Here is a 72,089-nt window from a genome sequence, read left to right as displayed (position 1 = left end):
AATATCTTCACAAGCTGTAGGCAATTGTGACAGTGGAGTTACGAGCATGGGAGTAACGCGCTCTTAGCCTAATCAGTGAATAGCAAGTGAACAATGAGCAAATGTTCACTGAAAAGATGGAGGCCCTGAAGGCAAAAGAGACAATCCAGGAACATAACACCTAGTTGGCGGTTGCGGTTGCAGAGGCATGCAGGATAGTGCCAGAGTTGCACATACTTGAGGAGGCACCGCTTGAGGCCAAGATAAAGAAGCTTCCAGGGGTGTCAATGATGACAAGGCAGAGGTGGAAAGAGTTTAGTTTGAGCTGAACATGAAAATCATAGAACTAGAGCTCAAGTGATAGCCTTCGACCCCGCTAGAAGTTAGGGAATAGTGCGAATCTACCGTTAAGGATGCAATAACCACTATCGATGATGCAGTTGTGGACTGCACAACATTTTTTGAGCAAGCCATGGAAATAGTAATGACCCTGTAGGAATATCCCAACCTACAGAGATTAAAAACGGAGACCCGCGAGCTTCAAAAGCAGTCTGACGAAGTGCGGGTGACAGCATGGTAAGTATCTACAGCACAACACCTCACCAAGTTGCAGGAGGGGAAGCAACTCTTTATACAAATGGAAGTAGTGCAAAAAAAGGAGGCAGCCCTTAAGGTGCGGTTGGATCCTTGGTTGGAAGAAGCCTACCAAGTCTCCACCAACATATAGGAAAATTTGGCGAACATGCAGCTTACCTGGTTGAAGATCACGCAAGACAGCATAGAACCAACCACATAACAACTAGTTGAGTAGGTGAAGCAGGGAGCCACAAAAATTGTGGCTGAAGTAGTAGTGGTACAGGTGGAGCTGGGGGATATTTGTAGGAAGATCTTCGTGCCAGCCAAGTGACTCGAGGGCGAGTCACAATCTTTGTGTTGGGGGCCTGTTGGGATGGGGTCCCCAGGGTCAATTTTGCAGAAAAGCCCAAGTTTTGATGTAAGAAGATGTAAAGTCTCCACAAAATATGGTCACGGAGTGCGTAGCTAGTTAAGAATTAGAAAGGGTTTTACCCTTCTTTTATGTAACTAGAGTCGGCTTTTGAATATCTACCCATGGTCCATGGACCATGGGATTGTATAAATAGATGTGTCTTAGAGAGTCTAAGGCAAGTAGTTGAAGTTGTCTATGGGTACAATGGAAAGAGTCTAGAGAGTTAGTATAGGAGAGTAATAAGGAAGTCTCTACAGCTGAGTGCACAGAGGCGTAGAGTAGTGTCCGCAATTGAGTGCGTGGACCCCTGCAGTTGAGTGCATAGGAAAGTCTTGAGTTTGTAAGCTTAACTGAATATCAATAAAGAAGATTGTTGCAGAAATTCCTATGTTTTATCCATTAACTTTTGTTATGTATGAATGTGCATTATGTTGTGATGAATAATGGGTTTATGAAATAATGATGTATTGATGCGCGACTTTACTTGATCTATATTGTTATCTAAACGCAATTAATGTTAAGTGATTACATGAAGATTATAATGCTTTCTATTAAATTTATTGAACACTTAAGTATATCTGAGCAAATAATGGTCTAAGAGTAAGCTATGGTGCGTATAAGTAGCTAATTCCCCTGTTCAGGGTCTGCAAAATCTAGTCGTAAAACTTCACGGAGGTCTAGAGGATGATTAAAGGAAGTTCATCGATAAGCCATAAAGGCTCATTGATCTACACAAAGGCATAATTAGGTCACAAAAGGACATCACATTGATCTATGGGTACAAAAACTTGGTTCCAACATCCCCCCATATTGCTTCGGGTGAGACTTTAGTCCACACACCCCGGATTGATGCCGAAAGGGCCAGTAGCGTAGGGATTTATTTGGAAAAACTAACTCTGAAACTAGGTTAGGACCCCCTAAGACAACAAATGGTTCCGTTGTCGGGACCGAGATTTGCATAAAGAGATGTGTGATGTCAGATCACTGGAATTCAACCAAGAAGGAAATTGAGAAATGGTTGGATAGAAAGATCCACGAATTCACGATGCAAGAAAGCAGGAATCTGCACCTGATAAAAGAATAGTGGCTGGACAGATATTTGTACACAGAAATACATGAAATCTTCTTCTGCACCTTCCCGATCGAACTATACCAGTGGATCACTAAATTGGCAGACGACCAAGGAAGGTGGAGGCTTGACGATCCAATAGTGTGGACCCCAAAGCTTGTGTGGAGGTTGGAAGCTTATGAAGATAAGATCGCACGTGTAGTTGATCACTAGCTTTATCAAGTCGTTAGATGATTTGTTACAGATTTCCTAGTTGATACCTCAATCAGTTACAACGAATCAGAGCAACGCTTCTTCAAGGGACCGCGAGGTAAGTATTTGCGATCTTTGAAAAACCTGGATTAAGATGCTCTTGTGTGAAAAGCAGGTTATGCCATTGCCTTGATGTTTGGATCTACGTGAAGTGGACGAAGCTTTAGAAATCAAGGAAAATCGAGTCTTGAATATAGTCCATTGATTGGAACGCCTTCAAGTGATGATCATGGAAAATTTTAGGGGCGAATTTTCGCCCTTAGGCGAAATTAAGGGATTTTAAATTTTTAGTGGGCGAATATTTTGTATCATAGTACATTTTCACAAATCGCCTCAAATTTATTTTATAAAAAAATTTAGGTATGGAGGTTAGCCCACCTTATTTTAAGGGAGAGGGTAAAAAATGTAAATTTAGCCCTTGAAATTAGGAGTTACAACCTTCCGTTCCACCTAATTTTCAAGAATAGGTTTTATTTAAGTGAATCCTATGTGGCAAATACCATATTTATAAAAGAGGTATGGTATATTAATAAAAATATAAATGAATGAGAGGTATGGTAAATAAATAAAACATTTTTTATATTTACTCCATAAATCACCTTATATACATGCAAGGGTGTAAACAAATAAAAATATAAATAAAGTGGAGGTACGGTAAATAAATAAAACCTCTTTTTATACTTACTCAAAACGTATGGTAAATAAATAAAAATATGAATAAACTAGAGGTATGGTAAATAACTAAAACCTCTTTTATATTTAGTCCATAACCCTCTTTCTATTTATGAAGGCTTAAAAAAGAGGTTTTATTTAAGTATGGGCCAAATACCATATTTGTAAAAGAGGTATGGTAAATTAATAAAAATATAAATAAATGAGAGGTATGGTAAATAAATAAAATGTTTTTTTATATTTACTCCATAAGTCACCTTGTATTTAGGAACACTAAAAAAATGCGTTATATTTAGGTGAAACCTATGGGAAAAATACTATGGGCCAAATACCATGAGCTAGATTATTATTAATACCATGCAAAAAAACATTATTAACCCTAATATTAGTAATAATAGAAATAAAAATGGCACATGGTATTGACCCATGATATTCACGTGGAATATAGCCTTTTTAAAGGGGGGAATTAAACCAACATAGATCCATCTTTACTATGGATCTACTAAGCCCCGAGAGGGATCAAATATCGTGATATGAAAACTAGCATAGAGTGAAAAAATATTTGATCCCTCTTGGGCTTGGTTGATCAAGAGTAAAAATGGATGTTGTAATTTAATGTATGTTAAACATTTTAACTTGGTTAAAATAAAAAAATAAAATAAAAAACAATTATTAATTTTATTAACTTTTATAAATTACTAATAGTAATTTTTAAGCTCCAGGTATATGATAACCCATGGTATTGACCCATGGTAATACCATGGTATTCATGTGAGCATAGACTATTTAAAGGGGAAATTCTATCATCTTAGATCCATCTTAATTCTGGCTGTACCGGGATAAATAGATTTCATCCCTCTAAGAGTGGTAGATGTGGAGTTAAGATGGATATAGGTTAGTTTTTATGATAATGAAGATATTAAATAGGCTTAGGAAATTATATTGTAAAAACATCTTAAGGTGAATGGTTAAAGCTACATTTAGTCACTTCACAAAATTTAGTTAAAAATACCAATATCTTCATTAATATTGGTTTTTCTAATTTAACAAAAAAAGTTCAAAACAGTGAAACATTATCACTCTTTTCGCAGAAGATTTCCCACCATTTTTCAAACATTCTCAATATGATATCTTCATGAAAAAGTTTAGGTACTGATGTTGGATTAGTTGTTTGAAAAATAAGCTGGTTTGTACAACCTTTCATCTTCTGCGCTATTCTTAGTTTGTACTAATGATCTGTAGGGGTTGGAGCCATTGCACCATATTTTCCTAAAAGATGGAGATTGTTCACCAAAAAGGAAATTAATCAACATGTTACAACGCTGTTAAAAAATGCGAGACATATGAGGGTAGTGAATTATGCTAATAAGCAATTTAGATTAGGAGAGACGTAATTAAATTTTATTATTTAATTGAAGATTTCCAATTAAAATAATAATAAATCTACATTTATATATTCATATATTGATTGGAAGGCTTCTCAGGTCACTTCTTTCAATTAGATCCCCTTTAAGCATTTGGAATACCTAATATTTTCTTATATAATATGGTTGGGGATTGCTACTTGTTGGCTTGTTGGGGTAAACAAACTTGATGTGTTTTTTTTTTATCTCGCAGTTGGAGTCTATGGAATAAGAAAGAAATTTGATCACTTGAAAAAATTTGTAGCTTGACAAAAGTTGTATAGAAAAGATTAATCTCTCCTACCTTGACAAAACTCGTGGTCAATATCAACACCTATGAGAACTTTGTTGTGGAATATTATCAAAACTAATAGAAGGATATGAAAGAGTGTATTGTAAGAACCTTGACAAACATGGCCACTGAAACTTGAAACATCATTTGTAGGAAGAGAAAATTATGTTTCCTTTTTCCAAACATGTATGTTAGTATATTATAGTTTAATGAATATGTTTCCTTATTATCATATATGGTTTCATACTTTAACAAAACACTCTCCAAGACTTCACAATGTTTTATTATTTAGTAAAAGATTTGCCAAGATCTTACAAGATTTTATAATTCAGTGAAAGATTCTCCATCATTGTACAAGATAATATAATATGGTGAGATATTCGCCAAAAAAATTATATATACATATTATATTATTGATAGAATCGCCTCCCATTTTTCCTATGTATCATGGGGATTAGCCCATTTATTATACATATAAATTTAGGGTGGTTCTTAAAATTTTGCCTCCATAAAATCTAGGAACACTACTCGGGCTCTTCTGTCTAGCTCGTCTGAAAGCATGTGCATCATTGTCTTCAGTGCGGCCAGACCAGCAACATACTTATGCATGATGTTTGCACTAACGGGAAAGTCTAGGCTGGTGGTAATTTGCATCAACTCATCAAAGTATGAGCTAATCTCTAGTTGGACTTGCACCTTTGTCTTCGCTTGGGTGAGAGGACTAATAGATGGGATTGCATGTGTTCTCACCACAACATCCATACTCTTGAATACTCATGCATAGAAAGCCTGTATGCAAGTGATGAGCTGCGAGAGCTCTTCATAGTGCTCAATCTAACTCTGGATACATGCCTTCAGCTCGACTGCATTGGCGCTCATCATCTTAGGCAAGTGAAGTAGCGCTCCCTTGTATTTCATCATCCACATTTTCATGTCATCAACAACAACATAAAAGTTCGTCAAGATACGTGCTCTTCTAGCACATCGCTACTGCCATCCATTGAGATGGACGACTGCCTTATGCACGGTACCAAACTTGGAGTACAACACTCACATAACCGTGTCAAGGGAAAATACTTCATCTAGTATTGCATTCTTCAGTTCAGCTCGGGTGGACGTTGTCACCAACTTTCCTCCTTGCTTGGCCGTTTTTAGTTCCTTTGCCATTCGCTCATTCCCAGCTATCAGAAAGCGAACACTTGAGCTAGTGGCTTTGGCATACACTTTAGTTGGATCAACCAAGGTTTTTGGATGTTTACGCACATCAGTCATGATCACACGTTATTCAACTTGTGTAGGAGATGTATGATCCTCCAAAGTTGATACTCTATGAGACTACACAACTCTATGTTGATATTTGTCGAATGAGATGTTGTGCGTCTCTCCTTCCGGATAATCACCAAGGATCTTAGTGCCTCCTTGGTCACTTGAGACTTTCTCATCATCTGGATGTGTTGAAGCAAGTAAGTCAACCTCTTGGTGATGCGGCATGAGGTTGGTGTCCTGTTCCAACTCCTGTCGCTCCATGTCTACATCCAACTGTTGAAGTTCTTGTTCTATCTCATGAGTGAAGTCTTGCTCCTGCAATGGTTCACCCTGTTTCCCTTATGTCAGTTGTTCTGATGAATCAAATACTTGTACGGGTGCTATTTAATTTGTTTTCACATGTTGCACCCCCTACTATACCTACTACTACTGCGCTTCCCTCTCTTGTTTGCACAACTCTTGTTCCTTCTAGAGTTTCTCTTTCAACTCATGAAACTCCTTCTCTATTTCCTCCATTCTTCTCTTATCCCTCTAACTTTGCACGATTTGCATGTCGCGCTAGTGCCTCTTTGCCTCTATAGCTATAGCTTCTTTCTCTACTAATGGATCTTCTCGGAACTTGTAGCTTTGCTACTACTACATGCGATCGACAATTTTCCTCTTGCCCTTGTCGTGCACTAATATTATTGCCTTTGCTATTACTGCTGGTGGTGCTCTCCGTGATGCTACTTCATGTTGCTTCACTAACCACTCCACAATGAATTCAAGCTATTCATTCGGTCTGGAGAAACTGTAGCAATATCTCCATGGGTCCTCCTCGGCCTGATGAAATGCCCCGTGGATCCAGTTGAACTGTACTCTTGTGTATTGATCCTTCACAATGCAATGTGGGCCATATGGATTGTAACTTCGGAGGTCGAATGGATACTTCTTCATTTGTTCTACTTCGACATCTGCTTGCTTGATGCTCCAGATCTCATATAACCGAATCCACAATGGAAGAGTAGACCAAGGTGCCTTCCTCTTCCAGTGCGGTCTAGCTGTCAATCCTGCCAAGATGTGATATTCTACTTACTGCATGATGAGTATGTCTAAGGAAAACTTTGGTAGAACGTGCGGAGGCTTCTATGCACTGAAAATTCAGATGAAGGTGTTGGATGGTGATGCATACCAATCAACAATGTCTATCAGTGCCTCCATTTCTTCCTTTGACATGCATGGTGGATCTTGTTCGAATACCATCTAGTAAACTAGGGTGAAAAAATGATTGAACAATTGTGTGATTACTCCTTTGAAGCTGCATTTGAACAACAACTTGAAATATGTATTCACAATAGTATCCATCAGTGACCATGCCCACTCCAAGCCCGGGAACTCCTGTCAGGCACATATTGCATCTTAGATGTAGGCGGACATGTAAATATTTGCATGCATACCTCTGGGTGACTGTCGAGCTTTCATTACTTGTTCCTTCAGCTGGTGAGCCAGCATGTCAGACAAATTACATGGTTTTCCTTCTCCGACCAGTTGGTCTAGTGTGACCACCCAATTATTTGGGAAGGTTTCCATGTCTTCTTGGCCTTAAAGTTGACATGAAAATATGACCAAGTATTGATATGCCTTCTGCAGTATATTTGTCTTATAGATATGGTTAGGTGTCAAACTGAATCGAGCCTACTCCTTTACCCAGTTCTTCAGAATGTCTCTGGAGTTAGCACTGTTGTTGGGTAAGCTGAAGGGAGTCTTCATGATAGTCGCAGGATTTGACATCTAATACATCTCATCATAATATTGTGCCTAGAAGGTTTCAAGCTTCGTCCCATTGACACTGCTCAAGGCCATCGTCTCAGGATCAGTCTGAGAGTCAATCCAGTATCATGTCCACGCATGGGAATGCGGGGTATCTGCATGAAATCCTGTACAAGCTGAACTTGTGAATGTTCACATACACTTGACGGTCTTCGAGGACTTCCTCAAAAGTGCCTATAAATGCTTCATTGACCTCTTGCCACTTTAGTTTGATGTCCTTGTCTAGAAACAATTTGGTATCTTCATAGATCAGTAGACTAGAGGACACTCGCTCAACTGCTGCTCCAGCTGCATTTCCGTTAGTGTCCTATGATCTTGCTCTCTTGGAGGCCATTGATCCTGTACTACTAAGAGGTGGATGAACACCTGAAAGATTTGGAGACAAAGAAACATGCATGGCAGGAAATTTATCAGTGAAAACCAAGAAAATTCGGGGACTACAATAGCACATACTTGGGGAACTAATAGGAAAGATTGCACAATTTCTTCTGGGAGGCTGGGTGAATAGCTGCTAGAACTGTGCAAAAGGAATTTTGGGCTCTTTGGGAGGAAAGAATAGCTACTGGATTTGCACAATGCGCAATCCAGACTAGCTGCTGACTATTAGGATTGTGTAATGCACAACTCGAGCTGGGAGTGATTGCAGGATCAAGGACTGCATTGCGTAATCTTTTGGGCCAGCAGTCACTGTCCCTTAGAAATGGGAAAAACAATCGTGGAGGATAGTGCCCGGGTAGAAATGCGCATTTCTAGAGATGAAGGCAGAGCCTCCCTTCCCCAAATTGTGCAATGTTGTCTCGGTGAAGGCAAATTCCGGGCCAAGGTTGGTCAAACTCGCCGAGGGGCAACTGAAAGAAAATATGAAAGTGAACGCATGGTGACACTAAGTGAAAGTAGAATTAATTGACAATGCATGCAAACATGAATGAAAGATTCAATAAACAGATCAACATGCATGTGGGTGAAGCGAGTCGCCGAATCGACGACCGTTCATGCAAAACAATTTCATGCATGCGACAGTAGTGAGATAGCAACGAAAACTAGAATAATGCTAGTACAAGCTAGTATCCATGTAAATGATAGAAAACATTCAAAGAAATCAAGCAAACAACACTCACAAAAGAGAAAACACAAAAAGAAACAGAAATGTTGAAAAAGACAAGTTGAGGCCACTTACCCGTGAATAGGTGAGCCAGATGTGTCGAAGAGTCCTGGATGTGTTGTGAGATGTCATAGCTCCAACATCAATGTTAAAGAATGAGATCTGATGCGTCGAATAAATAAGTTTTGAGCTCATGACGCACATGCCGCAAATCTAGGAAAAATGACACTTGGAGGAATGTTTCTAAAACAACTTTGCATGTAACCTCCAGCTGTTAAAAATAGCTCCCTAAATCATGGGATGCCTTTTGCATGTTTCCTTTTGCTATTCTAGGAAAAAAATGAGACATGCATGCAAGTCAAGTTTCCTTGGTCCCGGGTGGAACTGGTCAACCAAACTGCTCATGCATGAAGTAACTCAACTGCTGGAAGGAAATGTGCATTTCTGGCTAGGAGATGGGCTAGCTGCCCAAGAGATTTGTGCAATTTCTAGGCAGAGCAGCTGACTTATACCCAAGATTGCACAATTCCTAGGCTTAGCAACCCTACTGGGGAAAACTGTGTAATTTTCACTGTGAGGGTTGACTGGTAGAATTGCACAATTCTGGAGCCCAACAGGCTGCTAGATAGGATTGCGCAATTTCTAGAGGGAAGCCTAGTTTCCCTCCAGAATTGCGCAATTTTTTGGGGGAGCTACTTAGCCTGCAGCTGGACCAAGTCTGGATGAACATCTTGTGAGGGGAATGCATCAAACTATGATCAAAAAGCTGTCTTTGTGCAGGAAAAACACTGAAGCTTGTGTTCTTGATGAAGCAAGACAAGGTGTTGTGAAAGGTTGGTAGGGGGGCTCCAAAACGAAGCTAAAGAAAAATATTTTAGGGTGGTTATAGCCGCTACAACACCTTGGTACATGATGGATGTTTGTGGATGAGTGCATCGATCCTAATCATAGACATATTGATCCATTGGATCATGCTCCTGCCACATTCAAGCTTGAATCCAGCCAAGGATTTTGGTGGAAAAGCTAGTGTGCACGACCTGGCAGAAAAGATGAAGAAGAAGTTCGATCTAGTTAAGAAGCCACACAAGTACTCCATCACATCTATCACTGACCCGGTGGTGAAAATTTCCACGCAGATCCTTGCTGGTAAGGTCATGAGGATATGTCACATAGATGAGGTTCTGGCACCAGTAATCTCGTTAGTTTCACAGTGCGTGGAAGGCGTGTAGTTTAACTGGTTACGCTATTGGGTGTGGACACTGATTATCTTCTGTATTCAAAGGTATCACTATATTGGACCCCAGTTCGAAATGGGGCGGCAATGTCGCCCGCAAAATATTCGTTGCAGGGGGGGTCTAGGGTGGGGCAGCTACGACCTTTGGGGAGCCCCCCCCCCCGCCAGGGCAGTGCCCCCGAAGCTAAAAACAGATGTAAAATTGCCTTGTAAAAGTATAGTAATTTCTAGTTAATATGGGCCGTTCATTAGGCAGAAGATCTGATGGTAGAACTTATGTTTAGTTTAGGGTTTTTTTTTCCCTAGAAGGCAACCCCTCTCTTTCTATGAGGGCATTGTATTGAGTCTGTGTAATATATATGTGTATTCTCCGAGTGAGAAGCAGAGAGGTGAGATTGTGAAAGAAAAAAGAGGATATTACAGTGGATCTGATGTAGGTTGTTTCTCTTCATTTTGTTGGATAATGGAAAGGAAGGACTGGCTATTCGGGGTGGACGTAGCCCAAACTGGGTGAACCACGTATATCTGTGTCTCTCTTGTTTTATGCGTTTTCTGCGTTTATATTTCTACAATATTTTATGTGTTCCATTGCTCCATAATATATAATTTTCTAACAATTGGTATCGGAGCCGAAGATCTATTTGGTTGATAAACTCGCAGGAAAGAAGGGTTCCTCGTTCGAGTGGGAGCAATGGCGGAAGATTGTAAGTTTAGGGTCAAGAAATTTAACGGCCAAAACTTCTCGCTATGGAAGATGTAGATGGAATATTATTTGTATCAGAAAGATATGTACCTACCATTGGGCGGAAAAACAAAGATGCCGACGGGAATGACAGATGAAGAATGGAACCTTCTCGATAGAAAGGCACTCAGAACAGTATAGTTGTGCCCTGCAGTGTCGGTCGCCTTCAACATTTCGAAGGAAATAATGACAGAGGTCTTGATTAAAGCATTGGAGAAACTATATGAAAAACCCTTGCCCTCAAACAAGGTATTTCTTAAGACATGGCTATTTAATATGAATATGTCGGAAGGTGGATCTGTTGCAGACCATTTAAATGATTTTAATATTGTTACAAGTCAGTTATTTTCTGTAGGGGTAAAATTTGATGATGAAGTTAGAGCTCTGTTATTCTTGTACTCATTACCAGAAAGTTGTAATGGTTTAGTAATGGCCATTAGTAACTCTGTTTCTGGATCTAGTACTTTAAAGTTTGATGATGTTGTCGGTGCTATCCTTAGCGAGGAAATGCAACGGAAAAGCTCCGGTGAGACATCGGGTAATGCTTTGAGTGCAAAGTCTAGGGGAAGAAAAATGGAAAGAGGAAAGAACTCAGGATATCGCAGTAAATCAAGGAAAGGCAGATCCAAGTCTAGATCGGGGATAGTGTGGTGGAAATGCGGAAAGAAAGGACACTTAAAGAAAGACTGTAGATCTCAGAAGGGAAAAGAAGGAGATGCACAACAAGAAAACAATCATGAAGCAAATGTGACAGGTGAGGTGTTACAAGATGCTTTGATTCTTTCTTTCGAAAATATTACTGATTCCTGGGTGGTAGATTCAGGGGCCTCATTCCATGCCACACCTGATAAGAAATACTTTCATGACTATGTTTAAGGAGATTTTGGACAAGTTCGTTTGGGTGATGATAAACCCTGTAAAATTGTTGGAATGGGTAAGGTTCTTGTAAAACAGCAGAATGGAAACCAATGGCTACTAAAGGAGGTAAGGCATGTTCCAGATCTAAAGAAAAATCTTATTTCAATAGGGCAATTAGGCGGTGAAGGTTGTGTGACAACTTTCACAGATAAAGCTTGGAAGGTTACCAAAGGAGCCCTGGTAATAGAAAAAGGCGAAAAGGTTAGTACATTGTATTTATGCAATGGTATTTCTAACTTTGTTAATGCTTTAACTTCCAAAGGAGCAAATGCAACATTATAGCATCAGAGGCTCGGACACATGAGTGAAAAGGAGATGAAGATTCTTCACTCAAGGAATTTGTTGCCGGGTTTGAAGAATGTTGATTTAGACTTCTGTGAGAATTGCATTTATGGGAAACAGAAGAAAGTCAGATTTCTTAGAGTTGGGAAAGAAAAGAAGAGTGAAAAATTAGAGCTTGTGCATACAGATGTATGGGGGCCTGCTCAGGTATCATCTCTCGGTGGCTCTCATTGTTATGTTACTTTTATTGATGATGCAACTAGAAAAACTTCGAATTATTGTATGAAGAATAAATCTGATGTATTTGATACTTTCAAGAAATGGAAAGCTTTTGTTGATATTGAGACAGGAAAGAAATAAAAGGCTCTCAGATTAGACAATGGAGGTGAATATTGTAGCAAAGAGTTTGATAGGTACTGTTCAGAGCATGAAATTCGCAGAGAGAAGATAGTTCCAAGAACATCACAAGAAAATGGTGTGTCAGAAAGAATGAACAGAACAATCATGGAGTGTGCAAAGTGCATGAGATTGCATGCAGGATTGCCTTTACAATTTTGGGCAGATGTTGTAGATACTGTTGTTTATCTAATAAACAGAGGGCCTTCAAGTTCCTTGGATGGTGGTGTTCTAGAGGAAGCATGGACAGGTAAAAATGTAAACTACTCTTTTTTAAAGCCATTTGGTTGTGAGGCCTTTGTCCATATTGATAAAGAAAATAGAACAAAGCTTGAGGTAAAGTCAAAGAAATGTACTTTTATTGGATATGGTGTTAATGATTTTTCTTATCACTTATATGATTACTAAAATCACAAAATCATTAGGAGCAGAGATGTAATATTCAATGAAAAGGTCTTGTATAAGAATCAGTTGCAGGAAAAGAAACAAGAAAAAGAAAACAAGGAATACGCAATTCTTGATGAAATCACTGAAAAAGTAAAGGTGCCTGAAAATAATAATAATCAACAACCACAACAGCAGCGACCACCACAATAGAAACATGCACCCCAAACACCTGAAAATGATGTTAGAATATTTACCAGGATAAGTAGATCCCCTGAACGATACTCTCCTTCATTATATTTTTTATTGTTGACTGTTTCTGGTGAACCCGAATGTTATGAAGAAGAAATGCAGGTTGAAAGCATGAAGAAGTGGGAAGTAGCCATGGAAGAAGAGATGGACTCCTTAATGCATAACCAGACTTGGGACTTAGTCAGGTTGCCTGCAAGAAAACTAAATTGAAGAATAAATGGGTTTACAAGCTAAAGGAAGAAGATGGAGGAAAACAAAGGTACAAAGCTAGACTTGTGGTGAAGGGGTTTGCAAGGAAGAAAGGTATTGATTTTGATGAAATATTTTCTCCTATTGTTAAAATGGCTTCAATCAGAACTATTATAAGTCTAGTAGCAGTTGAAGATTTGCATCTTGAGCAGTTAGATGTAAAGACAACCTTTCTCCATGGGGATTTGGAGGAAGAGATATATATGTAGCAGCCACAAGGATATGAAGTGAAAGGGAAGGAGAAACTAGTGTGCAGGTTGAAGAAGAGCTTGTATGGCTTAAAACAGGCTCCAAGGCAGTGGTATCTACAATTTGACAAGTTTATGTCTGAACAAGGTTATACTAGATGTCACTCTGATCATTGTGTTTATCTGAAAAAGCAAAATGATGGCAGCTATATTATATTGTTATTGTATGTAGATGACATGCTTGTTGCAGGGTCTAACATGCAGGAAATAAATGTGCTCAAAAGAAAATTGGCAAATTCATTTGCAATGAAGGATTTGGGAGCTGCAAAACAAATCCTTGGTATAAGAATAACTAGAGATAGGAAAATCGTAAATTAACATTGTCTCAGAATGAGTACATACAAAAGGTGTTGAAAAGATTTAATATGCACAATGCAAAACCAATTAGTACACCTTTTGCTAGCCATTTCAAAATTAGTAAGGAAATGTGCCCAAACAAGACATGGATTATTTGCCTATAGTTCCATATGCATCAGCAGTTGGAAGCTTAATGTATGCAATGGTCTGCACAAGGCCTGATATTGCACATGCAGTGGGAGTTGTAAGCAGGTACATGAACAATACAGGAAAGGAACATTGGATGGCAGTGAAATGGGTTCTTAGATATTTGAAAGGTACCACAAATCAAGCATTATGCTTTGGTGGTTCAAACATTTCTCTACAGGGATATGTTGATGCAGATATGGCAGGTGACAGAGATAATAGGAGGGGCACTACAGGATATGTATTTACTGTTGGTGGAACAGCTGTCAGTTGGGTTTCAAAAATCCAAAGTGTTGTTGCACTTTCAACAACAGAAGCAGAGTATGTTGCTGCTACAAAGGCTAGTAAAGAAATGATTTGGTTACAAAGGTTTATGGGTGAATTGGGTAAGGAGCATGATATGGGCACGTTATACAGTGATAGCCAAAGTGCCATTCATCTTGCAAAGAACTTAGCATTTCAGTCAAAGACTAAACACATACAGCTTAAGTACCATTTCATACGATTAGTGTTGGAAGATGGAGAGTTGAAGCTGGAAAAGATACACACTAGCCAGAATCCTGTAGATATGCTAACAAAAGTTGTAACCAGGGAGAAACTGAGAATATGCTCAGTTTCAATTAGTCTTCAAGGATGATGATGAAGATGAGAAACAACCAGGTCCAAAGAGGAGTCATTGTCCAGCAAATGAAGCAGCGGTGGAGTTGCTATAATCAGTCTCCAAGTGCGAGATTGTTCGGTGTGGAGCTTGATTATCTTCTGTATTCAAAGGTATCGCCACATTGGACCCCAATTCGAAATGGGGCGGCAATGCCGCCCATTAAATATTCGCTGCAGGGGGGGTCTAGGGTGGGGCAGCTACAACCTTTGGGGAGCCTCCCCTTGGCAGGGGGTTTCAGGGGCAGTGCCCCCGAAGCTAAAAACAGATGTAAAATTGCCTTGTAAAAGTATAGTAATTTCTAGTCAATCTGGGCTGTTCATTAGGAAAAAGATCTGATAGTAGAACTTATGTTTAGTTTAGGGCTTTTTGCCCTAGAAGGCAACCCCTCTCTTTGTATGAGGGCATTGTATTGAGTCTGTGTAATATATATGTGTAGTCTCTGAGCGAGAAGCAGAGAGGTGAGACTGTGAGAGAAAACAGAGGATATTACAGCAGATCTGCTGTAGGTTGTGTCTCTTCATTTTGCTGGATAACAAAAGGAAGGACTGGCTGTTCGGGGTGGACATAGCCCAAACTGGGTGAACCACATATATCTATGTCTCTCTTGTTTTATGCATTTTCTGTGTTTATATTTCTGCAATATTTTATGTGTTCCATTGTTACGTAATATATAATTTTCTAACATGCGCTACCTCTACAACAAGTTCCTTGCGAATTGTTGCGAGGCTCAAGATGAGAAAAAAACCTTCCACTATGTGTGTTTGTTGCTCTCCATCATGCTAGTAGCTCGGGAGATGTTGGAGGATAGCCAGTTTCCTCCCTTGGAGAAAGGATTTCCAGAGGATGCACAGTTTTCTTCCCTTTGGGCCACAAAGGACTCTGCGTGGGTTATGGAGATAAACGTTTTCTGGGTATTGATGGAGGTGAGCCTTCGCATGACCATCAATCAAAAGCCATGGTTGTTCTTGAATGGTCTTTGAATGCAGAATCGGTTGATGACAAGTTCATCATGAGTACTCTGTAGAACATCAGCCTCAACCTCACATCACTCCCTAACGAATATATTCACAAGCTGCAGGCAAGTGTGACAGTGGAGTTACGAGCATGGGAGTAGCGCGCTCTTAGCCTAATCAGTGAATAGCAAGTGAACAATGAGCAAATGTTCACTGAAAAGATGGAGGCCCTGAAGGCAAAAGAGACAATCCAGGAACATAACACCTAGTTGGCAGTCGTGGTTGCAGAGGCATGCAGGACAGTGGCAGAGTTGCACATACTTGAGGAGGCACCACTTGAGGCCAAGATAAAGAAGCTTCTAGGGGTGTCCATGATGCCAAGGCAGAGGTGGAAAGAGTTTAGTTTGAGCTGAACATGAAAATCATAGAACTAGAGCTCAAGTCATAGCTTTCGACCCTGCTAGAAGTTAGGGAATAGTGCAAATCTACCGTTAAGGATGCAATAACCACTATCGATGATGCAGTTGTGGACTGCACAACATTTTTTGAGCAAGCCATGGAAATAGTAATGACCCTGTAGGAAGATCCCAACCTACAGAGATTAAAAACGAAGGCCCGCGAGCTTCAAAAGCAGTCTGACGAAGTGCGGGCGACAGCATGCTAAGTGTCTACAGCACAACACCTCACCAAGTTGCAGGAGGGGAATCAACTCTTTATACAAATGGAAGCAGTGCAAAAAAAGGAGGCAGCCCTTAAGGTGCGGTTGGATCCTTGGTTGGAAGAAGCCTACCAAGTCTCCACCAACATATAGGAAAATTTGGTGAACATGCAGCTTACCCGGTTGAAGATCAAGCAAGACAGCATAGAACCAACCACATAACAACTAGTTGAGTAGGTGAAGCAGGTAGCCACAGAAAGTGTGGCTGAAGTAGTAGTGGTACAGGTGGAGCTGGGGGATATTTGTAGCAAGATCTTCGTGCCAGCCAAGTGACTCGAGGGCGAGTCACAATCTTTGTGTTGGGGGCCTGTTGGGATGGGGTCCCCAGGGTCAATTTTGCAGAAAAGCCCAAGTTTTGATGTAAGAAGATGTAAAGTCTCCACAAAATATGGTCACGGAGTGCGTAGCTAGTTAAGAATCAAAAAGGGTTTTACCCTTCTTTTATGTAACTAGAGTCGGCTTTTGAATATCTACCCATGGTCCATGGACCATGGGATTGTATAAATAGATGTGTCTTAGAGAGTCTAAGGCAAGTAGTTGAAGTTGTCTATGGGTACAATGGAAAGAGTCTAGAGAGTTAGTATAGGAGAGTAATAAGGAAGGCTCTATAACTGAGTGCACAGAGGCCTAGAGTAGTGTTCGCAACTGAGTGCATGGACCCTTGCAGTTGAGTGCACAGGAAAGTCTTGAGTTTGTAAGCTTAACTGAATATCAATAAAGAAGATTGTTGCAGAAATTCCTATGTTTTATCTATTAACTTTTGTTATGTATGAATGTGCTTTATGTTGTGATGAATAATGGGTTTATGAAATAATGATGTATTGATGCACGACTTTACTTGATCTACATTGTTATCTAAACGCAATTAATGTTAAGTGATTACATGAAGATTATAATGCTTTCTATTAAAGTTATTGAACACTTAAGTAGATCTGAGAAAATAATGGTCTAAGAGTAATCTATGGTGCGTGTAAGTAGCTAATTCACCTGTTCAGGGTCTGCAAAATCTAGTCGTAAAACTTCACGGAGGTCTAGAGGATGATTAAAGGAAGTTCATCGATAACCCATAAGGGCTCATTGATCTGCACAAAGGCAGAATTAGGTCACAAAAGGACATCACATTGATCTCTGGGTACGAAAACTTGGTTCCAACATCCCCCCATATTTCTTCGGGTGAGACTTTAGTCCACACACCCCGGATTGATGCCGAAAGGGCCAGTAGCGTAGGGATTTATTTGGCAAAACTAACTCTGAACCTAGGTTAGGACCCCCTAAGACAACAAATGGTTCCGTTTTCGGGACCGAGATTTGCATAAAGAGATGTGTGATGTCAGATCACTGGAATTCAACCAAGAAGGAAATTGAGAAATGGTTGGATAGAAAGATCCACGAATTCACGATGCAAGAAAGCAGGAATCTGCACCTGACAAAAGAATAGTGGCTGGACAGATATTTGTACACAGAAATACATGAAATCTTCCTCTGTACCTTCCCGATCGAACCATACCAGTGGATCACTAAATTGGCAGACGACCAAGGAAGGTGGAGGCTTGACGATCCAATAGTGTGGACCCCAAAGCTTGTGTGGAGGTTGGAAGCTTATGAAGATAAGATCGCACACGTAGTTGATCACTGGCTTTATCAAGTCATTGGATGGTTTGTTACAGATTTCCTAGTTGATACCTCAGTCAGTTACAACGAATCAGAGCAACGCTTCTTCAAGGGACAACGAGGTAAGTATTTGCGATCTTTGAAAAACCTGGATTAAGATGCTCTTGTGTGAAAAGCAGGTTATGCCATTGCCTTGATGTTTGGATCTGTGTGAAGTGGACGAAGCTTTAGAAATCAAGGAAAATCGAGTCTTGAATATAGTCCATTGATTGGAATGCCTTCAAGTGATGATCATGGAAAATTTTAGGGGCGAATTTTCGCCCTTATGCGAAATTAAGGGGTTTTAAATTTTTAGTGGGCGAATATTTTGTATCATAGTACATTTTTACAAATCGCCTCAAATTTATTTTATAAAAAATTTAGGTATGGAGGTTAGCCCACCTTATTTTAAGGGAGAGGGTAAAAAATGTAAATTTAGCCCTTGAAATTAGGAGTTACAACCTTCCATTCGCCCTAATTTTCAAGAATAGGTTTTATTTAAGTGAATCCTATGGGCCAAATACCATATTTATAAAAGAGGTATGGTAAATTAATAAAAATATAAATAAATGAGAGGTATGGTAAATAAATAAAACATTTTTTATTTTTACTCCATAAATCACCTTATATACATGCAAGGGTGTAAACAAATAAAAATATGAATAAAGTGGAGGTACGGTAAATAAATAAAACCTCTTTTTATACTTAGTAAAAAGGTATGGTAAATAAATAAAAATATGAATAAACTAGAGGTAAAACCTCTTTTATATTTAGTCCATAACCCTCTTTCTATTTATGAAGGCTCAAAAAAGAGGTTTTATTTAAGTGAATCTTATGGGCCAAATACCATATTTGTAAAAGAGGTATGGTAAATTAATAAAAATATAAATAAATGAGAGGTATGGTAAATAAATAAAATGTTTTTTTATATTTACTCCATAAGTCACCTTATATTTAGGAACACTAAAAAAATGCGTTATATTTAGGTGAAACCTATGGGAAAAATACTATGGGCCAAATACCATGAGCTAAATTATTATTGATACCATGCAAAAAAACATTATTAACCCTAATATTAGTAATAATAAAAATAAAAATGGCACATGGTATTGACCCATGATATTAACGTGGAATGTAGCCTTTTTAAAGGGGGGAATTAAACCAACATAGATCCATCTTTACTATGGATCTACTAAGCCCCGAGAGGGATCAAATATCGTGATATGCAAACTAGCATAGAGTGAAAATGGCACATGGTATTGACCCATGATATTAACGTGGAATGTAGCCTTTTTAAAGGGGGGAATTAAACCAACATAGATCCATCTTTACTATGGATCTACTAAGCCCCGCGAGGGATCAAATATCGTGATATGCAAACTAGCATAGAGTGAAAATGGCACATGGTATTGACCCTGATCGTGGAATGTAGGCTTGAATTAAACCAACATAGATCCATCTTTACTATGGATCTACTAAGCCCCGAGAGGGATCAAATATCGTGATATGCAAACTAGCATAGAGTGAAAAAATATTTGATCCCTCTCGGTTGGTTGATCAAGAGTAAAAATGGATGTTGTAATTTAATGTATGTTAAACATTTTAACTTGGTTAAAATAAAAAACAATTATTAATTTTATTAATTTTTATAAATTACTAATAGTAATTTTTAAGCTCCAGGTATATGATAACCCATGGTATTGACCCATGGTAATACCATGGTATTCATGTGAGCATAGACTATTTAAAGGGGAAATTCTATCATCTTAGATCCATCTTAATTCTGGCCGTACCAGTCTCAGAGGGATAAATAGATTTCATCCCTCTAAGAGTGGTAGATGTGGAGTTAAGATGGATATAGGTTAGTTTTTATGATAATGAAGATATTAAATAGACTTAGGAAATTATATTGTAAAAACATCTTAAGGTGAATGGCTAAAGCTACATTTACTCACTTCACAAAATTTAGTTAAAAATATCAATATCTTCATTAATATTGGTTTTTCTGATTTAACAAAAAAAGTTCAAAACAGTGAAACCTTATCACTCTTTTCACAGAAGATTTCCCACCATTTTTCAAACATTCTCAATATGATATCTTCATGAAAAAGTTTAGGTACTGATGTTGGATTAGTTGTTTGAAAAATAAGCTGGTTTGTACAACCTTTCATCTTCTGTGCTATTCTTAGTTTGTACTAATGATCTGTAGGGGTTGGAGCCATTGCACCATATTTTCCTAAAAGATGGAGATTGTTCACCAAAAAGGAAATTAATCAACATGTTACAACGCTGTTAAAAATGCGAGATGTATGAGGGTAGTGAATTATGCTAATAAGCAATTTAGATTGGGAGAGACGTAATTAAATTTTATTATTTAATTGAAGATTTCCAATTAAAATAATAATAAATCTACATTTATATATTCATATATTGATTGGAAGGCTTCTCACAATGGTCACTTCTTTCAATTAGATCCCCTTCAAGCATTTGGAATACCTAATATTTTCTTATATAATATGGTTGGGGATTGCTACTTGTTGGCTTGTTGGGGTAAACAAACTTGATGTGTTTTTCTTTATCTCGCAGTTGGAGTCTATGGAATAAGAAAGAAATTTGATCACTTGAAAAAAGTTGTAGCTTGACAAAAGTTGTATAGAAAAGATTAATCTCTCCTACCTCGACAAAACTCGTGGTCAATATCAACACCTACGAGAACTTTGTTGTGGAATATTATCAAAACTAATAGAAGGATATGAAAGTGTGTATTGTAAGAACCTTGACAAACAAGGCCACTGAAACTTGAAACATCATTTGTAGGAAGAGAAAATTATGTTTCTTTTTTCCAAACATGTATGTTAGTATATTATAGTTTAATGAATATGTTTCCTTATTATCATATATGGTTTCATACTTTAACAAAACACTCGCCAAGACTTCACAATGTTTTATTATTCAGTAAAAGATTTTCCAAGATCTTACAAGATTTTATAATTCAGTGAAAGATTCTCCATCATTGTACAAGATAATATAATATGGTGAGATATTCGCCAAAAAAATTATATATACATATTATATTATTGATAAAATCGCCTCCCATTTTTCCTATGTATCATGGGGATTAGCCCATTTATTATACATATAAATTTAGGGTGGTTCTTAAAATTTTCCCTAGTGATGATGAGGGAGCAACACAGCTTTCACCACAGAGCGTTTTCCAGTTTATAGGTAGGTATTTCCGCGGATATCTCATCCATCCACACCAGCTCCACCTTCACCTCCACAACATACACCTTCACTCACACTACCACCACCACCGCCGCCGGTCAACATGTCGAATACAATGAAGTTGCCAGTTTTCAAAGGCTTAGGAAGTGAAGATCCGGATCAGTTTTGGTTTATTGTGAAGGTTGTGTGGACAACACAACAAATTACAGATGATAATATAAAGAAGGTGCAGTTAGTCACCACTCTGTAGGACCATGCGCTAACATGTTATCTTAAGTATTGCACTAACAATCCGTTGGTGTCATTGGTAGATACTCACACCACTTTAAACAAGGAATTTGGTAAGCCTAAATCTGCCTCGCATTCGGTAATTGGATTTAAGGAAATTAGGATGAGGCCCGTGAAACGCCATGGGAGCTAGATCAAAGACCGAAGTGTGGTATCTGCAAAGCTAATATGAATCTCATAGATATCTATCACTGCGATTGGTTTATAGCAGCGCTCTTGCCCCACTTAAGGATTTCTTTATCACAACCAAAGATAGGAACTCAGGCGGAAGTCCTAGAAATCACGATGAGATTTCATGAGACACCTATCTAGGATGCTTCTTTGGGAGTTCAATAGGTTCATGCAAAGTTGCAGAACCTTTGCTTGGAGTTGCAAAACTTGAAAAAGGAAAAAGCAGCTCGACTGGAGGTGCGCGAGGAAGTTTGGTGTCTCAAGTGTAATAACCAAGGGCATGATAAAGATCACTGCCCTATCTTCGTGAATTACAACACAGGAGGGGGGCCTATGCCCCTATGGTAGGAAGCCCCAAAAAGACCAAGTACAGGGCCCATGCTATGGTGTGCTATTTGTCAAGTAGTCAGAAAACATGTAACAGACAATTGTCATTTGCTGCAAAATTTTGTACAAACCCCACAAAAATTGTTTTGCGATTTCTACAAATCAGTGGGCCACGATGAGCGCCACTATCGAAGTTATGAATTAATGATGGAGACGTTTCCTACGTATCAAATGCAAGAAGAAACTCGACCTCTGGATCAGGGCACTGGGTGAATGCGTAGAGGATATTAGGGGCGCAAATGAGGCCGAGGTGCAGGATGACCTGGTAGGGTTGGGGACAGGTCATTTGTTACAATTGCGGAACACCAGGACAATATGTGTGGGAGTGTACAAATTAGACACACCCGTCATGTCAATACTACACTCAGTTTGACCACACAATTGAAGAGTGTCCTGTGTTGATGGCCAAGATGTAGGAGAAGTAGGCACGACCTCAACATCCTACCTAGAACTTACAAATGATGAGGGCTGAGCCCCGCAAAGAGGTCTTGAATATGAATATTGTACTACGAAGAAAGATCGCAACTAGTGAAGATAAGGGAAAGCATCCTAAAGAAGGTGGATGGGTCTGCAAGGCCCCTAGAAAATGAGGTTGGGTTTAATCTAGAGCGTATGAAGGAAACATGCATGGAAGAAAATAAAAGCTTCACTGAGGCCTCTACCTCAAGAAGTCAGGACAAATTTCTTGCAGAGGTTGACCCTCTATGCTTACCACCTTCTTGGAGACTTGTATGAAACTACTGTGTGATAGCAAGGATGTAAAATGGCTACAGCAGTTGATAAAAAAAGGTTCCACTAAGGATAATACTTCTGATGGACCCCACGTAGTTAGAAAGATCAGTAAGCATAAGGAAAGAACAGGGCCCGAGATTAGGCTTACCACACAAATAGGAGACTATGAGATGGACCAGGTTATTTTGGATTTGGGGTCTGACTCTAACATATTCCCTAAACAGACCTGGGAGAGAATGGGGAGACTTGCATTGTAGTAGTCTCCGATTAAACTGAGGATGGTGAACTAGTAAAGGATTATCCCTATGGGATGATTGCAGGGACTTACAGTAGATATAGAAGGTGTGAGCGTGCTGTCTGATTTTGAAGTAATAGAGATTATTGATGATAGAAATCTTTTCCCTGAGCTTGTGGGAATTGACTGGGCTACTGACATGAATGGGGTCATCAATTTGAAGAAGCGGACAATGTCTTTTGAAAGGAAATCGTTTTGCATTATAGTACCATTGGACCCTGTAGAGGGACCATGCTATACTAAACCGGTCCATGACTATGAGGAAAGTGATGATGATTTGGATCAGATCTATAAAATAACAGTGTGAGACCAAGACTGGGTTAATTCGATAGCTGATGGATGAATTCCATTAGACCGCAAAAGTTCCTATACCTTGGATTCAGACGAAGAGTTAGAACATTAGTAAAATAAGCTACATGAAGTATCCACACTATGCTGCAACACAATGACCAATTCATTGCGCTTTGTGTCGTTGGAGGTAAGAAATTTTTCCTATTATGATGGTTTAACCAACGTAGATAAATTTTTGGATGCTTTTGAAAGAGAAGTTCCAGAGGATTACCACTTTTAGGTGTTCGACTGGGAACTACACGCTACGCCTGCTCGGCGGTGGGGTATGCACAAAGACAACTTTGATGAGTGGAGCGATTACAAAAAGGATGATGAGAATGTGATTTGGTCATCCTAAAGTACGGGTAACTAAGAAGTATGATAGGAGGAATGATTCACACGATCATTTGGCCAAATGGACTAAGGTATATGGAACAGAGCCACAGCCAAAATGGGTGCATTTATTCTGTCACACTTTGGACATAATCCCTATGAATTGGTATTTGGAAACAGAGCTATGCCACGACACCGCAGGGTGGGATGTATTAAGAGAAGGGTTCTTGAGGACATTTATCTTCAAAGACGGGTTCGAAAGCATTGATGAGGCGTTGTAGGAGGTTATGGTAATGATCTTCTGAATCCCACATGATCCTTTGGACTTGATTCAACCAGATTGGAGATAGTGAAGCCCTGGGTCTCAGTACAGTGCAAATTTCTGGCAGTCCATAGGGAGGCTTGATCACTGATCTTGCGGGAAGCGCAACTTGGATCAAGCTTGGAGGAAACTTCTGTGTAGTTCTAGGAGATAGACAAGTTGCTCACTTCCAGGATTGTGCAGTGCATTTGAACCAGAGCAAAACCTCAAGCACTGCATAGTTGTGTGGAGCAGAGCAGGGTCACTAAGGTCTAAGATTGTGCAGTGCATCTGAGTCGAGTTCCGGTTGAAGGAGGTTGCCTGGTCGAGAAGTTTTTTAGGAAAATGGCTAAGTGTCAAAAGCAAGTGACTTTGTGTAGACTGACAATGTGATCATACACTTAGCATATTTTTATGACAAGACAACAAGACCAATAAGACAACACTTGCGTGACTATGAGATTGTCTTAAAGCTAAGAGTGACAAGTGTGACACTTGAGATACACCTTCAGATGACCATGACAACACTTGTGCGACTGTGCTTGCAACTTTGTGTGTGAGTGCGAACGATGTTCATAGAGAGAAGAAAACTCAAGAACACAAAGACAAACCTTCGAAATCACCAGACAAGATCACAAGCATGATAAAGCAATTAGAATGCCAAATGATGGCAACTGGTCAAACAAGCGAAAGGGAGAAAGACATGTAAAGGAGACGCACGACATGAATTTCAGTGTTTGCAACCATGCATGTCATTAAATACAAAACCATATAGTGGTAATCAATAGTACTTCAAGCTACACTAAGATGTGTAATTCGAAATATGTGCTTGCATACCATACTTACCCTCATCTCCTTGAGAGTCATCTAGCATGTCATCTTTCCTTGTGATCATTGAGAGATAGATCTACATAGTTTCAGAAGGTAGTGACTACTGCAGGGATGAGGCCCTAGAAGGCTCATCTCCATATTTTCTAAACACAAGGAAGATCAAATCGCTAGGATAGAACTGTGTAGTTTTGAGATGCAAGATATTGTTGCAAGATGGGGTCCTGGGAGGACACCTCTGCACAGTTTTTGAATGTAAGATAGACTGGGTAGCTAAGGGACATTACTACGTGGTTTTTGAATTCAAGGCACCATTGAGGGATGGGGTCCTAGGAGGACACCTCTGTGCAGTTTTTGGATGCAAGGCAGACTAGGCAGTCGAGGGACAATACTATGTAGTTTCTAGAGACAGTGGGTTCTGGTTGAGGGAAGGACACTGGAGGAAACAACTTCGTAGTTTTGGATGCTAAGGGAGGTTGGGGTCTCTACGCATTGTGCAATTATAGTAGGTAAGGGAAATAGCTTGAGGGTTGCAGAATTTACGTGTGCAGTTCCAGAAAGATGGACGAGGATAGGTTGTTCAAGAAACTCCAGAATATGGCTAAGTGTGGGATCAGTGGAATTGATGTGAATAGTGATAGAACTTTAACTGTGATCACACACTTGAACATTTAGTTATACAAGATGGACCATCTAGAACATATAAAACATACTATGCTTGATACAACAACCATCATGGTAAGAGTGTGTGAAGTGAGTGTGAAATATGTCTATGTAATGAGAAAAACTCATACACACAAACATGTCCCCTTGAAGTAGAACAAACTTCCCTTTTCATGACAAATAGTGCCCAAAGATGACACATGTTGCATAAATATGAGAACGTGAACAACACTTAAGATCAAGGAGGGGGATTGAGATCATCATTTTACCAATAAGTGACCAAGAAACGATTGATCACAAGATCCATGGTAGGCTTCGAAATTTGCATGCGAGCCAAAATTTTGGAGGATGGTTGTAGTGCTACAACATCTCCCTAACTTTGTATTGCTCCCCATAACTTCTTGTTACTTCCCCTTTGACAGAAATAGTAAAGGGATGCTTTGCTGAGTTAAAAGACAGATGATACCCATATTTTGACAAATATATTCAAATTATTCTCGAGGCAAAGGTTTAGTGAATATGTCTGCAATATGTTCCTTAGTGCTACCATATTCCATTTTTATGTTCTGATCAACAACCTGTTCTCGAAGAAAGTGGTATTTGATTGGAATTTGTTTTATTTTTTAGTGCATGATTGGATTCTTTGAAATATTTATTGCACTATTATTTTCATAGAAGATAGCAATAGGATGATTTAGTTCTATTTTGACATCCTTCATTGAGCTTCCTTCATCCAAAGTATTTGTGTACAACAGTCTACTACTGCAATATATTTGGCTTCACTTGTGGAAAGAGATATGGATGATTGTTTCTTTCTCAACCAAGATACAAGAGAATATCCTAAGAAAAACACATTTCCATTGGTTGTCTCTCGATCATCATTGCATCTTTCCTAGTCTACATTGGTGTATGGTTTTTAAGGTAAGATTTGTGCTCTTAAGATACCATAGCCCAAAATTAGGGGTGCCCTTTAGATATTTGAATATCCTTTTTATGGCTTGCATGTGAGATCCCTTAGGGGCTTACTAGAACCTTGTCACCATACCTATTCTACATGATGTCTAGTGATGAATTTATCAAATATAAAATACCTCCAATCATTGATATGTAGAGAATTTCATATATTATCAGATATTCATTGTCCTTACCAAGCATGTAACCTACAATCATAGGTTTGCTTACGACAGCACATTTTTCCATCCCAAATCACTTAAGAATTTCCTTAAGGTACTTTATTTGTATTGTGAACATTCCAACATTGGTATAGGTTACTTGAATTCCAAGAAATAAGGGCAACTATTTAATAAATGACATTTCTTAGGAAAATTTGTGACTCATTTCATCATTGTTGCTACCAAAAATCAGATCATCCACATATAACAGTGTGATTATCATATTACCTTCATCCATATTCATGTATAGGTTGATTTATGCAACTCCTCTCTTGAACCCTTGTTGTTGAAGATAATGATCAATTCTAGCATACCAAGCCCTTAGAGCTTGTTTCAATCCATACAGGGCCTTCTTTAATTTGGATACAATGTGTTTATTTTCTGACAATTCAAAGCCTTCTATTTGCTCTATGTATACTTCTTCTTTTAAATTTCCTTTTATAAAGGTTGAATTTACATCCATCTGATAGACTTTCAAGCCTTTTGAACATGAAAATGCTAAAACAATCATTATGCACTCTAGTCTGGCAACTGGAGAAAAGGTCTCTTCATATTCAATTCCTTTAATTTGAGTATACCCATTTCACACCAATCTTGCCTAATTTCTAATGACTTATCCATCTTCTTTCATTTTTTATTTTCACACCCACTTGGTTCCTATGACATTCTTATTCTTTGGATGAGGTACAAGTTCCCATGTTCCATTCTTTTAAATTTAGTTCATCTCCTCTTCCATTATTTTTATCCAGTGTGGATACTTGCTTGAGCGAAATCTTTTGGTTCTATTTGGGACATCAAGGAAATATCACTCATTTTTGGTGTGTTTTTCATCCTTCTTCTTATTTTTATTCCTATGTCCATATCTCCTATAATATGGTCATTAGGATGATTATTTTATACAAAGTTGAAGGTTGTATTTGATTGTGTTTGAGTTTGTTCCTCCTTTTCATCTTCCAGCTCTTGCTCTTCTTTTTCTCCACCTGTTTCCTGATCTTTAAGCCTAAGGTCTTTGTCATTTGTTAGATCTTCTTCTTTTTCAGGAAGAGTCTCATCTATATTTACAGCAATGCTTTCTACCACCTTCTGTAGGTAGTTGTTGTAGCATTTGTAGGCCTTTCTTCTTAATGAATATCCAAAAAAAATTCCATCATCACCACGAAAATCAAACTTGCCTAGTGAATTTTCATTTATCTTCATAAATCATTTACTTCCAAATATTTTGAAATGTTTTACAAAAGTTGGTATGCCTTTCCATAACCTGTATGGAGTTTTATCACTGTTTACCTAGAATTGTGCCCAGTTTATGATATATATTGTTGCCCCAACTCCACCTTGAATTTAATAGGTAAGTAAGCTTCCAATAACATTGTTCTTGCAATATCGTGTATAGATATGATCTTTCCTTCTACCACTCCATTTTTTTGTGGGGTCCTAGAAATAGAAAGTTTCCTCTGATTCCATGTTTTTCATAAAACTCATTGAATTCTCCTAAGGTAAATTTTCCACCTCTATCTGGTCTTAAGAATTTAAACTTCAACTCGCTTTCATTCTCAACCAGCGTTTTGAAATTTTTAAAAAATCTAGTGCTTCTGGATTATATTTAAGGAATTATACTCAGATAGTTCTAATATAATCATATATGAATAACATAATGTACATTTTTCCTTATAGTGTTGGAGTTTTGGTTGTACCACATAAATATGTATGTACAATTTCCAAAGGCATTGATGTTGAATATTCCTTTGACTTGAAACTAGTCCTAGTTTATTTTCCATGTTAATATGGTACACAAACAACATTTGTTGGTTTTTAGATTATGAGGATATCTCTTACTGCTTGAATTTTTCTTATCTTCACCAAGTTATCAAAGCTTAGATGTCCCAGACGTTTGTGACATAGAAATATTTCATTTTATTGACTCATGTAACATATTTCTTCTTGAATTTCACTTACAATGTATTCATTATTTGTTGTTTTTACTGCTTTTCCTACTAGTTTTCCTGAATATGATCTCCTTATTTCACAATATTTGGCATGAAAAATTACATCATGTCCTTGATTTCACATTTGGATGACACTCAAAACATCATGTTCGAGACATTCAACATTAAGGACATTTTTCGCTTTGGCCATGCCATTGTTGAGACTTATTGTGCCTATTCCAACAATTTTATTAGATTCGTTATCTCCAAAGGTCACATTTTCATCCTTTTCTTTGCTTAATGAGATGAACTTTTTCTAGCTACCCACAATGTGCCTAGAACATCCACTATCTACAAACAACTTACCTCCTTGTTATGTGCATACATAACCAAACCACATTTATCAGGGGTAGATTCTTCAATCACCTTTCTCCATACTCTCTCTTTCTTGGCTTCAGTGGATAATTTTGTGCTTCATGGCCTAGATTGTTAGATTTGTAGCATTCTAAACGATACTTATTTTAGTGATTAGCCTTTAACACCTTAAAGTGTTTTTCTTGATGACCAAACTTATTGCAAAATAAGTAATGACGAAGAAAAAATAGTTTGATACCTTTAGAATAAGCTTGCCTTGATGAAAATTCCTTTTGGGGAGGGACTGCTTCTCATTCCTTGGATGAAATTTGTTTCCTACATAACTATTTTGATGAGATCCTTTAATGACATCAACAAAACTTCTAGGTGTTTCTTCATGATAAACATTGGTATCTTCCATTGAAGTTAAATATTTACATGTATATCCAAGTCCATATTTTTATGTGGTGGTCCTTCAGAGTTGGGAATAACATCCAAGGTTTGAGAACTCCTCAAATTCTTGTTAGCTTTGTCCAAATCCTCTTTTTAAAGATACTGCTTCAACTTCCAATTTTTCAAAAAATTATTCCTGTTGCTTTAGTTTATTATTCAAGGCTTCTTCTATTCTTTTAGATTCTTGTTTCTTAGTTTTGATAGAAATTATTTCGTGAGATATTTTCCATTCTTTTTCCTAAGTCTATCATTTTCCTCTAAGGCATTGATCAATAGTTCATCCATATTTCCTTCTTATTCTTCTTATGGATTATCTATTTCATTTTCTAAGGCCATGAATAATATTTCTCTACTTCTATCATATTCTTCTTCATCAAAGTCATCATTGTCTTTCTTGGAGAAGAATTATTTTTTTCTCTATCCTCACTTATTGAATGTCCTTTTCTTGGGTTCGTCTTCATTATCATTGTCATCTTTGAAAGGATACTTGGTTGCATAATGTCCTATTTTACCACTTATAAAACAAATAAGAGGTAAATTACCTTTGGGTTTGGATCTTTTCTTTAGCCTTCTGAGAAATTATGCCATTTCAATATCAAAACTATCTTTGGTCCAATTACATTTCTTCCCCTTTATTGATGTCTTTGATTCCTTGAATTAAACTTCCTTATGAGTTGGATTTCCTGAGCTCATATCATATGCTATGATAATTTCATCATTCTCATCCATTCTTCAATTACCCAAATCTTGTATTTCTTCTATGGCACAAAATTTGACATCAAAACGGTATGTAAGAGATCTTAAAACTTTTAGGACAATCATCTTTTCTTTGGCCTCTTCACATATCCTTGTAAGAGATTTGACTACCTCATCTACTCATAGGAAGTAAGCAACAATATCTTCTTCATCATTCATCTTGAGACTTTCAAACTGCCTTCTAAAATTTTGAAGCATTTCCTTTTTGACCTTGACATCTCCTTCATTGATACTGATAATCTTGTCCCACATTTCTTTTGCTAATTCACAATTCAAAGCCTTGGTGAATTCTAAGTTCGTAAAACCCCTTGTTAGAGAATTCAAAGCCTTAGTATTTGCTACATACACCTTCTTTCCATCCTGGTCTATTGGTAGAGGAGATGGAATTTTATATCCATCTATAACTAACTGCCACACTTCAGCACCACGAGACATCAGATAGTACTTCATCCTAATTTTGTAAAATGAAAAATTTGTACCATCAAAGTGGGGAGCCTTAGGTGCTTCCTTATTGGCTAGTATAGTTAAAAAAAAATCCTTCTTCTAGTTGTTAAGTTGATATTGAAGAAATGGGCTATGATCCCAATTGTTGGAAATACTAAAGGGGGTTGAACCAGTATTTCTTTACAATTGTTATGTTATGCCAATTAAAAATCACAAGTTATGCCATAACACAGGAAATAAACTTAAAATATATTATATAATGATTTTTCAAATAAAAATGACGAGGACACCAATCCTCTTAAGGAAATCTAGGCATCAACCTTGTTTATATGAGGACATCAATCCTCTTAGGTTCCAACCTTTATAAATTCTTCAAATATACTTCAAAATGTTACCAAATAGTCCCAAAAGACTTCCTTCAAAGTGTCTCCAAAGGTGGCTCCAAAGGTGGATTCCAAAAATGGCTTCAATATTTCTTTAATTCACTTCAAAGGGTTGATTAAATATTCTCCAAGGTCTTCTCCAAAAATATTCAAATATTTCTTCAAGGACTCTTCAAAAAATCACTTCAAATTCTAGTCCAAAGTCAGCTCCAAAATTATTAGATCAAGCTTCAAACATTGTCATGCACAAGGCTGAATTTTGTCTCAATAGAAGGATAAAATTAATGATCAAAGAGGGTGGAAGTATATATTGTAAGTTTGAGTTTTGTTCTCAAAACAAGCCCTATATATGCCCTTAGGGGGCATCCTGCACCTTACTATAGGGGTTGAATTTTGTCACAGGGGGGAAATTTTAGAACGTTATTATAGGTCTAAATTTTTTCATAGGAGGGACCAACTTTTATACTTCACCACAATCCTGAAATGTTTCAAAAGGGGTTGAGTGCTTCATCTTCAGATAGGTCGAATTATGTGCCTTATATTGGCAAAAAATGGTGGTTAGGTTTAAATCGTGGGTTCGTGCATAGGGGCCAACAAAGGGTCCATTATAGTCTAGCATAGCGTTGACATTTCACCTTACTCAAGAAGAATAAGGCTTCTAACCTGAAGTGTGTCATGACCTTGCTTAAGGGATTGGAACCAGGCATCAAGAGAAATCGCACAAGGATACCAATATTTTTAAACTCAGACCCAAGGCATCAGACAATATATAGTTGCAGAAGACAACAACTAAATCATACAAAAGAACATAGAATACACACATGCATTCATAATAAAATTTTAAAAGGGGACACATAAAACCAACATAAGTAGGACATCATACATCCCTGCAGATTCCTCTTTTATTAGGTTTAGCCAGCATTACATCATTACATTTAGGCTCAGAGGCCTTCTCTACAAGAAAATAGGTTACGAAATCATGTGGGCTCAATAGGCTCCACAATAACATTTCAATACACTTTCTTCTCTCCCCTTCTAGCTTTTCCTTCGACATTTTTAAGCACTCTGGTTGCCTATACATTTGTTTTACCTCCTCATATGCTCCACCCTTTCCTTTTCGGCTACCCATGTTGCTCAGCTGCAAATTGTTCCTCTACTATTTAACAAAACTTTTGGCGCAACTGTGACTGTGTGTGCCCTAATTTCCCTACCCGATATTCTGCAACTACCAAATTTTAGTGGATTCCTTATCCATCCTTGGTTTCCTTCTCCATGAATTTCTATCAGTCACATTTGGTCAAAACACCAAAACCTAACAAAACTTTGTCCTCAAAATGAAGGACCCAACAGGTCCCAACCACATTTCTTTGACTCATCCCTGATTCAATCATTTGTTGTTACTACTGGTGCTTCTGTTTTTGCAGTGCTCCTATAGGTGTTGCTCCTCCTTGGCCTATTCCTTCAAATGAAGGATCCAGCTCTGGGAAAGACTAGATGAAATGAGGGGAATGGACTTATCAATTCTCTGAGATCCTCAAGAGTATTATGAAATAATTTCTTCTTTGTCTTGAGCTTCTTTACGACTAGATTAAGTGTTTCCTCTGCCACTCGCTTCTGGGAGGCGAAAGGTGTTTCGCCAGGCAATGGCTTGGGAGACATCCCTTCGAATGAATATCTCATCTCGCCTTCCCTAATTTCTACAATAACCCCCGGCTAGGACATGACTTCGATATGGAATGCCCCCTCTAAGAGAGAGAAGGGAAAAACGTGCATCTGGAACATGTCTGGGTTGATGCACTTAGGCCAAATCTAGGTGTTTCCATTGCTTATACCAAACCATATTTCATGTGAATATTCATCTAAAAGAAACAGTGGGATCCTCTTCCTGGCTTTGGTGACAACTATCATCTTTTGATACCATCCAGCAAAAGAAGCTTCATTAATTTCCTTGTTGTTGGGGTCCCCGAAATTCTGCCATGGTAAGTATCTGAGTGAAGGAGATTGATCCTCAACAACTGCTACTATTTCTCTACCTTTTGATGGGAACCACTTCATCATAGCTAAGGAAACAACAAGATATCCATATATGAAATACATTTCCCTCTTATACGCATCCTCACAAGCTTCAAGAGCTCATTCAACATAAAACTGCACCAATTTAATTGGGTGCCTTGCACACAAGCTTCTGCTTTTGAAATGGTGTCCAAGGTGCACTTGGCCCTTGAGTAATGGAACATCATCTTTCCAGTAATTGTATAGAAGGAGAATTTGATAGTAGGCTTGTTAACTGTTTTAATAAGGGTTCCCTTACCACCACATTGAGTCTCATACTTGTTGTAGTAGTTGTTGTCACCTGTCTTCTTTCCCCTCTTGTAAGTATTCTAGAACACATATGACATGATGGCTCCTCAAGTAGATAATCTTGTAAGTCTATGAATGTTGCTAGCGTGTATGGGGTATTCCTTTTCAAGCCAGAGAGAACCTCTATCCATTCGGTTGATGAGGAATTTAGTACATTACATTGTTGCTCCCATAGTTTTGAACACTGGAAAACTGTGCAAATTTAGTAGCATCAACCTTTGTAGGCCTCTGAAATCCTCGTTGATTCTAGATGACTAGCTTCCATCTGATTTGGATACAGCTTCTGTAAAATAATTGTTCTTGAAAATTTGGAAATAGAAAGAGCATGAGAGGTCATTGTCCATAGGTGCATCCTTGTCATATATTCCATCGAGAGGCTCAGTTTTAGTAACACTAGAGTCAAATTCAGTGGAAGGAATAGAGATTATGGTAGCCTTAGTCATGTTTCTAATTCTGCGACTATATACAACAGACATAGGGGGATTGAATTTGGTCTGAGGTCCGGGGAAATTCGACACAAAATTTAGACTAGGAAATTCGACCACCTAAGCTTTGAAAATGAAGAACTTATCATTTACATGCAAACTAATAAAAATATTTGACACGACATTTTTTATTAGACCATTTAACTAATTAATAGTAAACTTTTTGTACTTGTTTCAAGTCATGGAAGTGATGATGACTATGACCTGGACCTGACTTAGGTGACACAAAAATTGAAAAGAAGGGTGGCAATGATGGTTAATTATGGTGATATGATATCAAGTTCCTAGAAGTTGATGATCATATCATGTCAGAGATATTACATGAGATATCAAGCCCATATTCAAAATGACGTAGGGAATTATTACAAATTATTACAGATAAGACGATTATCACATGTGACTCCTAGACCACAAGCAGTTGCAGAGGGAGGAACTCGACTGAGACAACTAAAGTAACTAATGGAAATTTATTCGCAATTGATGCAATTGAAATAACTTATGAAACTAAAATAATTGACCCAACTAAAGAGAATGACACACTAAGATAACTGACTGACTCTACCTAGACCTAGCTAAGTGGGCTTGAAAAAACTCCACAGTTAAGCTTGAGCCAGAGGAGTTCTGAGATGGGTGACCTCCTGGGAAGTCCTGGTTAAAGTCTGATGATTGATGATTCGTTCTCCACATTTCACTAGGTGAGCATCACATGCAATGAGTGCTAAGTGAACTATTCAAAAATCATGAGAAATTAGTCAGTTACGACTACCTCTCATGGAAATGGTCATACGTTTGAATGACTTACTTAACGCAGTTGAATCCCAAAAATGATATCCACTTCACTTAGAAGTCAAACTAGTTTGATGTGGAACCAGATGCTCCATGCAAGGGCTTCAGTTGTGAACCATTCACCTAACTAGGCAATAAGACTCCATCTAGTTCTGTGATTTTGACAACTCCCGATTCTTTTACTTTTGCAACAATGAATGGTCCTAACCAATGGATTCTCAACTTTCTATGATGTTTTAGGATCATATTGTCGTATAGTAGTACCTGATCTCCAAGTGCAAAGGACTTCCTCTTTATGTGTTAGTCGTGCCATGCCTTTTTCCTCTCCTTCTCGAAAGCTTGGTGGAAATCCACCAAGAATCTAGCTTCGTCCAACTCCCAGAGCTTGTCCAACCATTTTGTAATGGATTCATCTTTTTTCATGTGAGTGGCTTATGCAATGAAAAGGTTTGGGATAATGAACTCAACAGGTACTATGACTTCTCATCTATAAACAAGCAGGAAGGGTGTATACTTATGTAGGCACTTGACGGCTATACAATAAACCCATAATGTGGCTAGCACCCATTTGTCCCAGTCATCACGGTTAGTAGTGCATATCTTGGTGAGGCCTCTCTCTAGGATCTTTTTAAAATATTCCATTGTGCCAATTTCCTGGGGGTGCTATGGGCTGCTCTTATGGTGTTGGATCATAAAGTTCTGCAACAATGAGGTGGCTATCTCATTAATAAAGTGATTCCCCTAGTTACTAGTGAGGCTTCTGGGGAACCTAAACCGAGTGATAATATTTTCAAAAATGAACTTGGTGACAGTATCTGTAGTGCAATCTTTAATTGGTGCAGCTTTAGCCCATCTAGTACGGTAATATGTGGCAGTGATAATGTACCTGGCATGGGAGTGACACACTAGTGGATTAATGGGCCCCACAAATTCGACCACCCATTTCTCAAATGCTTGAAGTGCTCATACCAGCTACAAGGGGAGTTCATCTAGGTGCGATGGCTTTCCCACACATTGACAAACATCGCATTTATGAGTGTAGTCATTTTCATCTAGAAAAAGTGTGGGCCACTAGAATCTTGCTTGCAACACTTTTCTCGTGATGGCCTTCCCACCCATATGTACACTTGCAACTGCTGAATGGAATTCCCATAGTACATCTTGCTTCTCACGATCAAGAACACACTATCACAATAACTAGTCAAGGCCCATCTTTTATAATTGTCCTACAATAAATTGGTAGTCTGCAACTCGAACCACCATGTGCCTTCAATGTGTTGTCGTGTACTCCTCTATACATTTTCTTGTGGCTAGGAATAATGCAATGTCCTCCAAATAGTCTGGTATAGACTCAACTTGGAATAGGTCAGCATATGGAAGTTGATCATCTACTGACCCCTGAGCTTCATCGACTCTAGTAGGGAAGGATGATTAGGACCCACATTCAACCTTCCATCCTTGACAATTACCTCAAACGTGAACTCTTGGAACAAAATAATCCATCTACAAATCCTTCCTTCGAGTACATGCTTGTTCACTAGATACTTTAGGGTAGTGTGATTAGTAAAGAACTTGAACAAGGCCACTAGAAGATAGTGTCAGAACGTTTGTAGCGAGTACACCATTGCAATAAATTCCAACTCAATTGTGGTATAGTTCCTTTATTCCATGGATAATTTTCTCCTAGAAAAGTAGATCAAGTGATCAAGGTTGCCATCTCATGGCTGAGCTAAAAAAACTCCCAAAGTGATTCTAAATGCATCAATATGGACATGAAATTTCTTGTTCTAATCTATATAAACCAAGATTGCTGCACTTGACAACTTTTCCTTTAACACATTAAAAGAAGCTTTACATTCATTAGACCTGCAACCCTTTCATATTTCTTCAAAAACATTTCCAAGGGTGCAGTGATCAAGGCCTTGTTGTGGATGAACTGTTGAAATATCCTATGTGGACGAGGGTGGACCTCAGCTGCATAATAGTTGTTAGTGCGGGCATATTCAAGATTAGTGCCACCATAGCAGGATCAACTCATACTCCCTCTCTACAGAATATATGCCCCAGAAGTGTTCCAAAAGGGATGGAAACAATGCACATTTTCAAGTTTAAGAAGATTTGTAGCTCTCTAAAATGGTCAAATATCACTCGGAGAAAACTAGAGTGTCTTTTTAATAGACTATAGACTATCCAATCATCCATATAAAGCTCCAAAAATATGTGAATATAGTCCCAAAAGGTAGCGATTACAATCCTCAAGAACATTGTCGACACATTCTTGAGTCCAAAAGGCATGACATAGTCAGCATAGGACCCTCATTTGGTTATGGATGTGGTTTTCTTCTTATCCTCCTCTGCAATACAGACTTGGTGGTAACCATAGAATCCATCTATAAAATAGTAGGCTTCATTATCTCCGACATTGCCTAGGACTTCATTGCTTAAAGGGGTAGGGAAAGGGTAATGAACATAGGCATTATTCAGACTCTTTTAATCCACACAAACCCAGATTTATTTGGAGTATTTTTTGTTCTGTATGAAAATTGGGCTGAAGCACTTAACCTTGTCAACTAGGAAGATAAGCCTTTCTACCAAAAAAAATTCTATTTCCCTCTTCACCTTCTTTATAACCCTTAGGTTCAATCTATATGGTCGGTGTTTCACTAGCTTTGCATCTGGTTTAAACACAATATTCATTTCACCTAGTTCCCCTTTAATTTGCTTAATAACCACAATAGATGAAGGGAACAGGTCTTCATATTCCCTTAGGAGATCAAATATTTCCTTAGTAATCTACTCATCCCAATAATCCCCAATCGAAGCTAATTTTTGATTCTCCGTAACCACCCTCCTCCCACATTTACCCAAGTTAACTGGTCTGTTGTGGTAAACATGTGATGAGATGCTACTATGATGTGATTCAAGCCCCCATGTACAGTTAAGGAAGTGGAACCGACCAAACCAAACCATTATGACCTTCCACATATGCTACAGAACCTCCAGGAGTGAACCAACCTTTCTAGGTGATCAACCCCTAAGACAATTTGACATTTCATTGGCCTGGACCCCTAGTCGCTTCCATGACAAGGCACGCATGTGACTGAGGCCTTCCAGTTGATCCCATAGTAAGGGCATGCTAGCGATTGTGGACTTTTCCAACTAGTTCTGAGCCAGCAACCCCAGATTATGTGCCACATTTTAAGGGCCAGCACTCAGGCCACTACCTAGAACTTCATGAAACTTTTAGAACTGATAAATAAAATCCAAAACAAGGCACTAATGCAAACACTTGATTAATGACTTGACTGGACCCCTATTATCCATGCAGGAATTTCGTGAAACATGTCACAAATATGCAATATATAGGTCATAACAACATATCTGAGCATAGGGGTCTCTTACTTATCTTAGATTCGTAAGGAAGCATTGATGCCTTATCGCAATAGCTGCATTATCATCTATTAGGTAATATATTCATTGTTCATTTACTTGCAAATCAAAACATGATGAGATCCATACATCAAGTCTAACATAAACCATACTATACACCAACATATAACCAATAGAAATTATAGGATATAAAAGTTTTAAGAATCACATATGAATAAGTATGTTTACCCATCAAATCCAAAAGGAAAGAATCTCTTATTAACATATGAAAAATGAATCCAGGTTTGGGACTTCCACGTACCACTCGATGTTGCGTAGGGGTTCCCTAGGTCTAAGTTTTGTCCAAGTCATGTAAAGACTCTGCATTTTGAGGAGAAAAGCGCAATTAGCACAGGCTTATAAGAGCCAAAGGGGATTTAGGGTGGGTAAAATCCCCTTCCTTTGGAAAGGGATGGGATTATCTAGAGTATTTTGAGCTCCGCCCATGGTTTTTGGACCATGGTATTGTAAGGGTAAAAGAATATATAAAGGGATTTTTTAGAAAGTCTAAGAGCTAAGCTAAGTTGAATGTAATGTTTTGAGTCTGTAATTAGAAGATCTTTTGGTATTCAGGCAAAGGGGAAGGCTCCTGCAGTTGTGTGCATGGAGACCTTGGTAAGTCTGCAGCTGTGTGCGTAGGCCCCTGCAGTTATGTGTGTAGGGTGAGAAAGAGTGTATCTGTGAAGAATTGAACTAATAATGAAGAATTTGAGACAAATCTTTGTATTTCATATGTTCATGTAGTTTATGTGTTTTAGCTTGTTTATGGTTCATTTTTACATTTCTTCTGTAATTGCATCGTGGGGGTTAAAATATTGTTTTATAAAATGAATAACACATGTTCAACAAGGTTATGCACAACTCATAAGTCTATTAAGTAGGAAAACATTTTACAACTGTAACAATAAGGTTAACGGTTCATGAAGGTTGGATTAAGCCCTAAACTGATAGAAACCTTACAGCCACACTACATAGTCCCTCTCGATGTAGAAACCTGGTTCTAGCATCCCCCAATATCGCCTCAGGTCAGACTGTGGTATACGCAAGTAGGTCATTTCCGAAAGGGCTGGTGGTATAGGGTTTTGTTGGTTAGCGCAAATAACTCTAAACCAGGGTCTAAGCCCCTGAAGCCAACAAATGGTTCTATTTCTTAGACCAGGATTTTTTTGAGGGATGTGTGATGTGGTGACTGGCTAGAAAAGAGATCCAAAATTGTGTAGATGGAAAGGTCCAAGAATTTGCAGCACAGGAAAGAAGAAATACACACTAGTCGAAAGAAAGGTGGTTACAAAGGTATATCTATACAGAACAACATGAGATATTTTTCGCATCGTTTGCTAATGAGTTGCACGAGTAGCTTTCAAAGATCACTGCAAATGAGCCCTGTTAGAAACACGATGATCCTATTGTGTGGACCCTAGAGATGATTAAGCAACTTAGGGAGTCTAAAAATAAGGTTGCAAGAACAGTAGATTACTGGATTGATAGTATCCTCGGAGGCTTCATTACTAAATTCGTAACTGACACAACAATATCCTACAGTGAAGTTGAGCACAATTTTTTCAAAGGTCCATGAGGTATGTATCTGAATTCCTTAAAGATGTGGATTAAGATGTTGTTATGTGAAAAGGGTGTTATGCCTATAGATTGATGTTTAAAAGAAGCTATACTGGATCTACATTAAGTGGAAAATGATTTAGAACAGATCATGAAAATTTTATTGAGGATGAGTATTGTCCATCATTGGGTGACACAGAAAGTGAAGAAGAAAGGAGAAACCCCAGTACACCTAGAGGTGCGGTGCAGTCAGAAACTCAAGGCACTTCTAGGATTCCTCATCTATCCACTCCACCCCCACCCTCACTTCCACGTTATACACCTCCACCTCCACTTCCACCTCCATCTCCACCTCCACCTCCACCTCCACTATTCAACATGGATAATGCAACGAAGATGCCTATATTTAAGGCTCAAGGATCAGAGGATCCTGAACAATTTTGGTTTGTCTAAAAAGCTGTGTGGAAAGTGCAGCACATCAATGACAATGATATGAAGAAAGCACAGCTTGTCACTACAGTTCAGGATAGAGCATTGTCATGGTATATCAAGTACAATATGGTGAATCCAGCTGCTTCACTAGATGCGAAGAAGAACGCCCTGAATGCAGAGTTTAAGAAGCCCAAGTCGCAGTCACAATGTATTACAGAAATAAAAGAAATTAAGCAATTCATTAATGAAACTTCCTAGAATGTAGATCAGAGGTTAAAATGTTTGATAGGACAAGCCAACTTCCATATCTCTTACAAGCTACACAAAGAGTGGTATATAGATGCACTATTGCCACACCTCATATTACCACTATCATAGAAAAATATTGGGATGTAGGAAGAAGAATTAGAAATCGCGATGAAGTTAGAAGCTTTGTTGGTACAAGATACTCACATAGGGGTTCAACAGATACAGTCCCAGTTGGCAAGCTTGCATATGGAGCTGTACAATTTGAAGAAAGGAAAGGATGTTTGGTCTGAGATGCACTCAGAAGTATGGTACCTAAAGTGTAAAAAGGAAGGTCACTATAAGGACCAATGTCGTATCTATCCTGATTATTTGGTTGGTGGAGGTCGCAATCCTTTAAAGCTAGAGCCTAGTGCTAGACCAAGTACTCGACCGAGTGTATGGTGTATTATTTGCTGAGTTGCAGGCTAGCACCTGATTGATCACTATTATTTTCTATATAAATATGTGTAGTCACCACAACAATTATTTTGTAAGTTTTGTCGATCAATAGGACATGATGAGAGCCATTATCGCAGCTATGACTTGATCGTAGATCAAACTCTAATATATAGGATGCAAGTTGAAGGTCGTGCGCACGAAGATAATGGTTCACCTGTGGTTCTCAAGGATTCCAAGTTCGAGGACATGGTTGAGGAGGAAGTATTGGAAGAGGACACGGTCAGTTCATATTCTATAATTGTGAAAAACCTGGACATTATGTGCGAGAATGTCAAAATCCCACTCACTCTTCAAGTAACTATTGTAGATAGTTTGACCATGTGATAGAATATTGCCATGTTTTAATGGCTAAAATGCAGGAAAAGAAGAATCATCAGCCTACACAAAATATACAAATGATGTGATCCAAACGGCGCAAGGATGATCCAAGCATTAATATAGTGGTAGGAAGTGGTGCAGCTACTAGCAAAGATAGAGAATAAGGTAAAAAGCTTGTGGTAGATACATTGGTTAGGAAGGCAGGAGAGAAGAATATCAGGTTCGATCTGCATAAGGAAAAGGAAACTTTCTTGGAGGCGAAGAAGAGTTTCATCGACTGAGGAGCTTCGACATCAAGGACACAAACACAACGAGATCCCCAAAAGAACACTCTTGTAGTAGGTACTGCGATTGAGAACCCTGATTCGACTATTCTAAAGTCCATTCTGCAGATGTTATGAAACCATCTCACAAAAAGATAGAAAATATAGATCAACGCCTTAGAAATCAACCTCTTCGAGGGGACAACCTTCTTTACATTACACAAATGAACAATTCTTGGACTATGACAATACCTCCTTTCTATATATAGGAGTCTAAGGGGTCATAATATAATCAGAGCTGACATAACAATAATAATGTTAGGGCACAAAAATAACAATAGTGGGCTTCTATGGGGCACAATAGTAACAATATGGGGACTACATGGGCACAACAATATAATAAGGGGGTTGCACTAATAACAATAAGGGGTTACACTAGTAGTATAGGGACCTAACAACAAATGTTTATGAAGTTGCTAAGGGACCAAAAAGCAGTGGAAGGGTTGCAAGAAAGAATTGACAATTGTGCTAGTAAAGAGAAGCCATATCTTGAACAATGCATAGTAAATAAGGTCAACAAAAATAAGTAAAGAATTGGCCAGGAAATACGATTAACTGCATAGATTGGAGAATTTGAAATGGATCAAGTAATTCTGGACTTAGGATCGGATGGAAATGTGTTTCCGAAATAGACTTGGGAGTGGATGGGGCAACCAAAGCTGCAAGGGTCACCGATTTAGTTGTGCATGGCTAATCAACAGAGGATTAACTCGATGGGTCGATTGCAGGGCATTATGGTGGATATTGAAGGGGAAAGTGTGAAGGCATATTTTGAAGTTATTGAGATTGTGGACGATATTAATCCATATGTAGCTTTTCTCAAAATCAATTGGGATTTTGATATCGATGCCATAATCAATCTAAAAAGGAGGATTATGGTTTTTGAAAAGAATGGTACCAGGGTCGTTGTTCCTTTAGATCCCTCTGAAGGAGCGCACTATATAGAACCTATCCAGGAAGAATTGTTGGGTCTGGAGCTTGATTATCTTCTTTACTCAAAGATATCACTGCATTGGACCCTAGTTTGTAATCGGATGGCAATGCTGCTTGTTTTTCTGTGGTGCTAGGGGGGTCCAAGGGGGGGGTGACAATGATTCTTTAGAAACCCCCCTAGCGGGGGGATTGGGGGTAGTGCCCCCAAAGCTAAAAATAGGTGTAACATTGATGAGCCCCATAAATGGGTAGTTATATGTGGTTATTTTGCCTCCTAACATAGTTTAATCAACCATTCTCTTAGCTTATTGCATGTTTTTTTATTATATTTATGCTTATGGAGTGAGTTGGGTTGGTCATTATGCCATGGAGTCTAATATGTGTTTAATGCAGATTTTTGTTCAATTTTCGAGATAAAGTCAAAGATTCAATGGAAAATTGGCAGCAATAATTAGAAGTAGATAAGGGAGAGGATTTATAGGAGGGTATCCCCCTCATTTATGACTCCCCACCTTGAATTCTCCATCATGCAGCTCGAAGCACAGATAGCCACATCAATGCACTAGGAGGCAGCGGATCAAGTGTAGGATAACTTCTGTTTATCTCAAGTTTTGGGAGCCAAGACTCCCTGATTTTAAGGAAGCTCTTGGGAGCTTAAGTTGTATAAGTAGAGAGGCCTAGGGCCTCATTAGGAAGTTAGTCAAATTTTCAAATTTTTGTTGTAGCTTTGCTCTGCTCAACTTTGAGCTTACTTTTGTTGACAGTTTCATGTAATCCTATTACTACTTTGATAATAAAGATGAGATCCTTTTTGAGCTAGTACTGAGTTATCTCAGAGGGCTGAAGCTCTTGGGTTAGGGCCCAATCCAAGCAACCAAGCTCCTCTTGTTTCTATTTATATGCTTTGTTTCAGTTTATGAATTAGTTTCAGTTAGATGAATTTCTTTCTTGGTTAAGAATAGGTTGCTTTTGGTGATTTAGAAGGTTGTTTCCATTTGAGTTTTCTACAGCAGGTTGAACAGTGATAGAAAGAAGATACAAAAAGGCCATCAATAGAGCCTTGGCCTCCTTTCCTCCCTTTGGGACCATGAATTGAGGCCAAGACCCTCATGCTGACACAAAAAACACATATTTGCCTTCTTCATAGGATTTCTAGTGTTGCAGTTTGTTAGAAGGTTAATGCTTTGCTTTATATATATTTCACCATGCTCATTTTTGTTAATAAGTTTCTTTCCATTCTTTCTCATTATAGCATTTTTTAACATTTCTTTCCATAGCTCATAATCTAGATTAGCTTGATGCAAAATTTTGTTTTGTTTTTTTTTTTTTTATGTACGTAGTTTCCTTACTTGCTTAATCTCATTGTTTGATTTTCAGTTCTCTGGTAGAAAATATTTTCTCACAGCAAGTTAGCCAATCAGCCATCACAATCTCTCTTTGATCTATGCCCCACAGGTCGCCTAGAGTTCATTTTAAATCTGCCTTCGTTTTCTGCACTTTTCCATAGACTTTCATATCTTTCCTTGAACAAATCCGACCATCTTTCTCTCTCCTAATCATTCCTGATGGACCCTAGACACCTTAACACATTCTCCTAGCCTTCAGTTACCCTGTCCATCCACTTTCCTACCTTCAAAACCTCCAAAACTGCTCTCAGCATCCTCTTGTAGACCTCCTGTAGATCCCCTGTAGCCTCCTATAGATTTTCCTGTAGGCTTCTTTTTGAAGTCCGATTGTGAGAAAAGCCTCTAGAAGGCCACCTGAGATTTCCTAGGATCTATCCACACCATCCTACACCTTTTCAAATCCCAAAGTTTCCCTCCATCACCACCTAATCGCTGCCATATTCATAATCAAATAAATTACATGCATGACAATTTCACATAAAAATACATAAAAATCCAAAAAGATGTTTTTTGCTCACTTACTTCTAGAAATAGCTTGAGTAGATGTTGTTTACTTCCTGAGTAGGTAATGGCATTCATTTCATGGTTTTTCATCACTTTTTCTGTAAAAGTAAGATTAGTTGGTTAAGTAGGGTTTGCTAGGTTTACTTTACATTCCAGTCTTCTTTTCCTTTCTGCAAGTAGAGTAGCCTATGTAGAGTAAGATTTCCTTTCTTTCATCACATATAGAGCTTCTTCTAGAACCCATAGAAGTTGGCTTGAGATCTTAGTGATCTTTCACCAACTGACCAAGTGATAGCCTGTAGTAAGAACTAGTACTTGTGCATACAACACCATTGCTTCCAAGTTTGTTACGAACTACTGGGTTGATAAAAGTAAAGTAGGAAGCCCAGGAGTTGCAACATTATTGCTGCAATACTGGTGCTCATCACCTTTTTGGCATTGTTTCCTGGGAAGTGTCAGATTATTTTGTGATTATTTCTTTCTTCTATTTTCTATCACAACCTTCTGCTAAGTAGTTTATTTCAACAAAAGTAGAGTAGTTGTTTCTTTCAGTTTCCGCATTTCCCTGCTTTGATTTTCAATTCCGCAATTTCCATTTCAACAAAAGTAGATTAGTCATTTCCTTTCTTTCAGTTCTGCATTTCATTTGCTTTCATTTCCAATTCTTCAAATTTCATTTCAGAAACTTCATTTCAGCAAAAGTAAATTAGTCATTTCCTTGCTTTTAGTTTTGCATTTCATTTGCTTTCCTTTTCATCTCTGCAATTTCATTTCAGCAAGTTCATTTCAATTAGTTTCAATTTGTTTTTTCAACCAATTTCAGTTTTGCAGGTACAAGTAGTGAAAAAAAACAAAAACCAACCAAAAAGATTTCCTTTCATGCCTCATAGGAATAGAGATAATTTAGGAAAATTCTTGCCCAACACCCCCACTGCATCACATAGCCACTCTTCTCTCTTCTTCGGTGGCAGTGATCAAGAAGAACCTTTAGGTGAACAACCAGAGATATTTGAAGAACCTATAGGGGAAGAAGAAGAAGAAGAAGAAGACATCCCTCCTGAGACAATGGCTAAAAACAGAAATGCTAGGGGGAATGGAGAAAGAGTAGAGGGTACCTTTCCCATCCAAACAACCAATGGGGACACCAAAATATAAAATATAAGCGCCTCAGCCCTACCTCACTTCCATGGTTTGACTACAGAATATCCTAGCACCTTTTTGTTTGAGTTTGTTGTTATCTGTCGAACCTCTGACTATGCAGAAGATGAGCAAAAGTTGAAACTATTTCCTTCTACTCTCAAGGATGCAGCATTGCACTGGTTCATGGGGTTACCTGGCAATAACATCACAACTTGGGCTCAGATGTAGCAGGCCTTTAATAACAAATACTGAGACTACTATAGGTCAAAAGATTCCAAGGAATAAATCATTTGGATGACCATGGAGTGTGATCAATCCTTTGAAGATTATGAAGAGAGGTTCCATCTCAGTTATAAAAGGGCCAAGTGTACACTTGACCTTGAATCTCTAAAGTTGGTCCTACTTAGGGGAATTCTGGAAGACCTTTTAGAAACCCTCCATTTACTAGCTAGGGGAGACATCTACCAACTACCTTATGAGGACATAAAGACTATCTTTAGAAATCATTCTAGAGCAACAAGAAAGAGAGGTAGGGGGAGTCAACCATAGCCAGTACCTCCTCATCCAATTCATCCATCAAAGGTGAACTTGGAAACACGCTGGAAGACTTTAAGAGTGAGATGTTGTAGACTCTTGCCATGGATATCTTGCATATCAAAAAGAAACAAGAGGAAGCAGAGAGGGATTTGGCCATTTTTTGTCCTAGGAACGAATTCCCATTGAACTCTATAGAGGTTTGTTCAGTTTGTCAAGAAGATCATTCTACAGATAAGTGCCCCTCCTTGCCCGAACTTGAAGTTGTGTACTTGGGGGCTGAAGGAGCCACTGAACCACTCTATTTCATGAACTAGAGGAGACCGCATGGACCTAGACCATACTAATAGGGGATGCAAGGGACATCCCAAGCATACTAAAACCCCAACCAAGTCACTTCCATACCATCTTCGAGGCCTCCTACTCATCCTTGTTGGCCCACGCCTCCTCCTTGGTCCTATCCATCTCAGTATCATGCCCAACCAGCCACTCATTCATTTTAATCCTATGCTCAACCACAACCTCAGTGGAATGCAACTCATCAGGGGTGGAGGCCCCACTACAACTCTCCTCCCGCTCTTTTTCCTCCACCACCTACTCAACCATAGCCATTGCCTCCTGCTCCACTAAGGCAACCCCAAATGCCTACCCAGCCGAACCCGAACCCGAATAACAGACAGGATCAGCAAGTATATAGTGGGGAACCATCATGCCCAACTTATGCTGTGGAGATTCAGGAGATTAACATGCGATCTGGGAAGGTTCTCCTAGATATCTAGCCTCCCCCTAAGGAGGTTGAGGAAGATAAAGAGAAAAGTGAACCTAAAGCAATTCCACCCTTTCCTGAGAGACTATCCAAGACAACACAGCTCGCCCTAGAAGAAACTGAACTTTTGGGAGAATTGAAATAGTTATGTGTAAATATACCACTTCTCCAAGCCATAAAAGATGTGCCTATATACAATTAGTTGATCAAAGAGAAGTGCTTTAGGCATCCAGGCAGACACAAGAGAGATGCCCTAACCATCAATGTCATAGGACAATTGTCCAACTTGATGTTGCGGTAGGTAATCTGTCTGAAATATTTGGACGATCGAAGCCTAGTAGTTGATGTCCACATCAATGGCACCATGATCCCACACACCTTGATTGATCTAGGAGCTTCCATTAATGTCATGACAAAGGACACTATGCTCAAACTTAACCTCCAAGGTTCCTTGAGGAAGACCACGATAGTACTGCAGCTAGCAAACCGCTCCACCGTGACCCCTGAAGGGATTGTGGAAGATGTGATGGTCTCCATTGATTCTTGGGAGTACGCTCCTGATTTCCGAGTTCTCTAGCTAAAGGCAAAGCTCACTGGGTATCCCCTCATCCTGGAAAGACCCTGGTTGGCTACTGTCAATGCCTATATTAGCTGTTGGGCTGGGAACATGACCATCAAGAACAGGCATATGTATAAACAGTTAGTCCTATACCCTCTTGCCCACCTCTTGCTAGAACATGATCTACCTCTCTGGTTGGAGGAGGAGGATGAGGATGAAGTCTATTCTGCACCACTTTGTGCATTAGAAACTACCATGGGGGGGAACCGCAAGATGAGGATGATATCATTGAAAATTTAATTCAGAATCCACCCCCCAGTACCTTGCCATTAGAGGACATAGTGAAAGAAACCCAAAACAATCCCTTAACTGATCTTTGTGTGGCCGACCCAACCTCTCTCCGTGTTAAGAATATAGAGTTCGGCCCAGAAAGAACCTTGAAAATCAATTCATCCCTATCCACTTCCTAGGAGAAGGAGTTGTGCAACTTATTGAGAAAACATTTAGATGCCTTCGTCTCGAGTTAGAAGGAGATGAAGGGAGTGCACCCCTCAGTATGTACTCATCATATATACATTAAGGAAGATTGCAAACCAGTCAAGCAGCCTCAAAGGAGGATGAATGCAGCCCTTAAAGACATTGTTAAGGAAGAATTGAAAAACATTACTTGATGCAGAATTCATCTACCCCATGTCTGACAGCGAATGGGTCTCTCCCTTGGTGCTAGTGCCAAAGAAAAATGGTAAGTGGAGAATTTGTGTCAATTATCGAGAATTGAAAAAAGCCACTAAAAAGGACCATTTTCCTTTTCCTTTCATAGATCAAGTGTTAGATGGTCTGGCAAGGAAAAAAAATTTCTCCTTCCTAGATGGGTTTAGCGGGTACAATCAAATTCAAATCAGCTGGAGGACCAAGATAAGACCAATTTCACTTGTCCTTGGTGTACCTTTTCATATCGAGTCCTTCCTTTTGGTTTGTGCAATGCTCCAGCCACTTTCCAGAGAGCAGTATTGAGTATATTTTCTAAACTGGTTCATGATGTAGTGGAAATATGTATGGATGATTTCACTCCTTATGAATCTAACTTTCAGGAAGCTTTATCTAACCTAGGAAAAGTCTTGGACAAGTGTATAGAAATGAACATGTCCCTCAGTCTGGAAAAATGTGAATTTTCTATGACTGGAGGGACCGTGCTAGGCCATGCAATTTCTCAACAAGGATCGTAGGTGGACCCAAACAAAGTTGCCATCATCCAAATGGTCCCACCTCCTCAAAAGGTGATAGATGTCAGAAGTTTCCTAGGCTTAGCTAGATAATATAGAAGATTCATTAAATATTTCAGCAAGTTAGCCTCTCCTTTGTTTGGTCTTTTAGGAAAAGATGTCGAATTTATATGGACCGAACGCTGTCAAGAAGCCCTAGATACCTTGAAAAGAAAACTTGTGACTGCCCCAATTTTGAGAGGCCCAAACTGGGCCCTACCTTTCCTCATTCACACAAATGCCTCGAACAAAGTAATAGGAGCAGCCTTAGGTCAAATTGATGAAAAATTACCTTATGCCATATACTTTATAAGTAAAAATTTGTCAAAGGCAGAGTTAAACCACACGGTAACCGAGAAGAACTCCTAGCTATGGTGCATTACTTAAACAAATTCAGACATTATATCACAGGCTATCAAACCTTTGTGCACATTGATCATGCTGCAATCAAATATTTAATGAACAAACCGGATGTAAATGCTCCCATTATTAGATGGTTGCTTTTACTGCAGCAGTTTGATTTGACCATTCTTGATAAGCCTGGTAAAGAAAATGTTGTTGCTAACTTTTTGTCTAGAGTAAATTTGCCTGCAGATGAAGAAGGAATGGTGGATGATGGTTTGCTGATATAGAAAACTACTTGGTTTCAGCACAGTTTCCACCACACCTGTCCTCAAAGGAGAAGAGCAAGAGCATGAGGAAAAGTGCCCCTTTCACTTGGATTGGGGGCAATCTTTTCAAACTTTTCCCAGATCAAATCTTGAGAAGATGTGTCAGGGAGGAGGAAGTCTTTGACATTCTCTTGACCTGTCATGATGGGCCTTGTGGAGGCCATTTTGCAGCAAAGAGGACTACCTTTAAAATATTGCAAGCAGGCTACTATTGGCCCACTCTTCATCAAGATGTGAGAAGGTATACTAGCCAATGTGATCGGTGTCAAAGGATGGGGAAACCTACTCCAAAGGATGAGATGCCCATTCAACCTCAAGTGACCTTTGAGCCATTTGAGAAGTAGGGCCTGGACTTTGTGGGTCCTATAAATCCTCCTTCAAAACAGAAGCAATACATCATTGTGTGCACTGACTATCTGACAAAATGAGCAAAAACAAAAGCAATCAAAGCAACAATAGAGGAAAAAGTAGCTGAGTTTTTGAGAGAAAACATATTCTATAATTTCGGGTATCCAAGAGAAATGGTCACAGACCGAGGCAGTTAGTTCACTTCCAAATTGATTGAAGGCCTACTCACACATCATAAAATCAAGCACAGGACTTCCACCCCTTACCATCCACAAGCCAATGGGCAGGTGGAAGTCACTAACAAAGCTTTGGAAGGAATTCTGACCAAGGTAGTGAGCAGCAACAAAAGAGACTGGGCCGATAGACTAGCTGAGGCCACATGGGCCTACAACACAACATGGAAGACCACCACAGGGTTCACACCCTATGAACTCTCTATGGGAAGAAGGCTTTGTTGTCAATAGAATTTGAATAGAATACACTAAGAATGGAAACTCAGCTAGACCTAGACCTCAGCCATGCACAGAGGGAAAGACTACTCCAGCTCAATGGATTGGATGAACAAAGACTGCATGCCCTTCTCCACACAGAGGTAGTTCAGCTTCATAGGAAGACATGGCATGAAAAAAATATCAAGGAGAAGCAATTCCAAGAGGGAGATTGGGAACTGCTTTATGACTCAAGGTTTAAATACTTCAAAGGAAAACTGAGGACAAGATGGATGGGACCCTACAATGTGGAAAAATGCAATGACAATGGTTCAGTTCTGATCAGAACCATTGATGAAGAAGCCATCACCATGCTTGTCAATGGACATAGGTTGAAAATTTACGAGAAGCCCCTCTCCAAGCGAGAGTTAATTGAAGATCTGAATAAGGCAGTGATGGTAGTGGAGCAGGTCTTAGCCCCCACTTCACCCACTCACTGAAGAAGCAAATAATAATAATAATAATAATAATAATAATAATAATAAGGACTCAAGTGAAAACCTTCATGAGGCGCTTGAGTACCATCATTGGGTTGAAATCCTCTGTTGAGGCGGCCCAATGATGAAAAAAACAAAAAAAGAGAGATAATAATATCCCTGGGTGAAAACCTCCCTTGGAGGTTCCCAGGACAGGTAATTAGGGTGAAAACCTCCTTGAGGCGCCCTAGTTGTCTTTCAAAAAAAAAAAAAAAAAAAACAGAGAAAAGAAGGAAAAGAAAATTGACTTTTAATGTGCATTGCAGGTTACAAGTGGACCACAGGCAACAAGAGAAGATGCCACAGATCCTATTTCATCTCCCCCACACTCTTCTCAATCATTTCTGACCTTTATTGCAACCCACTGTGTTTTTTCTGGAAACTATGTGTTCTACAGGAGGCCCTGTGTGTTCTACAGGGGGCTCCTGTAGAAATCACAGAGAGCCAGAAATGGTTCCAAAAAGAAGTTTGAGGGGCTAGGAGGTTTCATGAAAAGCATGTAGAACCTCCTACATCTTTCCACCCTCCTTTCCATCCATCCAACACCCGCACCACCTCATCATCATCATTTTTTCCCTTCTTTCCGAAAAAACACAAAAACCAGTTTTTAGAAAAAAAAACAAAAAGTAAAGGGAGCAGCACCTCAAATCTCACCTGAAGCTTACCAAGTATCTCTCCATCTTCATCAGCATCTCTAGCATCATTCTCACAGCTCCCAACACAAAAATCAACTAAATTTTTTAAAGGGAGAAGCAGCTACAGGAGCTCCTATAGGAATTCCTGTAGCAGTTGATCCCATTAAAATCAAGCCACATCAGCAAAAGAAGTGCAACCATGGGATTGAAGGGGACATATGAATCTTGATCCAGCCAAAGGATACCTACACAAAGCAAACCAGCCACACATCAGGTAGCAGAGAGCATGTAGTAGAGGAGATAAAGGCATGCAACAACTGAAATACAAGCATGTAGCAGCAAAAGGAACCAAAATGCCTCACAGCACGTACATTCGACTCACAGGTAAGTGACTAACCCTCTCATCTGTTGCATTTATTTAATTGGAAAATATGCATAAGAGAATGAGATGGTTAGGGTTTAACAAGAAAAGGTGGCCAGTTAACTGGCCACCCTCATCCAGTTGACTGCGCTCATCCCGAGATGCCACCCTCATCTAGTTGACTGCGCCCATCTAGAGATGCCACCACAGGTGTGCCTAGTCAGCTCAGAGAAAAATCTAAAGGACATTTAGTGGAGGATATGCAAACTCCAATGCAATGATGGGAAGTGATTGCGAGAAAGAGCCATGATAAAAAGGTAGTGGGGACCAATGGTCCAAATATGGCAACGTACATTTTTTCCAGCTCACCCCATCACTGGAAATATCCCAAAGAAGAAATAAGTACTCCTCCTCGAAACTCCTTCACCACCTTTTCTTCCACTTCATCCTTGTCCATTTAGCTTCAGCGAGCTCTTTGTCACCACCATAGCCTTGAAACCATCGTTCTCCATTGCTTTCATCCATCCTCCTGCTATCAGCGTTCTATAGGAGCACTTACAGGTTCTCCAGGAGCACCTACAAGCAGTTCTACAAGAGGGGCAGTAAGTTGTTTTTAAGGAGAAAACACAAGGTTTTTGCTCAATTTCTAGCTTAAGGAGGTAGGTTCTATGCTCATCCACCTTGATTATCAATATTTGCAAGGAATGATATAATTTTAAGGAGAAATTGAGTCCATAGAGGAAGAGGAATTACATAAAATTTTCTGCCTATTTTCTTAAAAAAACACTGTTTTCATCTGTTTTCCTGTTTCTTCAAAATTCTTGTCTCCATCTCTACCTTGGTTGTTCAAAAGGGGTATACGCAAAATTACAGGGCGATTCATGAGGAAGGAGCCCACAAATTCAGCCAAGCTCCATGAACATCCATAAGTAGTAGCCATTTTCACTAGAGCAAATTGGATGCCATTTTTTGAGAAATTCTGAGGGTTTGATGAAGAAGTGACTCAGGAGTTTGCCCTTTCTTTAGTGCCTCACTCAAGGACCCATGCCACTATTACTTTTATAGGTCTCTCCATGAAAATCACCCCAGAATTTATCAGTAGGGTTACCAACCTTCCTCTTGGATTACCTTGGAGCAAAGATGAAAAGCCAATTAGACAGTCTGCCAAGAAAAAGTTCTTCCAAAATAATGAACATCCTGTAGAAGACAAGAATGGCATTAGAAGGACAAGCATACCTTACCCTTTGGATGAGGTCAGTTACCAGATTATCAAATATATTTCCTGTGAAAGGAGGTATAGCATAGTTTATGGCTACCATTTCAAACTTCTCCATGAGCTGAGATATGGCATGGACACTCCAACACCCCAGAAACTTAGCATCCCCTATTTTCTCTTGCAGTCCCTCATAGACTCCAGCATTAAGTTGAAGGTAGGAGGTCCAAATTAGTTGGCTCACCATGGGTTAATTAAACTGTTAGTGGAATAATCCATCCATACCTTCACAATCCCCATAGCATGGGAAATCTTCCGAAACATGACAGCAGAAGATGATATAAAGGCCCTCACATATGATCTCAGTCCTTCTGATAGTGAGGGGGAAGAGAAGCAAGGGGGAGAAGGGGAGGAAACTGAGGAACAAATAGAGAGGGAGGAAACCAAAACAGAGGAGGAAGAAACCAAAACAAAACAAAAGGAAACAAAACCAGTAGAGACAGAGAAAAAGATAGAAGGAGAGGAAAAAGGGGCAGAAAAGATAGAAGTGTCTCCTGAGACCCTAGAAAGGGAGGCAGCAGCTGCTCTCGCTACCCTCAGCACCCTAATTAAACCCAAAAAAAAAGAGAAAGAGGTAGACCTCAATGTATTTCAGGGCTCGGAAGAGCACAAGGATCAAACAAGGGAAGCCCTAGCCTTCTTCTAAAGTGCCCATTGTAATTGAAGATTCACCCACTGTCAAAGGGGAAGAATATCCCTCTAAAAACCATATCACATATGAAAGAGGGACTCCCAGATCTTCCACCTGGAAGGAAAGAGTGCAACTACAGGACTCAAAAACAGTTCTATAGGAGGCACAAATTGTTCTACAGGAGACCTTGTCAAGACTACAGGAGACCGAAAAACTTGAAAAAAGACTAGAAGGATAGTAATAGGGGAAGGAGGAAGCAACATAGACTCAAGAACCTGGTCCCTAGCCTATTTTGGGCTCTTACTACAATCTTCTTGATGGGGGAAGAATCATTCCACAGAAATTTACAATCCCACTTTTCTTTGAGTTGGAGAAAGAAAGAATAAGGAGCCAAAGGTGGACGCAAATTGCCAAATCCAAGGGAGTAGAGGATATTGGCCACATGGAGAACAAGCTTAGAGAAATGGGCAGGGAGTTAAGTGTTGTAAGGCATAGAGAGGCAATCCCTATAACACACTTGGAAATTGAAATGCATTACTTAGAAGATAGTTGCAAGAGAGGGAGACACAACTAGCATGCATGGCTAGCTCGTCTCTAGAGGCACTGCTATGCAGAACACCAGCAAAATCATATGGATTATACTCAAGGACCAATGGCTACAGTTTCAGATAAAGACTTTGGCATAGAGAGGCACAATGCATTTCCAAGATTATAGACATTTTATGGACCTATGTGACCAAAGTTCATCAGAAGACAAGGAAAAAATAGCAGAGTTCTATTTGCATAACATGGCCCTCATCGATATGAACGTGTGGGATCCCAATGCTAGGCTAGGGGACCTGCAACTAATGGCCATGGCATCATGGATGAATCATGAGGAATTAATGGCAACAGAGATAAGGAAGTTGATGATAAAGGAGAAAAATGATCCCTTAATGATCAAAGCTGAGCCATCAAACCCCATGGCTCCCATCAGCACACACCAACTGCTAGCAAATAATCCCCAAATTTCCCCTAAGTATATCAATGATCAGGATCAAGCCATTGCACATTTTGAGGGCATGGAAAAGTTACTTGGGGATGATTGTATTCATGCTTGTATGAGGAGGTGGAATACCCTACCACACAGTCTGCAGATCAGGGAGTATCACTCCCCAACAAGGATGAAAGAAGCATTAAGGAGACTACCACTGTACAAGCGCTCTATGCAAAATTTGAAGGTCAATTGAATTGGCCTCAAATTGAGCCCCCCACTGCTGCTAGGCATGTTAGAAGGCATAAAAGAGGAAGAAGAACAAAAACAGTGGGAAGATGTGGACAGAAAGGTAGGATTCCATGACAAAGAAGAGGACCTCACAACAGAAGCGTGGGATGTCAGGGAGGCCATCAGGGCCATCAAATATGAGGAGATGATTAAGTTGCTCAGAGGATGAGCAACAACTTCAGTAGGGGGGTGATGATGATCCCCATAAATGGGTAATTATATGGGCTCATTTTACCTCCTAACATAGTTTAATCAACCCTTCTCTTAGCTTATTGCATGTTTTTTTATTATATTTATGCTTATGGAGTGAGTTGGGTTGGTCATTATGCCATGGAGTCTAATATGCGTTTAATGCAGATTTTTGTTCAATTTTGGAGATAAAGTCAAAGATTTAATGGACAATTGGCAACAATAATTCGAATTAGACAAGAGAGAAGATTTATAGGAGGGTATCCCCCTCATTTATAAGTCCCCACTTCGAATTCTCCATCATGCAGCTCGGAGCACAAACAGCCACATCAATGCACTAGGAGGCAGCCAAGCAAGTGGAGGATAACTTTTGTTTATCTCAAGTTTTGGAAGCCAAGCCTTCCTAATTTTAAGGAAGCTGTTGGGAGCTTCAGTTTTATAAGTAGGGAGGCCTAGGGCCTCATTAGGAGGTTAGTCAAATTTTTTAATTTTTGTTGTAGTTTTGCTCTGCTCAACTTCGAGCTTACTTTTGTTGACAGTTTCATGTAATCCTATTATTACTTTGATAATAAAGATGAGATCCTTTTTGAGCTAGCATTGAGTTACCTTAGAGGGTTGAAGCTCTTGGGTTAGGGCCCAATCCAAGCAGCCAAGCTCCTCTTGTTTTTATTTATATGATTTGTTTCAGTTTATGAATTAGTTTCAGTTAGATGAATTTCTTTCTTGGTTAAGAATAGGTTTCTTTTGGTGATTTAGAAGGTTGTTTCCATTTGAGTTTTCTACAGTAGGTTGAACAATGATAGAAAGAAGATACAAAAAGGCCATCAAAAAAGCCTTGGCCTCCTTTCCTCCCTTTGGGACCATGAATTGAGGCCAAGACCCTCTTGCTGCCACAAAAAACACAGATTTGCCTTCTCCATAGGATTTCTAGTGTTGCAGTTTGTTAAAAGGATAATGCTTTGCTTTAGATCTATTTCACCATGCTCATTTTTGTCTTGCAATAAGTTTCCTTCCATGCTTTCTCTCATTATATAATTTTTTAACATTTCTTTCCATAGCTCATAATCTAGATTAGCTTGATGCAAAATTCTGTTTTTCTTTTTTTTTTTATGTACTTAGTTTCCTTGCTTGCTTAATCTCTTTTCGTAGCAAGTTAGCCAATCAGCCATCACAATCTCTCTTTGATCTATGCCCCACAGGTCGCCCAAAGTTCATTTCAAAGCTGCCTTAGTTTTTTGCACATTTCCATAGACTTTCCTCTCTTTCCTTGAACAAATCTAACCATCTTTCTCTCTCCTAATCATTCTTGATGGACCCTAGACACCTTAACACATCCTCCTAGCCTTCAGCTACCCTTTCCACCTGCATTCCTACCTTCAAAACCTCCAAAACTGCTCTCGACATCCTCTTGTAGACCTCCTGTAGATTTTCCTGTAGGCCTCGTTTTGAAGTCCGATTGCAGGAAAAGCCTCCAGAAGGCCGCCTGAGACCTCCTAAGACCCATCCACACCATCCTACACCTCTGCAAAGCCCAAAGTCACCCTCCATCACCACCTAATCGCTGCCACATTCATAATCAAATAAATTACATGCATGACAATTTCACATAAAAATACATAAAAATCCAAAAAGATGTTTTTTGCTCACTTACTTCTAGAAATAGCTTGAGTATATGTTGTTTACTTCCGTAGTAGGTAATGGTATTCATTTCATGGTTTTTCATCTCCCTTTCTACAAAAGTAGGATTAGTTGGTTAAGTAGGGTTTTCTAGGTTTACTTTACATTCCAGTCTTCTTTTCCTTTCTACAAGTAGAGTAGCCTCTATAGAGTAAGCTTTCCTTTCTACATCACATATAGAGCTTCTTCTGAAATCCATAGGAGTTGGCTTGAGCTCCTAGTGATCTTGCGCCAGCTAACCAAGTGACAGCCTACAGTAAGAACTAGTACTTGTGCATACAGCACCGTCGCTTCCATGTTTGTTATGAACTACAGGGTTAATAAAAGTAAAGTAGGAAGCCCAAGAGTTGCAGCATTATTTCTGCAATACTGGTGCTCACAAAACATTTCCTTGTAAAATGTTGTAATTTCATAATCAATCATAGGCATAAATCTGATGGTAGAAGTTATGTTTAATTTAGGGGTTTTTTTCCCTAGAAGGAAACCCATTACTATATATGAGGGAATTGTATTACAACTATGTATAAGTGTATTTTGAGCGAGAAAGAGAGAGGATATTGTGTGAGGGAAAAGAGGGAATTACAATGGATCTGTTGTAGGTTGTATCTCTTCATTTTGTTAGATAATATAAAAGGAAGGACTGGATGTTTCTCCATGGACGTAGCCCAAATTGGGTGAACCATGTATATCTGTGTCTCTCTTGTTTTTATGTGTTTTCTGTTTATATTTCTACAATATTCTATGTGTTCCATTTCTCTATAACATATAATTTTCTAACAATAATATGGTGATGAAGATATTGACCACATCTACAAGTTAACTCTGCATGACGAGGATTGAATCAACCCCACCACAGATGGATGGATAAGCTGGGAAAAGGATAGTTCATGTCATTCAGACTTGGATGAAGAATTAGAGAAATAGAAAAACTGGTTGCACAAAGTTTCTACTTTGTGCTATAATAGAATGAAAAAATCTCTTCGTTGCATATCAACCAAGGTATGTAATTTACCATATTATGATGGAATAGGTGATGTCAATTTATTTCTAGATGAATTTGAAAGGAATGTACCAAAAGAACAACAATTCTAGGCCTTGGATATAGCCTTTAGGGCTATGCCTACATGATGGTGGGGCACATATAAGGATAACATAGGAGATTGGTGAGAGTACCAAAGGTTGATGAGGCTCAATTTTGGTTATGAAAATCCAAGGATCACAAAGAAGTACACTGGAAAGGATAATACTCGAGATCATTTGTCTCGTTGGACTAAGGCATGGGGTGAAGAACCTCGACCGGAATGGGTACATATATTTGTTCACACTTTGGATGTGATATCAATGAATTGGTATCTTGATATGGATTTTCACCATGGTAACGTCGATTTGAATGATATCAAGTATAGTCTTATATTGACCTTTAGATTTGAAAATGGTTTTCAATGTATATATGATGCCCTTCAAGAAATTAGAGCAGCATTTTTCTAGACACCTAATGAGCCAATGACATGGGTACAACCCAACTGGAATGTACAATTGCATCACGCACTCGAATGTTATAATATGACCACTAACCAGGATGAGGAATATCTGCGCAATATTAATATTCCTGAGCCAGAACAACAACACGCAGTGGTAGGACCATATGTTGAAATACTCGATGTAACACACCCTATTAAGATGAGGCAAGTCAACATAGGCTTAGAGGCGAAGCCCAAGTTAGCGTGTATAGTAGATTACTGGGATGAAGATACAATAGGAAAGGTCATCGAGTTAGTGCATTAGTACCAGGATTTGTTTGCAACAAATTTCACAGAGTTAAAAGGCATTGTGGAAGACCTGGGTGTCATGAAAATCACTTTAGAGCTAAATGCGAAGCCTATAAAACAACGATCGTATAGGCTCAACCCAAAATACAAGGAAAAGATGAAGGAGGAACTTGAGAATATGGTTGCAGCTGGCATAATCGAACCTGTGGAAGAATCTGACTGGGTGAGTCCAATGATAGTACAGGAGAAAAAGACTAAGGGAAAAATAAGGATTTGTGTCGATTTAAGGAAGTTGAATGATGCATGCGTACATGAACCATTCCAAACACCATTCACGAATGAATTTTTGGAAAATGTAGGAGGATAGGAGGCCTACTCCTTTATAGATGGGTTTTCTGGGTACCATCAGATTATGATAGCACGGAATATAGGAGTAAGACCATCTTCGCTACTGAATGGGCTTCCTTTCAATATACGGTCATGCCGTTTGGGTTGAAGAATGCACCAGTGATATTTTACAGAGTTTTCATTGGAGCATTTAAAAAATTTGTTCACAAGGTTTTGGAGTTTTATTTTGATGACTGGACAATATTTGGACTATTAAAGAAGGATGTCTCAAGTCTGCGCTTGATGTTGGATATCTACAGGAAGTATCAAATTTCATTAAACCTGAAGAAGTGTATTTTTTGTGTGCCTTATGGAATTTTACTGGGACATGTTGTCTATAAGCAAGGCTGATGCTAGATCTTTCAAAAATTGTTGTTATTATTAATTTGAATCCACCGAAGAATGTGAAACAACTATGTGCAACTCTGGGACACACTCGATATTATTGAAAATTCATTAAGGCGTACGTGCAAATCACTATGCTGATGGAGAAACTACTAAAGAAACATCCCACCTTTTGTTTGGATGAGGAGTGTCAGAAGAGCCTTGATGTCTTAAAAGAGAAAATGGTCGTTGTGCCGATCTTGGTGTTTCAAGATTGGAAGAAGGAGTTCCATGTTCCATGGATGAAGGAGTTCCATTGCATTTGCGAGTCGCAAATTGTCTAAGGTGGAGAGGAATTATTCCATGACGGAGCGAGAAGGCTTAGATATGGTGTAAACACTACAGAAGTTTAGGCACTGCTTGTTGGGTGCGAACTTCAAGATGTTCACAAACCATTCTGCACTGAAATACTTGTTGAACAAGCCTACGTCGGGGGGAGAGATTTGCAAATGGCTCTTGTTGCTCCAAGAATATGATTTTGAAGTAATATTCAAGTCAGGATGATTGAACGTTGGGTCAGATCATTTGTCTAGGATTGAGACGGATGAAGAACCGACCAACATTGAAGAAGGAATTCTTGATGCACAGATCTTCACAGTAAGGGTTGTTGATGAAAATTTTGAGGATATTATTTACATTTTGACCATCGAAGTAGCCCCTACAGAGTATACAATGCAACAGAAGAAATAACTAGTAGCCAAAGCTGTAGATTTTTCTCTGGTTGCTGGGCATTTGTATAAAATGGGCCTGATGAACTATTGCACAGATATGTCCCTGAGCATGAAAGAAATAGTATTTTGGTAGAAGCACATGGTGGTGTCGCAGGAGGGCACTACACAGGGAAAGATAGAAAATTTTGAGGGAAGGACTATGGTGGCCCACGGTGCACAAGGATTCTAAGGACTATTGTAATGCTTGCAATGTTTACCAGAGAACTAGAAGACCATCGTGGAAAGATTAATTTCCTCTGAATCCGAAATTTACTTTTTAGGCTTTTGATAAGTGGGCGATTGATTTTTGGGGCTGATCAATCTAATAGGCAAGAAAACCGGTGTACAATACATTATTACTACGATGGATTATCTGACTAGGTGAGCTAAGTCAACCGATAAAGGATGGCACCACAGGCACTGTTGTGCACTTCATCTTTGAGTATATATTATTGAGGTTTGTGTGCCTGAAGATCCTAATGAGCGACAGAGGAACACACTTCCTCAACAACACTATTGAAGCATTAACAGAAGAATTTCAGGTACATCACCAGAAGAGCATTCCTTATCACCCTCGGGTGAGTGCCATAGTTGAGCCTTTTGATAAAATTTTGGAGAATGCTCTAATGAAGGATTGAAATGTAACCAAGAATGATTGGGATGTGTGCATACCCACAGTGTTATGGGCATACAGAACTACTTGCAATAAGTTGACAGGGCAGACTCTGTTTAGATTAGTGTATGGACAAGAAGCTGTAATGCTGATGGAATATATCGTACCAAGTCTTAGAATCACAGCAGTCACGAATATGGTAGACAATGATATTATGGAAGAAATATTGGAACAACCACTTGCACTAGAAGAAGATCGCTTTTTTGTAGGATCTCACCAACAAGTACAGAAAGCCTGGGAAGAGGCATGGCATGACCGACATATGAAGCAGCAAAATTTTAAGAATCGAGACCTGGTTTTGTTGTACGATAGTAAGTTAGCATAGTTCCCTAGTAAGTTCAAGATGCATTGGCTAGGCTCGTACATTATCAGGGATACCTCAAATGGTTTGGCAATTAAATTCGTGAAGCTTAATGGAGAATTATTTTCTAGGCGAATATATGGGAGTAGGTTGAAACTCTATAGGGACGATTTTGTCCTTTGGGTTACGTGATGACTATATGAATGTAGGATAGCCTTAGTTCCTATAGGCAGTTGGAAGGAAGCATGGGACTATAAAGTACTCTTCCAATGAAGGACCTTGTCAAAGAAGGAGGGTTGCATGACATTCAGGAGGATGGGGCAGGTGGAGGAAGTTGCAACGAAAGAGGGATAACTGCATTGTAGGGAGGGGTCAGACACAGTTCATCCCGAATATGACCGTTGGGGTTGCTATAGTTGATTTTACAGGAAAATTTTCATTAAAAGGAGTGGAGAAAACGCATTTAAGGAGCATATCTAGACAAATTTACTGCCAAATTTACATTTATGACAAGGACTTGGAGGGGATTGAGTGCTTTGAATTTGAAAAGTATTATAAATATGGCACTCTGGTCCGCATTCAATCACATTGTTTGTTGACAAGTCGCTGTGTGATTTCGTTCCTAAGTGTGAGCTGAGCATTCTGTTGCATGTCTGATTGGAGTTGGAAGGAGCTTGAGTGGGAGTTTCTAAGTTGAGGTCTGGAATCTATCATGACCGCTTCACATCCATCGCATACTACTACACCAAGTTCACCAAGAACTAATCCTATTGTGGTAGCAACAACGACCAAGAAGTGGAAGAATCTCCAAAAGACCCCGGTTTGGAAATCACCGAGAAAATTCCCCATAGAAAATTGGAGTAAGGAGAAAATGGATAAACAGAAGAAACTAATGGAGCCCCAAGATCTAGATGAGGAAGAAATAACTGGTGGAATTAAGGATATCAGCGTAGAGGAGGTGGAACCAATCTCTAGGTTTCCACCCTATATTCCGCCTAGGAAACCAACTTCAAAGGTGACAAAGGACCCAGATTCTTTCAAATAAAATATATTTACACCCTTGTTACTAGAGGACGTGCCAATAGAGGGAGTTGTTGGCTAGGGTGCCACAACTGCACATGGATGACTGGGATTTCAATGATCGCAGTAAGTATCCCCAATTCAAACCTAGCAAGTACCTCCAATATGTTTATTACAAAGAAGATGGAGTCACAAGGGTTGAGCTGATGAAGTGGGTAGCTAGGATTCAGTGCACTGGGTTATTGAATATGCTTTATGTTCCACACTTTGGGTGCATCAACATAAACACAATCCGTGTGCGCAAACTATTGACATTGGTACATGATCGTTGTTTGTGGCTCAGAACACCAATATCTATTGACGATATGTTAATATGAAGGATTACTGCACTACCTTACCAAGGAGCGAAGCCTGACGACACATTTATCGAGAAGTCTCAGGAGAAAAACCTGGTTGATCAGATGAAGAATGACTTTGGATTAGTCAAGAAGTCTTGGGGCTATGCTATTATTTCTATTAATGATGAGGCTGTGTGTTTTGTCGCATCCATTTTGGTCGGTAAGATCATGAGGAAGTGTCGAGTAGATGAAGTTCCAACCCCAATTGTATCCTTGGTTGCGTAGGTAGCAAGGGAGTCCAGTTTAACTCAATTGGGTATCTATGCTAAGAATTTTTGGATGACTAACTAGAAGCAAAGGAAGAAGGGAATCCATTCCACTATGTGTGGCTATTACTCTTAATCACATTGGTAGCATGGCGAACACCAGAGGATTCACAGTTCCCCAATGTGGAGTCTGGACCTTGATGTGTGTGAGGCTGCAAAGTTTGTGTCATTGTGGGTATCTAAGGAGCCGACCTGTGTTGTAGAGAAAAAAATATATTGAGTTCTATTCTGGAAGGATCTACACAAAGTCATCAACCAAAGGCTGTGGCTATCACCCATGTTATTTCAACAATATAACGACATTCCCAACCTTAAAGCGGATTTTCACAGTGTCTTTATCCATGCCAAGAAAAATTTGGAGAAGCTATGGCATGAGCTACCTACTTATTTTCTGAAGATGACATCTTGACGATCTATCAGTAAGTGGTCCAGTAATTGTCTTACCCCAACAAATGTAACAGTGAGAGAGAAGGCCGGCACAAGTAATACCACTATAAGTACGTAGGCCAAAACATCAGCGGCCACGAAGGATACCAAGAAGGTTCCTTCGATGGTCACCATTGACCTCAAGGAAAGAACTACGCAGGAAACCAAGTGCGTAGTTGAGCAAGAGACTAATGAGGGGGATCAGGGTGGTGAAGACCCTATTGTGGACATAGAGGACGTTGATTCCCCATTTATAATAAGGAAGCAACAGAAGCAAAGTGTCAGTAGTGCATGAAAGAAGCATAAATCAGATAAATCCACCAACACAAAACCATTGGTCCTCACTGAGGGGGACTTTGACGAAATTGGCGACACTATCCGAACTTTGAGAAAGCCGATGTGGGGGAATATTGAAGAACAATAGGAAATATTGAGAAAGGTCCAGCAGGGCCTTAAATAATTGCAGGTTCATACAAGTATGATCCAAGCGAGTGTGGTTTAGGAAAGCATGAATCAAGCAAGCATGGTACCTTACAGCAAAGCTTACCACAGAGGAGGAACCACATGTGCAGAAGATAGAAGTGGAGATAAATGATAAGAAACTAAAGATTGATGAGTTTAAAGCAATGACACGGACCTTAGCACCTATGCAATAGTTCACTCATCTTCAGGAAGGAACACTTCTGCATGGAAAGATTGATAAGCTACGAAGGAAGGCACAAACCATATATGCACAGACGCAATCTTGGGAAGGTGAGGCCTACGAGCTCTCACAGGAAATAGATGTAAAATTGAAGAGCATGCAGCAAACACAGAGGAAAATCGACCTCACAACAGAAGGACCTACAATAGAGAATCTCGTGGATGAAGTTCGACAATCTACAAAGCAATGCACAACAATAGCTCATCCATTGAAGTCTATATACAGAGGCTTGAAATCAAAGATCAAGTACGTACCACCTGAGTGACTTGAGGATGAGTTGCATATTGTGTTGGGGGCATGTTGGGTAGGGTTTCCCCAGGTCTAGGTTTTCTCCGAGTCATGTAAAGATTCCACATTTTGAGGAGCGAAGCGCGATTAGCGCAGAGTTATAAGATTCAAACAGGCTTTAGGGTGGGTAAAATCCCCTTCCTTTGTAAAGGGATGGGATTATCTAGAGTATTTTGAGCTCCGCACATTGTTTGTGGACCATGGTATTATAAGGGTAAAAGAATATATAAAGGGATGTTTTAGCAAGTCTAAGAGCTAAGCGAAGTTGAATGTAATGTTTTGAGTCTGTAATTAGAATATATTTATGTATTTGGGTGAAGGGGAAGGCTCCTGTAGCTATGTGTGTGGATACCTTGGTAAGGCTGCAGCTTTGTGAGCATGCCACTGCAACTGTGTGCGCAGGATCAGAAAGAGTGTATATGTGAAGACTTGAACTAATAAAGAATAATTTGAGACAGGTCTTTTTATTTTCTTATGTTGGCATAGTTTCTGTATTTTAGCCTATTTATGGTTCGTTTTGTACATTTCTCCTACAATTGCATCACAAAGGTTCAAATATTGTTTTATATGATGAATAATACATGTTAGAATAGTTACATGCAACTCATAAGTCTGTTAAGTAGACAAACATTTTACGATTATAACAGTAATATTAATGGTTCGCAAAGGTTAGATTAAGCCCTAAATATATAGAAACCTCACAGCCACACTTCATATTCCCTCTCGATGTAGAAACCTAGTTCTAGTATCCCCCAGTATCCCTTAGGGTGATATTGCGGTTTGTGCGAGCAGGTCGTTGCCGAAAGGGCCAGTGGTATAGGGTTTTGTTGGTTAGTGCAACTAACTTTGAACCTGGTCTAAGTTTCTAAACCCAACACCTGACCATAGATTGGTTGAACCAAATATTTCTTTCAGTTAATCACCCTCGTGCCATATTCCAAGCATCAATGTGGGATATCATGAAACAAATCAAGCAAAAAAATCTAGGGCTTCCCAGAGGGAAACCACCTCAACCCTCAACCAGTGACTCCACCTCGTAGTTGGACATCACTAACCATCACCATATTGGTCTCTACCCAAGCTATCTAGATCTCCAAAGCATTTGTTCCAATTAGGGCTTCCAAGACTAGTAACTCAACTCACACTTGTTGTCGCGCTTCCAAAGCATTTGTCCAACCAAGGCTTCTAGGACTAGTAATTTAACCCACCAAGGGCTTCCAGAGAATTGTTCCATCCAAGGCCTGCAAGACTAGTAACTCAACCCAAGTTGTTACAGGGCTTCTTGATCATTTGTCCAACCAAGGCTTCCAGGAGCTAGTAACTCAACCCACAGCCATAAGGAACATGATAACCAACCCGAAAACACAAGGAAATACAACCACAACACCATGGATATCTATGAAATGGAAAGGTTTGGAAAATTCATTGTTAATATGGGCATTCCTCCATGCCATTGACCTCAGTATTGCAACAAGAATTTTAGAACTCCCAAAGCTACCAACTTTACTTTATGAACTCACGGTTTCGTACAAACTTAGAGGTGACAATGTTATATACACAGTAGATGCATAATTCTACTCATGCCACCCTCAACGAGATAAAATAAATGTTTATCAACTCAGAAAATAAAAGTTGTAAACCTGTAAATGCTATGAAATGACACCAATCTTATGCTAATTTGCAGAAAGGAAACTATGGTAAATTTCACTCAATCATCTAGCTATCAGGTTTTCCTGAAACATACGATTATTCTACCATTTCATAATTCAATAATGCACGCATTGACTATCTAATTCACACTTCCAGATTAAATAAAGTTCTAATTGCTAAATTCAGAAATTAATGAACTAATGCTATCTAATCTTGCAGGAAGGAAAAGGAGTGAAAGAATTGGTCTAGGTGGAACTTATGGTCATGGAGTTCAAGATGAGGGGTGGAACTACACCTAAACTAGGCTAGGTTATCATTGCAGGTCACAACAGGGTCGAAACAGACTGCTACAGGTGAGCTACAAAATGTTGCTACAGGATGTCTTGAAATGTTATAGGAAGTTTCCAGAGAGTTTTCGGAGGGTAAGAATGGTGATATGAAGTGTTGGAAGGGTGTATGAAATTTTTGGAAAGTGTGGGGAAGGTGATCATCACCCTTATCCAAGCCCAATACTTCAAGAAGACTGGTTTTGGGTTAAGATGGCTCGCTGACGATGACCTGAGAAACATGGGTTGGCATGCATCAACATAAGCTGGATAAGACCTAAATGGATTTGGTGAAAAGGGTCATTTCCTACAGATCAACACCCCTACAATAACACTTGCACTTGTTTCTCTTTTCATTTTCAAATTATTGCATGTTAATGCGGAAAAGATGAATTGAATTTGGAAAGCTTATCTAACTACTACTAAGAACTTGATTTATGAACTGAGATACCTTCTAAGCTATAACAATCATGAGAAGCAAAATAACAACTAAAAATCCTTCCAAAAAATCATAAACAACTATCTAACTAATGCTAAAACTTGATCTATGCAATGAACAGGAAATCACACTCTGTTTTTGGGCTATGAGAATGGGGTCCTCTAATCATGATCCCATGAGGGATATAAGATAGGGGTCACTGTCACAAGATTTTTAATTTATTTTATTATCCTGGACTGCAACAACTACTTTCCCTCTAAGCTAATGGAACCATGAATAAGCAACAACTTAATCAATCTTCTAAAATAAAAGAAGCATGAATAAATTGCAGCAACCAATCAACATTCTAAGCTAACAACATAGATTCAAGAGAGGAACTTTTGCTTCTAGGTTTGGGCCCTAACCCAAGAGCTTCAACCCTCTGAGTCAACTTAGTGTTGGAACAAAGAAAAATTTCTTGTTATCGTTAAAAAGTGTCAAATACATCATAAGAATAACATTCAAATGTGCTTTAGCTTAATGGCCTCTTGGCTATAATAAAACCTTGAATCCTAATTAGTCCCTTAGCTTGTTTATTTATACAAAATTAGAGCTACCAGCAAATCCCTAGAAAATAGGGATATTTGTCTCCCTAACTCGAGAATAGGTGAATCTGACTCTTCCTTGACTTGCACTAGCTCGACTGCCAATGAACTCAACTTGCTTGGCTGCCAATGACACTGAATTGATGAGATAGAGTGGGGGATATTCGATTGATTTGACGAATTAAGTAGGTGGGCCATCTCAAATCTCTCTTGATTGTCTACTCCAAGTTCCTGCACTCAAATCATCTCAAAAGTGCTTCAATTCTTGCATTTAACACACATTAGGTCACATGACATAGTAACACATCTTTACTCCTTACACTAAGCATAATATAACAAAATTTGTAGATAAATGTGAGAAAAATATAATTTATGAAGATGGAGGATGGCATTCTGACCAATATAATACACCTATTGATGAGCCTCATCATAATCCCCTACTGAAACTATTGCTCATCCTCTAATAAACCTGCACATCTATGTCCATGTCCTTCATGGCCCTAGTGGCCTCTCTGACATCCAAAGATTCTGTAGATGGTGCCTCTTCCTGAGGATAGAAACATGAATTTTTCTCTATGTATTCCCATTGCTTCTTACCTCTTCTTCCTTCCTTAACTCCTGTAAACCCAACAGAAAAGGTGGGCTAAGCTTAAGTCCAGTCCAGTTTATCTTCAATCGTTGCATGGCCTTCTTGTATAGATATGTTCTATCCAATGCATTTCTTAATCTCTCATGGGAGTGATACTTCATGATTTGGAGACTGAGTGGCAGGGCATTTCATCTTCTATGACATTCTTGTTGTCTCTCTACCCCCAACAGTCTTAGAGTGTCCTCAAAGTGGGATATGGACTGTTATTGTGTGGCAAGGTATCTAGGTGTAAGCTTAGCATCATTGGAAATGATGTTGTGATTAATGATTACAGCCATGGAACTTATCTGCTATGCCACGATGTAGAGGGGTTCTTTTTCTTCTTTTGTCAACACTATCTCACCTCCTCAGCATTAGCCTCCTCATGACTTATCTAAGATGCAATATCCATCAGCTGAAAGTCTCCCAACTTTGAACTATGATCCCAAATATTCATGTCAGTTAAGGTGAGGTTCTGCAGGTATAATTCAACTAATTTGTCTTTTTCTTCCATGTTACTCTTGTCACACAATTCAATGAACTGACTAAAGTCCTAGAATGGCATGGACCCATGTTGTGCTAATGTCTTAATCTAGAACTGCAATCATTGGTATTTGAGGAAAAGTGCATAGGATTTGGGTGTAAGTCTCCATTGAATTGCCTCCATGGAGATGCTTGCCATTATGGCCAATTAGGTCTCCTTCTCTTGCAATCTCTTCCTCAACCATGTATTTTCTTCCTGCAGATGTGTTCTCATTGTGTATTCTCTATCCCTTAACTCAATCAACTCCTTTCCCATTTCTAGGAGCTTTCATTCCATACGGCCCACATCCTACAATTTCTTGTATTTCTATTTCATCCATTTATGTGTCCTTCCTCTTTCTTCCTCAAGTTCAACAAAGAGAGGGACTGCAAATTTCTATGGGATCATTATGCCTCCTTCAATGAACTTGTATTAGGAGCTCTAATTGGGCTATGGACTAGGCTCATATAGCTCTGGAAAATCTCTCTCAAAGGTCCTTGGAGAAGTTTCCCCCTCATGTAACTGTTGTCTTTCCTCTTTCCCTATTTCTGCCCCTTCTACTCTTCCTGTAACATTTTCTGCTCTTTCTGTAGGACAGTCTGTGTTTCATGTAGCAGGCTCTATGTTTCTTATAACAAACCTTTTCCCTTTTGTTGGAGTGTGATAGGTGCCTTGGGCTGCTTAAAGAAGGTTTCCCTAGTGACAAACTTTCTTTAATAGGTGATGGGAGTCTTTGAGATGGCTCTAGGAGATGTGACCTGCTCAATTTTATTTCACTGGGTTCTAGCTACTCTCTTTTACTTGGTGATTCTTCAATAATAATAGGGGTATTTATGGGATTTTGAGGCTTCCCATGTTTAATCCTAGTGCTTTTCCTTGTTTTGAAGTAGAGGGGAGTTTGCTTCTGCCCTTTCTTTTTAGGTTTGATTGGTGTTCCCAAGGTAGCTAGGACATCAGCTGCTTCCTTTTTATGGTTTTCACGAGACATACCTTTTTGCTCTAGGGGTACCTTTTCTTCTCTAGGTGTAGTGGTTTTCTCTGAACTTGGTTCTTCCTGCTACTCCTCCTCTTCTTATTCATTTTGTACTTCCTCCACCTCTTTATTTTTTTGTGGTTCTTCCTCTGTTTTATTTACCTCTGCCTTTTCTTCTTTTTCTTTTTCTTCTTCTGCTTCTTCTTCTTCTACCTCTTCCTCTCCTCTACTTCTTCTCATTTAGCGCTAGAGACTAGGGTCTCACCAAGTCTAAGGACTTGAGTTTCAAGGAAGGCTTCTCTGTCCATATCTCTGAATGTACACCAGAGGAAAGGAATTGTTAACTTATGTAGAGCATATTCCACTATTAGTTTGATGAGGCCATGGTGTGCTAGTTGTTTTTTCTTGCCATCTTTCACCTTCTGGCTCATGTCCATTATGGACTGTAGGAGGAAATAAGGCACACTAATTCTTTGGGCTATGGGAAATCTTGCTCAAAATATTAGTTCATGGAGCAGTCTAAATTGGTATCCATAGACTACACTCAGTATTCCTTCACAAGAGATGAACTTAAGGATATGGTAGGCCACCTCATCCCAGGGATAGGGGAGGCTCTCTCTTCTGACTCCATTTTTATCTTCAATTGGTGTCTCATCATCAATGAAGAAATTATTCTTAGTAAGGGCACTATTGGACTTGTCTTCTTTTCTCCATTGGACCCCTAGGGGAAGTGTTGTCACCCTGCTAATCAGCTCAAGATTGATGGTAATGGATAATCCCCTCACCACAGTGGTAGCACTGGTTCTTTCCTGAGGGTTTAGGGCCATGGAAAACTCATAAGTGATATCATAATCATATCCTTTTAGCAACACAAAGAATCCTAACCATTGATGCCTCTTATAATGTCTACTATAGGGGGATGAAGGTGAATTCTCTTACTATCAGTATGCTCTCTCATATTGAATCCCCCTCCCATCTTTTTCTTTGTTTTCAGTTAGGTGTAGGAGGCTTTTTCCCTTAGCTTGTTTATTTATACAAAATTGGAGCTACCAACAAATCCCTATAAAATAGGGATATTTGTCTCCCTAACTCGAGAATAGGTGAATCTGACTCTTCTTTGACTTGCACTGGCTCGACTGCCAATGAAATCGACTTGCTTGGCTGCCAATGACACTGATTTGATGAGATAGAGTGGGGGATATTCGATTGATTTGATGAATTAAGTAGGTGGACGATCTCAATTCTCATTTGATTGTCTACTCCAAGTTCCTGCACTCAAATAATCTCAAAAGTGCTCCAATTCTTGCAATTAACACAAATTAGGCCACATGACATAGTAACACATATTTACTCCTTACACTAAGCATAATATAACAAAATTTGTAGATAAATGTGAGAAAAATATAATTTAAGAAGATGGAGGATGGCATTGTGACCCATATAATATACTTATTGATGAGCCTCATCATCATCCCCTACTGAAACTATTGCTCATCCTCTGAGAAACCTAATCATCTATTTCCATGTCCTTTATGGCCTTAGTGGCCTCTCTGACATCCCAAGCTTCTGTAGATGGTGTCTCTTCCTGAGGATAGAAGCATGAATTTTCTCTATGTCTTCCCATTGCTTCTTTCCTCTTCTTCCTTCCTTCCCTCCTGTAAACCCTGTGGACTAAGCTTAAGTCCAATCCAATTGATCTTCAATCATTGCATGGCCTTCTTGTATAGAGATGTTCTATCCAATGCATTTCTTAATCCCTCAGGGGAGTGATACTCCATGATCTGGAGACTGTGTGGTAGGGTATTTAATCTTCTATGACATGCTTGTTGTCTCTCTGCCCCAACAGTCTTAGAGTGTCCTCAAAGTGGGAGATGGCCTGTTATTGTGTGGCAAGGTATCTAGGTGTAAGCTTAGCATCATTGGAAATGATGTTGTGATTACTGATTATAGCTATGGAACTTATCTGCTATGCCTTGGTGTAGAGGGGTTCTTTTTCTTCTTTTATCAAAACTATCTTCACCTCCTCAGCATTGGCATCCTCATGACTTATCCAAGATGCAATAGCCATCAGCTAAAAGTCTCCCAACTTTGAATTAGTATCCCAAATATTCATGTCATTTAAGGTGAGGTTGTGCAAGTAGAATTCAGCTAATTTGTCTTTGTCTTCCATGCTTCTCTTGTCACACAATTCAATGCAGACTTGCACCAAAATCCTATGCACTTTTCCTCAAATACCAATGGTTGCAGTTATAGATTAAGACATTAGCACAACACAGGTCCATGCCATTTCATAACTATAGACAGTTCATTGAATTGTGTGACAAGAGTAGCATGGAAGTCAAAGACAAATTAGCTAAATTCTACCTGCACAACCTCACCTTAACTGACATGAATATTTGGGATCCTAATTCAAAGTTGGGAGACTTTCAAATGATGGCTATTGTATCTTGGATAAGTCATCAGGAGGCCTTGAGGAAAAGTGCATAGGATTTGGGTGCAAGTCTGCATTGAATTGCCTCCATGGAGATGCTTGCCATTATGGCCAATTGGGTCTCCTTCTCTTGCAGTTTCTTCCTCAACCATCTATTTTCTACATACAGATGTGTTCTCATTGTGTATTCTCTATCCCATAACTCACTCAACTCCTTTCCCATTTCTAGGAGCTTTTCTTCCATAAGGCCCACATATTCCACTTTCTTGGATTTCTAAATTTTCATCATTATGCCTCCTTCAATGAACTTGTAGTAGGAGCTCTAATTCGGCTATGGAATAGGCTCATGGAGCTCTGGAAAATCTCTCTCAAAGGTCCTTGGAGAAGTTTCCTGTTGGCTTGTAGGGGCCTGATCCAGGTTCAGAAGTGATTTAGCCAAACAAATCCCAAAACTACTAGCCCTTTCAGCAACAGTCCGTGGTGCGCGGACTGAGGTCTCACCCGAGGTAGTATGGGAGTGTGTTGGAACCAAGTTTCCACACCCTAGGGATGTCTTGATGAAGTCTTGGGAAGTTCACGAACCGATCCTACACGCTTGCATTGCTCCGTGTAGCCA

Source organism: Pinus tabuliformis, chromosome 7 (assembly GCF_031772625.1).
Source record: "Pinus tabuliformis cultivar Carrire ecotype Pingquan chromosome 7, CPIR1, whole genome shotgun sequence".
In the NCBI taxonomy this organism is placed as follows: domain Eukaryota; kingdom Viridiplantae; phylum Streptophyta; class Pinopsida; order Pinales; family Pinaceae; genus Pinus; species Pinus tabuliformis.
Note: the sequence above shows the minus strand (reverse complement) of the source record.